Genomic DNA, 71393 nt, shown 5'->3' with positions numbered 1-71393 from the left:
TGTACAAGGATGAACTCGCATATGCATAGTACCGGAACTCATCCAATTCATTCAAATGTGCCACCCTCAAGTTAGCGGCTACATCCCAATCAAGATTCAACTTCTTTAGAGCCCACATTGCCTTGTGTTCTAACTCCACCGGAAGATGACAAGCTTTTTCGAACACCAACCGGTGCGGAAACATTCTGATAGGTGTTTTGTAAGCCGTCTGATAAGCCCATAATGCATCATCAAACTTCCTGGACCAATCCGTCTGATTAGCATTCACCGTTTTAGATAGGATATTCTTTATCTCCCGGTTGGAGACTTCCACTTGCCCACTAGCTTGTGGATAATAGGGAGTCGTTACCTTATGAGTAACACCATACTTTCCAAGTAAAGTGTCAAAAGCTTTGTTGCAAAAGTGTGACCCCCATCGCTTATGATTGCACGTGGAGTAACAAATCTTGTGAAATTATTCTTTTTCAAGAAGGCCACTACACTTCTCGCCTCATTGTTTGGTAAAGCGATGGCTTCAACCTATTTGGACACATAATCCACTGCGACCAAAATGTAGGTGTTTTCACAAAAACTCACAAAAGGGCCCATGAAGTCAATGCCCCAAACATCAAAAATATCAATCTCCAAGATGGTTGTGAGAGGTATTTCATTTTTCTTTGAGATTCCACTGGCCCGTTGACATTCATCACATCTTTTCACTAACTCACTAGCATCATTGTAAAGAGTAGGCCAACAGAAACCACAACTAAGTACTTTGGCCGCCGTTCTTGCTCCACCATGATGACCACCATATGGCAAAAAATGACAAGCTCCAAAAATATCACCTTGCTCTTCCTCCAATACACACCTCTTAATCACCCCATCCATACAAATTCGAAAAGGTATGGTTCATCCCAATAATAATCTTGACAATCTCTCTTGATCTTCTTCCTTTGGTTTGAAGAGAACTCATCCAGAATGATTCCACTCGCAAGAAAATTTGCCTAGTCCGCAAACCATGGCACCTCTTTCATTGAAATTGCCAAAAGTTGTTCATCGGGGAAGGAGTCATTGATTACAAGGCCATCATGTGGCCTCCCCTCCTCCTCCAAACGAGACAAGTGGTCCGCCATTTGGTTTTCACTACCTTTCCTATCTTGGATGTCAATATCAAATTCTTGTAACAAGAGTACCCATCTCATCAATCAAGCTTTGCAGTCCTTTTTCCTCATAAGATAATCAACGCCGCATGATCCGTGTGGACAATGACTTTTGCACCCATCCAGTATGGATGAAACTTCTCAATTGCAAACACAATAGCAAGGAGCTCTTTCTCCGTAACAGTATAGTTGACTTGGGCACTATTCATGGTCTTACTAGCATAGTAGACCGGATGAAAAATCTTCTTGATATGTTGCACCAAAATAGCCCCAACCGCTACGTCACTTGCATCACACAAGAATTCAAAAGGCACACTCCAATTTGGAGCGGTTATGATAGGTAGCTGTCAACTTGAGCTTCAAAAATTCAAAAGCTCTCATGCAATCATCATTGAAACTAAACTTGGAATCCTTCTCAAGGAGCTTGCACAACGGGTTCACTACTTTAGAGAAATCTTTGATAAAGCGCCGGTAAAAACCCGCATGGCTTGAGAAACTCCGCACGCCCTTCACCGAAGTTGGGGGTGGAAGCTTAGAAATCACCTAAATCTTTGCCTTGTCAACTCCAATTCCATTCCTTGAGATTTTATGGCCAAGGACAATACCTTCCTCAACCATGAAATGACATTTCTCCCAATTGAGTACCAAGTTAGTTTCTTCACATCTAGCCAACACTTCATCAAAAGAATCCCCAACCACCGGGAAGTCATTCATGAAAACTTCAAAGTAGTCTTCCACCATGTCTGTGAAACTATCCATCATACACCGTTGAAAAGTCGTTGGTGCATTGCACAAACCAAATGGCATCCGCTTGAAAGCAAAAGTACCATAGGGACATGTAAAAGTTATTTTCTCTTGATCTTCCGGGGCAATGAGAATTTGGTTGTAGCCCGAGTACCCATCAAGAAAGCGATATAAAGCACGGCCGGCCAACCAATCGAGCATTTGATCTAAGAAAGGAAGTGGAAAGTGATCCCTCCTTGTTACTTTGTTGAGCTTGCGATAATCCATACACACCCTCTAACCGGTCACGGTTCTTGTAGGAATCAGTTCATTCTTGTCATTGGTGACCATAATCATGCCCCCTTCTGTGGGACACATTAAACCGGACAAGTCCATGAACTATCGGAGACGGGGTAGACAACCCCGGCATCCAACCACTTGATAATCTCTTTCTTGACAAAATCTTGCATATACTCATTGAGTCTTCTTTGATGTTCAATAGAATGTTTAGCGCCATCCTCCAAATTTATCTTATGCATGCAAACGGCAGGACTTATACTCCGAATATCCGCCAAGGTCCACCTAATAGCCTTCTTCCTTTTTTGTAACACCACCAATGTGGAATCTATCTGCACGTTAGTCAAATAAGAGGAAAGAATGGCCGGTAAAGTAGAACAAGGACCAAGAAATTCATACCGAAGATGTGGAGGCAATGGCTTTAACTCTAAGGTAGGTGGCTCTTCAATAGAAGGCTTTGTAGGAGGAATCTTCCTATTTTCAAGATCCAAGGACAATTTCCTGAGTGCATAGTTGTACGACCCCATTCCTTGCACAGAGTTCACACATTCCATGAAACCATCCATCTCGCCATCATCAAAGTTGAGCAAGACAGCCTCCAACATATCACCAACATTGATTGTAGCACTTGTATCATCAACAATGACATCGGTCACCAAATCCACAAAAGAATACACCCCATTGCTATTTGGTTTCCGCATGGACTTACACACATGAAATATCACTTTTTCATCACCAACCCGAAAAGTGAGCTCTCCATCTTCAACATCACAAAGAGCCTTACCCGTAGCAAGGAAAGGTCTCCCAAGAATAATTGACACTTCATAATCAACCTCATAATCTAGAATGACAAAGTCTGCCGGAAGAATGAATTTATCAACCTGTACCAAAACATCCTCAATCACACCGAACGGCTTTTTCATGGTACGATCGGCCATTTCCAATATCATAGAAGTGAGTCTTGGTTCCCCAGTCCACAAAGTCTTGAAACCCGAATAGGGAATCAAATTTATACTTACCCCAAGATCACAAAGAGCTTTAAAAAACTCGACACTTCCAATTGTACAAGGAATCGTGAAAGCACCGGGATCCTCCAACTTAGGAGCCATTAAATGAACAATTTAACTGACTTGATAAGTGACTTTGATAGTCTCAAAATTCATTGTCCGCTTCATTGTCACAAGATCTTTCATAAACTTTGCATAATCGGGTTCCAAAGCTTCGACCAATGGCACATTGATTGAAAGGCGCTTCATCATTTGAATGAACTTCTTGAATTGATTCTCACCATTTTGCTTAGCAAGTATTTGAGGGTATGGAAGTGGAGTCTTAGGCAATGGTGCCTTTTCCTTTTGCACTACCGGCTCCGGTATATCAATAATGTGTTACCTAGATGGGTTCACCTCCTTTTGAGTCTCTTCCATACTATCATCAATATCAATCTGAACTTCCTCATTTGGTTGAACAACATTGTTCGGGATCTCTTCTTGCATTACTTTATCATCATCAACAAGTCGCCTTCCACTTGAGGTGGGTGCATTCCTGCCTCTTCCACTTCTTGTGATAACCACCATAGCATGCCCCGTATTGTTACCACCCTTTGGGTTTACCACCATGTCACTTGGTAGTGCACCCTTAGGAAGATATTTTAGAGCTTGAGAGATTTTCCATATTTGAACTTCTAGGTTGCGGATTGATGTGTTATGTGAGGCAAGTTGGGCATCCGAATTGGCATTCCTTTTCATCATTTGCTTGAACATAATCTCAATACGTCTCATCTCATTATTTGAAGAACTTGAACCATGGGAAGGATAAGGAGGTGGGTTGCTCGGTTGTTGATACATTGGGGGACTTTGAAAACCTGACCCCCAATTGCCTTGGTTGTTACCCCAACAACCTTGGTTGTTGCCTCCCCAATTTCCTTGATTGTTTCTACTCCAATTTCCTTGATTGTTGTTGTTATGCCAATTCCCTTGATTGTTAGAATTCCAATTTCCATGATTGTTTTGTGGTCGCCATTGTTGTTGGTTTGGGCCTTGGAAGTTGTTTCCTTTCCCTTGAAAATTATTCACATATTGCATTTCTTCCTCTTGCTCATTGTAAGAATCATCTTGATCAAAACCGCTATCATTTTGTACATAGTTATCCACTCGGGTTTACACTTGTGGACCCATGGTCCTCCTCTTGTTCACCGAAACATTCACTCCCTCCATAGCATGAACTTTCTTAGGAGCTTGCACTTGATTTAGTTGGGACTTTTCTAGTTGAGTCATAGTAGTGGTCAATTTGGCAATGGCTTGTCCATGATTTTGCAATTCTTTGTGAAGATGGATCATATTCGGATCACCTTGTGGAACATTAGCCCGGGATTGCCAAGCCGATGAAATTTCCGCCATCTCATCTAAGATTTCTCATGCCTCTGCATAAGGCATAGTCATAAATTTTCCACCGGCTAGTTGATTCACTACACATTGGTTGGTTGTGTTAATCCTGCGATAAAAGGTTTGTTGTATCATGTTTTCCGTCATAGCGTTGTTGGGACATTCCTTAACTATTGTTCTATAGCGCTCTCATATTTCATGCAGTGGTTCATTTGGCTCTTGTTTGAAAGCCAAGATCTCATCTCTAAGTGTAGCCATGTTTCCGGGAGAGAAAAATTTAGCAATGAACTTGGCCGCCAACTCATCCCAAGTGTGAATTGAATGATTCGACAATCGTTTCAACCAATCTAAAGCTTTCCTCCGTAGAGAGAAGGGAAAAGGCCTTAGCCTCAATGCATCTTCGAAAACATTAGTTTGCTTGCTCCTCCGATATGTATCCACAAAGCCTTTCAAATGTTTGCAAGCATTTTGAGTTAGAACACCGGTAAAGAAACCCTGTTACTCAAGCAAAGTGAGAATCACATTGGTGATTTGAAAGTTTCCCGCCCTAATGCGGGGAGGGACTATTTCACTAGCATATCCTTCCTTAGGCAATATCCGGTGTAGAGTTGCTTGTGGTGGATTTGGTGAAGATGGAGGAGAAACGGCCACATTATCTTGCGGTCCCCGGCCTCTTCGTTTTGGCACTTGAGGTACCTCATCTACTTGTTCCTCTTCGCCGTCCAATTCCCCCGAAGGTAAATTTTTGAGCTCATTGTTCGCCATGGTTGTACCTATAATTTCTTAAACAAATTAGTAACGCAGAAGAGAAAGAAGATATTCCAAAAACACACTCAAATATATAACTAACACCGTTTTAACTCCCCGGCAACGGCGCCAAAAATTGATCCACTCCCAATCCACACTCAACAATGAGTGGAAGAGGTCGTTGGAAGAATAGTACCCAACTATGAGTCGGGTCAATTTCCTCAGGGAGCTAACATTGGGTGTTAGAGTGTATACTTGATGCGTGAAGACGAAACAACTTAAATACACTTCCAATCAAATTGGTTTGCAATTTACTTCTATAAACTACAGTATCAATGCTCAATAAGAGAAATGAAACTAGAAATTGACTATTTATTTTTGGTTATTTTCAAATAGGTAAAAAGCCTATGGATGTAACCTTCACCTGGGTGTTCGCCTAATGGGTTAAGTACGTTAACACTTATTTTATTGATCAGGTGTATTATAGCTCTCAACGTTAAGCTACCCACTCAATACCTCTCGGTCATAGAGTAATTTTGCCAAATTTGGCTTTCTCAAGCCCAAATGGGTATCAAGCTAAATAGTTGATATGAGCTAAAGCCGGATTTTCCCTATATCTAGTTCAAACCCTTTAATTAGGCTAGTCAAATCCTTAACTAGCCCAATTTCTTGTTAGCCAAGTTTTCCTAGACTAGGTCCCTCTTTCTAAAGTAAAGACCAAGTCAAAAAGGCATGAATCAATGTTTGCAACCATTATTTCTAAAATTAAAGCATGAACAAGGCTAAATAACAAACACCAAATTATAAACAAGCATTAAATTAAATACCCATTAGGGTTACATACTAGGGTTGGGTCACAATACACCTGACAATCAATCCAATATACTAGAGGAGTCCAGCTCTATTACAGTAACTAGGCAGTCTACCAGAACCAAACATCCTCCTATATGGTTACAAGATTGTGACACCACTAGTTCAACATCATCATATTGTGTCTACCCTATCTCTCACTAACTGTCATACGACCAGGTGTCACAAAAGTACAAGGACTATGTCTTAGCTTTTTCACCTTAAGGGAGCCACGCAACTTCAGAGAAGCAGTAAAAACTCCTAAGTGGATAATGTCCATGAATGATCCACTCTCAATCCACACTCAACAATGAGTGGAAGAGGTCGTTGGAAGAATAGTACCCAACTATTAGTCAGGGTCAATTTCCTTAGGGAGCTAACATTGGGTGTTAGAGTGTATACTTGATGCGTGAAGACGAAACAACTTAAATACACTTCCAATCAAATTGGTTTGCGATTTAATTCTATAAACTACACTATCAATGCTCAATAAGAGAAATGAAACTAGAAATTGATTATTTGTTTTTGGTTGTTTTCATATAGGTAAAAAGCCTAGGGATGTAACCTTCGCCTAGGTGTTCGCCTAATGGGTTAAGTACGTTAACACTTATTTTATTGATCAGGGTGTATTATAGCTCTCAACTCTAAGCTACCCACTCAATACCTCTCGGACATAGAGTGATTTTATCTAATTTGGCTTTCTCAAGTCCAAATGGGTATCAAGCAAAATAGTTGATATGAGCTAAAGTTGGGTTTTTCATATCTCTAGCTCAAAACCCTTTAATTAGGCTAGTCAAATCCTTAACTAGCCCAATTTCTTGTTAGCCAAATTTTTCTAGACTAGGTCCCTCTTTCTCAAGTAAATACCAAGTCAAAAAGGCTTGAATCAATGTTTGCAATCATTAATTCTAAAATTAAAGCATGAATAAGGCTAAATAACAAACACTCAATCATAAACAAGCATTAAATTAAATACCCATAAAATTTACACACTAGGGTTGGGTCATAACCCTAGTAAATATCTAGCTACTCATAGTGAAAAATGAACAAAACAAAGAAGAAATGCTAATTAAACCCATAATATAAAATTAAAATGATAAACTATGATGTTTTTGTCCCAAAATGATCACAAATTTCCTAAAATAGTAAACTACAACGGCTACAACTGAGAAAACTTTAAAACTTGACCTAAAAATGTGATTCTCGTCTATTTATAGTGGCTCAAAATTCGCTGATAAAAATAACCCTCAGGAGGTTCTGCGGTCGCACAATTCCATGTGCGGTCCGCAAATTGCTTGAGTTTGCAGGGGAATGGATTCTGCAGCCGCACAATTTGGTCTGCAGTTTCAATTCAGCTTTTGTGGCCGCACAATTCATGTGCGGTCCGCACTTCAGGCAAGGCTTCAATCTTGGTCATTTTGCACACTCGCTGAACTTTTTTGAATTCTTGTCAGTGCGGACCGTGTTCTGCGGCCGCACAAATTGTGTGCGGTATGCACTTCTCTTCATTCCATCTCTGAGCTTCGGCAATATTTCTATGGTTGCAAGGAGAATTCTACGGTCCGCACTTGCTTCTGCGGCTGCAGAAATACTTCTGTGGGCCGCACTTTTGGTCTGTTGCGCCCCTTCTTGTCTTGTGAGCTGGAACACTCCTTTTTGAGTTGGGTTTCTTCATTTTAGCCCAAATCTCCAACATTCCTGTAATTTTCACACTTTCATTAATTTTGGGAACATAAATCAATACTTTCGTACTAAAACAAAAGTAAAAAGGTACTAATAAGTGGTCAAAATCCACGCTTATCAGTGAAGCGGAAAATCCTGGCTTTGGAAGAAAACAAAACATGGGAAGTGGTGGACTTGCCTCCTGGGAATAACTCTATAGGTTCCAAATGGGTGTACAAGATCAAATATAAAGCCAATTAGTAGCTAAGGCATACAACCAATAAGAAGGATTGAATTATAATGAAACATTTTCACCAGTTACCAAAATGGTGGCAGTTAGGTCATCTGTTGCAATTACAGCCTCTAAGGACTGGGAATTGCACCAGATGGATGTCTTTAATGCCTTCTTACAAGGAGATCTCTCAGAAGAGGTATACATGGATTTGCCACATGGGGAGCAGAGAAAAAGTTTGCAGACTGTTGAAATTTTTGTGTTGGCTCAAGCCTCCAAACAGTGGAACTTGAAGCTTACTCAAGCCTTGCTAATACAGGCTTCAAGCAGAGTAGATTTGACTATTCCTTGTTCACTAAGAAAGTTGGTCAGCACATTGTTGTGATACTGATTTATGTTGATGATTTTTTGATAACTGGGAGCAGCATAGAGTTAATCTGTGAAGCCAAACATTCCTTGCATCAGCAGTTTAAAGTCAAGGATTTAGGTGAGTTGAAATACTTCCTTGGTATTGAGGTATTGAGATATAAACATGGGATTCTACTCAATCAAAAGAAATACACTCTAGAGTTGATATCAGAAATAGGGCTCAGTGGAGCTAAACCAGCAGTCACCCCTCTAGAAATCAATCAAAAACTGACCTTAGTCGAGTTTGATAAGGTGGCAGGCTATTCCCCTACTGCAGATCCCTTAGTGGACATAACCAGTTATCACAATCTCATTGGCAAGCTTTTGTATCTCACAATTACTAAGCCGGACATCTGTTATATTGTTCAGAGTCTCGGTCGATTCATGCAGGCACCACTTGATATGAAGTTTACTATTCAAAAGTAAAATTCATACCACTGACCAACTTGTTTGGGATTGAGGTGTGGTTGTTATTGTTGTAGATTGTTCATCGTTAAGAAATAGAAGAAGAGATAGCTCGAGCAGGGGAAATTGATACTTTCTACAGAGTTACGTTGCCGATAAAGAACCATTAATTCTTAAAAACATTGATGAGATAAGAAAGAATTGGTAGAAACCCCATTGAATACAACTGCATATGATGGCTGCACTTACTTTGCCACTGAAATGTTGAGCTTAAGGCCTTCGTTTGGGAGGAAGCTGAATATGTGTGATTGGCAATATAGCCCTCTGGATGTAGCACTATGTAATGGCCATAGGGACACCGTGAAATAGCTCATAAAGTTCGATCCAAACCTCATTCAAGTCAGAAGCATGGAGAGGAAGACGTTGTTGCACTATGTAGCTGAAATTGATGACGCTGATCTTTTTTACCCATTTCTGGTGTTGGGTTATTTGCGGCTGAGCTTTCTTATTATCGTATGGAAAAGATGAGTCTACCTCGGCAAATACATGAGCCACTTGGATCTCTAAGATAGAGGCTTAAATGGTCCTATTGTAATTTTTTGTGTGTGAAAAATAAGACCACGGAAAATAGGATGTTACAACCTCTAGAGTTCCCTCTTGAACTAGATCATGAATGATGAGCTTGAAGTTTAATTTTACTGATACTGCTGCAAACACTTTATTACTAGTAGTTGCCATTAGGGGTGGGCATAAAATTCGAAAAATCGAATTTCGAACTGGACCGAATTAATTTAGTATTTCGGTATTGGTTTATTCGATATAATTTGATATCAATTTATTGGTTATTCGGTATTGAGGTTTCGGTATTTTGGTATATAACGAATTAAAGACTAAGGGAGGAGTCATTCTTGATGTGGACAAGCGCGTTACTTCACCACTTTTGGTTTGTAACCCTTGTTTTCTCTATTATTTTTTAATTATTAATATTATTTAGGGATGGTTATATGTCAGTACTTCTATATGTTTTGATAATTAGGTTCATGTTTTGTGCATGAGCTGATTTTTATACTTCCTCGACTGTAATTGGCTGAAAAGTTGAATTATTTAGCACCAGAACACCCATTAGAAGTGCTAGTAGAGCTTCACCTAGTAAATTGAATTATGGATTTTGTGGAATATAGGATTGGGGATCTTCGGTCTTCCTATGTTGGACTCAAGAATTCAAATTCTATAGAAGATGGTGGTGATTTACAGAAGATTCTAGTTTTGAATGAAGAAGATGAAACGAAGAAGAAAGCAGATATGACTTCGAACACAACTAATGAGAGAGTTCGGAGATTACAATGTTCAAAGGGTTAATTATGAGACTTAGATCACCACCGTCCATTCATTTTCTGATTGATTAAATCCTTGCTCTCCATTTAGCAAGGCTGTGTCACAAATGTCAAGCTAATTCCTTGCACCTTCTGGAACAATCTTGCATACGTGTATATAATTTAGGATAGGAATTGATTGAATATTCTTTTTATTATGTCATATAATTAATTATACAATAGCTAGTAGTAATTACACAAGTGTACAAATAGGATTATAGTTTTTCCTCCATTATCTTGTATATATATTCCGGCACAACAAACGTTTGGATATACAGAGAAAACTTTCATCACATCTCAATTTTTCATTATCTTATCCTTGAAATCAAACGTGGTATCAGAGCGCTAAAGAACGATTCCTCCATCTTCTTCCTCATTTTTTTTTTCTAATTTCTTTCAGTCTTTCTTGGTTAGCTCATTTCATCTATACTATGGGAGATCCTTCTGATTCAGAATCTAGGACTCCATAGCTCACAAACGTTACTGCTTCTACTGCATCTGAGAAAGCTATGGGTGATTGCAATCATCCTTTTTATCTCCATCCATCCGATTCCCCGGGGATGTTTTTAGCGAACTATGTATTTTATGGAAAAGGGTATGGAGGCTGGCGCAGGGGAATTCTCATTGCTTTGTATGCTAAAAATAAAGTGGGATTCATAGATGGCACCTCTGTTCAACCAAATATCTCCTCTGATTCTTTCAAATCTTGGGATCGGTGTAATGACGTGGTGATCTCCTGGCTATTAAACACTCTCTCTAAGGAGATAGCGGAGAGTGTTCTCTACTCCAAGACTGCCAGGGAGATTTGGACTGAGCTTGGAGAGAGGTTTGGACAGAGCAATGGTCCCCAACTTTACCATTTGCAAAAGTAAATCAGTGAGTCAGTCCAAGGAAGTTTGGATATAGCATCTTACTACACCAAGCTCAAAAGGCTTTGGGGTGAGCTCGACAGTTTGGACACTTGTCAATACTGCACTTGTGATTGCTCTTGTGGAGGAAAGTCCAAGACCTTCAAATCACAGCAGGATGGAAGGTTGATTCAATTTCTTATGGGCTTGAATGATGCCTATTCAGGCACTAGAAGCAACTTGCTTATGCTATCACCTCTGCCTTCTATCAACCATGCCTACTCCTTGCTCATTAGGGATGAGAAACAAAGAGAAGTTCAACTTTCACATCATCCTGGTGAAGAATCTTTCCTCGCAGCAAAACAACAATATGGAGCACACAAGTTATATAATGACAAGAAAACACATGCATATGGAAGGAAATAGTTCTGCTCCTATTGCAAGAAGCAGAATCATACCATTGATAATTGCTACGTGCTCATTGGGTTCCCAACTGATTTCAAATTCACCAAGTCTAAAAAACTTCCTTTTGGCCCTAAAAGCAATGTAGTTCTTATTGCAGAAAAACAAGGGAACCAGTCAGTTAACTCTAGTGAAAAGCCAATGACTCAGGACCAATATCACAGTCTAAATCAGCTTCTTCAACATGTTAAAATTGGAACACATGGTGAATTGATTAATGAGTACATTTCTTCTGCCAATTGTGTCGGTATATCATCTTGTTTCTCCCCTTCTAGATCCTATATTAGTGTATCTTTAAATTTTGTTCCATGGATACTAGACTCTGGTGCTTCTGAGCATATGACCTCGTATTTGGGACTTTTGTTCAATGTTAGAAATCTTCCGAAGCCAATTTATGTGAATTTACCCAATTCACTTACAGTTTTAGTTTTTCAATCAGGTTGTGCTACTATCTTACCTAATTTCACTCTTCAAAATATTTTATTTATTCCCAGTTTCAATTACAACTTACTCTTTGTTCATAAGTTATGTCTCCAGTTTAGTTCCATCCTAATGTTTACTTCCTTTGATGTTATTTTGAAGGCCCCTTCAATGAAGAGGCCAGTGGTGCTTGGTGAAGTAAAGCAGCGACTCTATATTTTAAATCAAAATCAAGTCAAGCCTAGAGCTAGAGTTATTAGTAGAATCAAGGCAATATGCCATTCTCTTTGTAAACAAAACAATAGTACTAAGTTTTCAAATTCTGTTTTATGTTTAAGTTCCGTTTCTAATGATGTAAACCTTTGTAATAACAGGTTAGGACACATGCTATTTTCTAATATGACGACCATTGCCTCTATTTCTTATTCTGCTTTACCCTCTAATTGCCATCCTTGTGATATTTATGCTAAAGCAAGACAGGCAAAGTTACCCTTTCCTTCCAGTAAAATTTCAACCAAACATGTGTTTGATCTCATTCGTGTTGATACTTGGGGGCCTTATAAGGCTCCTACTCGTGATGGTTTCAAATATTTTCTCACCAAAGTTGATGATTATAGTAGGGGGCCTGACCTTTCTTCTTAGCACAAAATCTAATGCCTTCCCTATTCTTAAACACTTTCTTGCTATGAAAGAGAGACAATTTCATACCAAAGTTAAGATAGTAAGGTCAGATAATGCACTAGAGTTGGGTTGCAGTTCACAGAATTCTCAATTCTTTGCTTCACAGGGAATCCTACACCAAACAACTTGTGTTTCCTCTCCCCAACAAAATGGTGTTGTTGAGAGGAAACACAGATATTTTACTTGAGACTTGCAGGGCTCTGTTGTATCAGTCCAATTTACCTATTAAGTTTTGCGGAGAATGTTTGCTCACAGCTACATATTTGATAAATAGGTTTCCTTCTAAGGTTTTGAACGAGAAAACACCTTATGAAATTTTATTTAGTCAGGCTCCTTCATATCACAGTCTTAAATCTTTTGGATGTCTTTCTTATGCCTCTAGCTTTCTTGTGCATAGATCCAAATTAGATCCTAGATCAATCAAATACATCTTTCTGGGATATCCCTTTGGGAAAACAGGGATACAAGTTACTCAATCTACAAACTAACAAAGTTTTTGTTTCTTGGATATGGTGTTTTATGAAACTATTTTCCCCTTTGTTTCCATTGATTCCCTACTACTACTCAGATGACTAGCAATGATTTTCATTCATCTTCTCCTATTCCTCCTAGTGTCATTCAACCTGCTCCTACTCCTTTGCAGTCTGGTTCTATCCTTTTTCCTCTTCTCTTGTTCCCTCTATCATAACACACTCTCCTATCACACCATTTCAGTCCAGCACTAATCACCCTTCTTCAAAACAACACTCTGTTGTTTCTTCTCCTCAACACATTTCTACTTTACAGACTAATTCACCAGGTTCAAGCTCTTCTCCTATGAATTCGGGTTCCACTTCTGCAGTTACTCAGCCTATTCTTAGAAGATCTGCCAGGGACCATCATCTACCAAGTTATTTGAATGACTATATTTGTAATTCAGTATGTCACAAATCTTTCTTCTAGTTGTTTTGCTTCTCTTGTTTCTCCCAATGTTCTACCTTTCTCATCTTTATCCTATTCAAATCAGCCTCTCTTAAATTCTGTTTCTTATTTATCTGAACCTACCACATATTCCCAAGCCTCATTGCATCCTGATTGGACAGAGGCAATGTCTAAGGAACTTCAAACCCTTGAAGCCAACAAAACTTGGGAAGTTGTGGAATTGCCCAAAGATAGAAAGGCTCTACCTTGCAAGTGGGTATACAAGGTCAAATACAAATAAGATGGGACAGTTGAAAGATTTAAAGCTCGTTTAGTCATTTGAGGGGACATACAAAGAGAAAGAATAGCCTTCTTTGAGACTTATTCCCCAGTTGTAAAAATGACTATTGTATATTGCTTATTGGTTGTTGCTGTTAAAAGGAATTGGGACATTTCTCAAATAGACGTCAACAATGCATTCTTGCATGGGGATTTGCAAGAGGAGGGTTTAATGAAATTTCCTGCCGGAATGATACCTCCTTCCCTTAATCATGTTTGTCGACTCAAAAAGTCATTATATGGGTTGCGGCAAGCCTCTCGACGATGGTATGCTAAGCACACAGCAGCCCTCAATTTCAAAGGTTATTCACATTCACTCAATGATTATTCCCTATTTCTTTAAAAGTTCAGAGGGGAAGACTTCTCTTGTTGCAGTTTATGTAGACGACATATTATTAACTGGTAATGACCCCACAGAGATTGCATTTCTTAAACTTTTCCTCGATCATGAATTCAAAATTAAGGATTTAGGGAAGGTTCATTATTTTTTAGGACTGGAAATTCTACGTGAACCACAAGGGATCATACTGAGCCAAAGAAAATTTACCTTGGACCTTTTGTCTGAATTTGGTGTTCTAAATTTGAAGCATGCTTCCTCTCCTATTGATCCTTGCTCCAAACTTCGAGCAAATGAAGGTGCCTTGTTCTCTAATCCTACACTTTATTGCCAACTTCTAGGCAAGTTGAATTTTCTCACACACACTCGGTCGGATCTCTCTTTTGCAGTCCAGCATTTGAGTCAGTATATGCAGACCCCTTGTGTCCCTCATTTTGAGGCAGCTTTGCGATGTTTGCGTTATCTTCTCAACAATCCAGGAATGGGATTGTTTCTGTCATCTTCTCGTTCTTTTGATTTAATTGCTTTTTATGACTCGGATTGGGGAACTTGCCCAGACACGCGACGTTCCATCAGTGGATACTTCATCACTTTTGGCAATTCTCCTGTATCTTGGAAGTCCAAGAAACAAGCTTTGGTCTCTTTGTCATCGGCAGAGGCAGAATATAGGTCAATGCGTCGAGTAGTGGCTGAAATAACTTGGCTTGTACGACTTTTGCAAAATCTCTCTGTTTCTCCATTATTTCCGGTGGCTCTTCATACTGATAGTCAGGCAGCAATTCATATCGCCAAAAACCTGGTATTCCATGAGCGTACAAAGCACGTCGACCTTGATTGCCACTTTGTGCGTCAACAATACATTGTTGGACTCATCTCTTTGTCATTCGTACCGTCAAGTTCTCAGATTGCAGATGTTTTTACAAAAACCCTCTCTGGCCCTAATCATCAGTCTATTCTGGGCAAGTTGGGGGTCATTTCATCACCCTCCAACTTGAGGGGGGGGGGGGGGGGGTTTGGCCTAAAGAATTCAAATTCTATAGAAGATGGTGGTGATTTACAGAAGATTCTAGTTTTGAATGAAGAAGATGAAACGAAGAAGAAAGCAGATATGACTTCGAACACAACTAATGAGAGAGTTCGGAGATTACAATGTTCAAAAGGTTAATTATGAGACTTAGATCACCACCGTCCATTCATTTTCTGATTGATTAAATCCTGGCTCTCCATTTAGCAAGGCTGTGTCACAGGTGTCGAGCTAATTCCTTGCACCTTCTGGAACAATCTTGCATACGTGTATATAATTTATGATAGGAATTGATTGAATATTCTTTTTACTATGTCAGATAGTTAGTTATACAATAGCTAGTAGGAATTACACAAGTGTATAAATAAGATTCTATTTTTTCCTCCATTCTCTTGTATATATTCTGGTACAACAAACGTTTGGATATACAGAGAAAACTTTCACAACATCTCAATTTTTCATTATCTTATCCTTGAAATCAAACATCCTGATGATGAATTATAATCTTTTTGTTTATTGCTTGCTTGGTTATGACTCAAATTCATGTGCTAAAAAATAGAGAACCTGCTAATCCCCTGATATTTTATTTTGTGTATTCTTCATTCATGGCACAGTTTTGATATTCTTCTAGGAGCCAAGCAGTGTGGAGAAAATTATGGAAAATGATGAGCATATTGGTTTCCTTTTGACTCTTCTTTCTGCTTAATGGAAGACATAATATGCAAATTGCCACTCCTTCAGTGCCACGGCTTGTCACGTTAGATAGGGATGGTGCGATACTGAAATCGTACCGAACCAAACAAGAAAATATTGAATCGTACCGAACTACTTTGATACGGTATTTGGTATGAGGTATTTGATATGCATAATTGATATACCGAAGTACCAAACCGTAATTCATAAATACTGTACCAAAATACCGAACGCCACCCCCAGTTGCCATGAGAAACTGTGTTGGCTCAAATAACACGAACAAGTATTACTGAGAACGTTTTAGATTATTGATTTGCCTTCTTTCTTGATTATCGAATGCTTGAAACATATTAAGAAATGCATGAATATTTGGAGCTTGTGTATGAAGTTCTTGATTTCAAATCTCTTGCTGCTTGTTTCAATTTCTGATGATCCTTTGGTTCATAGAGGACCCTTGGTCTGATTGAACACTACACGTCTACACCTGATAGATTGTTAAGCAAAGTGAAACATATATGACCAATAAGAGCTAAAACAAGGTTTCATCACAAAAACATCATTTAAACACAATATGTTCCTGATTGAACTCTACAGTTGACCATTCTCAAGAACAGAGCAATTTTCCAACTGTTTCACCTTAAACAAGACCGTAGACATAATTTGAGATAGCATAACTAGTAAAGATCAGATTCCTTGTGAGTATGAATCACACAATCTGACGTTGGATAAGAAACACAGGTGAGCAAATAGCCTTCCTCCATTTGATTATCATCCAGAAAAGATCCATCAGATTGATCAACAGATCCCGATACAATCTTCCCGGCGCATGTCGAGCAAGCACCTGCCCTGCACGAATAAGGGAGTTCGACTCCAGCATTCTCAGCTGCATCGAGGATGTAAGTATCCGAAGGTGCCTCGAATTCATGCTCTACACCATCTGGACAAACCAACTTGACCTTGTAGACTGCTGATGCTGATGCTCTAAACCCACAGCTAGCTTTCAATCCAAAGGCTTTAGAAAAGCTCCTCGCAGACCCTAGAGACGATGGGCTCTTAATAAAGACGCTCTTTCTTTGGGTCTGAGGAGCAATTTTTACCATACAGGTGGCAGGAAGTCTGACAGTTGACATGTTTACCTGATACAAAAGATAGCAGTTTGATTACTCAGAACACAGATTATTGAATTGATAGAAGTGCTAATGTTCAAGAAATAATGTCTTGTTGATGCTCAAAATCCATCAATGTGCTCTGCAGAATGTGCGCTGTTTAAATCAAAGTATTTAACTATTGAATCCAAATTCAAGATAAGACAAATGAAACTTGAATTTTTACCTTCACCAATTCATGTTGCATATCAGGGAAAAGTGGAAAACTAGCAGCTTGTTTGGATGGTTGTTACCTACTGTATTGTATCGTATTGTTACTTAAAATATAATGTTTGTTTTGATTGTTACTTAAATTTTATTGTATCGTATCGTAAACTGAAAAACTGAAGCTTTCAAGGAAGGAGTTGATTGATCACCAATTAAAAATCTCCATAAGAGTTGCAACTCTTTCAAATCTACAACCATCTCAAGTCAAGTATGAGGGCTTGGTACACTGCGAGATTATTGGAACAAGGTGTATGGAACGACCGATTTGTTGTGATCGCGTCGTTCCCTTATTTTTTTTCTCGAATCTTGTCCTTCCATATTATTAAATAATCCTATTTTATTTTTTATCCTATCTGTTTATATAATAATTTTACCCTGTACCTTACTTTTTCTTTATAATATTGTAAATTTATTTTTTATATTGTTAGTGCATGACATCATGAAACGACGGAAAACAATACAATCTATCCAAACATTGTTTACATCAAAACGATACAATACAATACTATACGATACATTATGAAACAATACATAACAACCATCCAAACAAACTGTTTCTGTTTTGTTAAACATAATGGTAAAATATGATATGAAGACTTAATTATTAACTAACAACTTTATAGATTGACACAGACCTGCTATCTGCAAGCCAACAAATTAGAGAACCAATTTGACATTAAAAAATGTATACCCTGTGCTAAAATGAAAGAAATGGATATCTGATTGTCCATTTCATGATAACAAGGAATTTAAATGTTTGGAGCATTATGAGAAGAAGCAAGCGAGTGGCTTTCTGCTCTTCACTCGAAGCTCCATATCATAAACTAAGTTTACATTAAGATATATGCAGCTTTTCTAATAAATGTAAAGTTCACCCTTAATAACATTTGAGGGCCAATGGCTGTGAATGGAGAAGAAAACACAGATGCAGCTGACACACAATATGAAAAGGAAAAAAAAAAAAAAAAAAAGAGTTACAATTCCATGTTATGTTGTTTAAACATGAAATCAAGCTTATCAACAAAAAAGGCATCAAACTGAATTTAGAATCGAAAGAATTACGAAAAGTTTGAAACCACCCAAAATCCAAAATCCAGTTAGCACTCAAGATCCAACCTTTAATCATAATATCATATACCAAAAGAATTCACCAGGAAATGTAAAGGAAAATTGACAATTTCAACAATCAAAACCAGAACAAGACAAACCCAATTATCAGAATCCATATGCAAAGTATAACACGAAACATTTATCACAGGAACCACACAAGCCCAGAACCAAAACCCATTAGTTTATATTTTAAAAAGAAAGAGCTTTTTTTTTAAAAATTTGGACAAGGAACAGTGCTTAAAGTTAAAGAAAACCTTACAGTTTGAGGATTAAGCGGAGTTATCGAGGAGAGGAACAAGAAGACTCCAAAGAGAGCTGTGTGTGTGTGTGTGTGTGTGTGTGTTACACTAGTAATATGATACCCTAATAAACCTACCGCCCATGGGTTTCTCTTTCCCACTATATTCGAATTACAACGGGCGTTGTTACTTATTTGCCCTTGCTACTTTTTTTGTACTCCTTTCCCTCAAAGTGCCTAATTTCTTAAATTCCATTTGTCCACCAGAACCGAAATGAAAGTTTTGAATGGCCCACGAAATTTTGGTTTTGCTATTTGGGTAAAGATCCCCAAATTTATCTATCTAAAAAAATCATCATATCTGGTGCTTTTCTCCTTCAATGTTTAAGTAGGTTTCTTAAAAATATTTTAAGATATCTACCAAAGAATTATCAGTCTTATTATATTGCTCTCACCTAACAATTCTTGTATTAATATCTTCAATATGTTAACTTTGAATAAATGGATTCCAAAATTCCGAAAAAGATAAGCTTATTCAAAAGAAATTGAAGTGGGATACTACCGTTGTGGCTGCAACTTTTTAAAAATATTACTGCTCGTTTGGCTTCAAAATCTTACCGTTCACGAAAAGATTAGTCCTTTTTAGCAAGTGTTTTTTATGTATGTAGCTACATAAATAACATAATAGTTGGGGGGAAATTGTACCTATATAACAGGTACAGTGAAGTTAGAGGCTAACTTTAGGGGTACTGAAACTAGAACTACATTGTTGGGGCAGGGGAAGGGAGTACCGGCTGCAATTGTGCGTGCACCTTTGTGGAAGCTTTAAATTTTTAGTAAGTTTGATATGGTGCTTGGACAATTTCCGTTGATTTTTTATTTTTGGGACAACTTTTAACATCTTTTTTATAAAACTTTTTTAAGAGAATGCAAGTCTGTTTTCAAAGCCGTACTTGTTAGTCCGCTTTTAGAAAGATGGATCTAACAATACTCCCTCCGTTTCAATTTATGTACTCCGTTTCAATTTATGTGAACTTATTTAGTCTGTGCCAAAAAAAATGACATCTTTCCATATTTGAAAAGAATTTACCTTTATGCAATAATTTAGAGTCACACAAAATATAAATGTATGTACCTCGTTTTATACCACAAGTTTAAAAGTTTTAAGGGAGTATTATGTACAGAGCTGCTCCCAAAGGCGCACACTCAAACACCACCCTCAGTTAAGGTCCCAAAAAGGCGCAATCTCAAACACCACCTAAGTTAAGTAACTTATTTACAGACTGGATAATTAAATTCTACAGTAAATTTAATTTTCTAAAGAGTGTTTGACAGGTATTCTTGTTCAATTTGAGAAAACACCAAATAATGTATCTTCAAAGTTTCCATCGATTACTATTTTTGGATAATTTATAATCCACTTCCACTATCCAAGTAAATCTTCAAACATTTTTACAACTGACAACTTCAAGTCAATAAGAGAAAGTGAGAAACAAACAAGGGTGAGATAGGTTTGGCGGTCGTAGCAATTCCTAATGCACTTCTTGTAATGCACTCCTAAACGTCTTTTGTCCACTGTTTATTTAGATGCAAAACGTATATAGTACTGTAAAGCACTGATACTCCGTTCATTTTTTTACTTTGAGCCTACACGTAAATATGCAAACACATCGGCTGAAATGATAAATAAGAAATTTAGAGAAGAAATTGGCACCTTGGATGCTATTGCAATCACTGCTAACATCTTTAAAGAAGACAAAGTTGACGCAAAACAATCCCGAACAATGTTATAGTATTCAAATAGAACCAGAACTACTACCCAAAAATTTCAAGAGTATCTATCGCTCACAAACCCAAAATGCTGAAAACTTCCAACAGCGAAACAAAAATCTCCTTAAAAGACGCGCTGTGGCTTTCCCATGGTGCTCTTCAAGTACAGGCACCTTACCTGCATTGACAACCAATTATACCAGATTAGATCTGAATTTAAGAAGGAATGGAACTAAAAAAGACAACGCATTCAGTCAACAAGAACATAGCAAATCTATACGGCGATGGCTAAACTAGGATGCCAAATGAACTCACATTTTGCCAATTCTTTTTCAGCAACGACACTAGAAAATTGACACTCATTTGCACATTCTGGAAGATCTGTTTCTCCTCCATATCCAAGTTTCCAACAGCAACACCCATGCAAAGCACCTTTTTCAATTGAAACTTGATAGTAGCTTTGGTCTCATTAACCTTGGATTCAAGTGACTCCTGGTGTGAAACAAGACTCGGAAACTTACCTGCATTTACAATGAACAGAGCCAATTGAACATGAGCTTAAAGGTGAGTATATAGTCTGAAATAAGCAGCCACAAGGACATTGAATAGTCCTGACAGTAACTAAGAGATGCAAGTTATCCTGGATGAGAAAAGCAGCATCCCTGAACTAGCAGTACATACATTCAAAGCATTAAGAGAATCTATTAACTTACCCGCCTTGTTCAGGCCGGGCCCCAACAAACGAGGAATCTGCTTGATGACAGACTCTGAAGCCAAGAAAGCATGGTATTTCTTTGCAAGCTTCTTAACCAATTTCTTATTTTTGTTAAGCTTTTTCAAGCTTTCCACATCCATGTACTCCAAACCTATCTTTTCTGCCTGCAGACATATGGTACCAAGTGTTAATCATCTTTTCAAAAACAAAATGAAGATTCAGGAAAGATTACAACACATGTAATTTTTGGGCAATCTGCAGTAGCCACAAAATTTCCAAGAGAGAAGACAACATCAATAACAAAGGCTAAATGGTAGACATTAAAGAGCCACGTCCCATGAATCAAGAAAAAAGACTTCTGATGGATTTCCTCTAAACTATGATAACCACATTAACAAGCTAATTCACCAAGGAGGTCCACCAAATGGAAGAAAAACGGTCATTGAACAATAGATTCTTTTAAGCTAGGATGCACCTAACTTCTAAAACTAATTGCATTTCCAAGATACTAGTAATGGAAAAAGCTACAACTATCCAGGATTTATGTAAAACTACACCAAAGAAACAGGATAAGTGCAGACAAACGCAGCTAGTGAACACAACACAATCTCAGAGAAAGCACAGAAAGGCATATGTAATCATAGGTGAGCAAACAAACGTAAACATATTAGAAGCTTATTTAATGACAAATCAAATCATCTCATTATTAAGCTAAATCACACAAGCAGTAGTTACTCAATCAGTAAAAGCTTTTCATCAGCAGTATTTGCAACTGTTAGCCTTTCTGCAAATATTGTTTGAAATTGTCCGTGTAGTAATTGACACTAATTTAAAAGTACAGTAGGATTACCTCCTCAACATGCTGAGCATCTCCAAGCATACAAATCTTCATTTTAGGGCGAGGAATGTGGGGCAACTTAACGGACCCACTGAAACGTTTGTCCTTTTGGGGGTCATAGTTCTTCAGCCCGATCTGGAGCTCAATAGTTTCAGTAAATTTTCTTTTCTTCTCCGCACAATCATTCTTAATCACAGAGATGGCTTCTCTAAGGGCATCACTCTGAAGCTTACTGTAAAGGAATAGTATCAAAGATAAAGACATGTATCCAACAATACCATAAAAACTATAAGATGTCAAGTTTGCAATGTTCTTGACAAACATATTGCTAGACAAACAAATTTTGCCAAACTCTTTCAATTAACATTTTCATGTAATCTTCACCATCAAATAACCTATGATTCTCCAAATAACGAAAGATTTTTGTAAAAGAATCAAAATAGATATCATTATTTTTTTTCCTTTATACATATCAAGCAACCTCCAAATCCAAAAAGAAGTAGGAACTTCCCCTTTCAATGAAGACCTAAATAAGCAAATATTGACAAATTCAGAAAAATATCTGTCTCAGAGTTTAATTATAAAGGCAATAATGTCAAATTGTCGATCTGAAACTAGGTTGTTTACCAAAATGCACTCTAGGAAAGCTTAAATCAATTTCTTTGAAAAATAAATTATTAGAACAAAAATGGACTTTGATAACATATTCAGAAAAAAATATAACATATTGAGAACAGCAGAGAGAAGTTTGGAGCTTCATTCAAACCTCATGGCTCAAAAATCTTCTCCTTCAAGCTTCACTGTCAATAAAAAATCACAAAACATAAAATTTTCAACTTTATCAGCAGCTAAGATAAAGTTAAACAAATGCTTAATATCCTTAATCACTAGATCCAAATTCAAAACCCTAGAAATGATGCATCTGTGTATATGAGAGAGGTGGATGAGAAGATAGTACGTTACCTGTAAGAGAAAACCCTCGATTAGGGTTTGCTTCGGTGGATTGCTATCTACTTAAAGGGCTGCAAGTGGACCGGGGTCGAGCGAAATGGTACAAAAAGTGGGCTATCTCAGCTGGCCCATTAATGTATGGCCCATTTTGTTCGTTTCAATTCTTCTAGTTTCTAGTTTGGTTGCAATTTTCTAGTTTTTCTGAACATTAGATAGGACTAATGGGAAGCAAAACATATTTGCTTTATTATTTTTATAATAACACGAAATGATAAAAAAATTAACATGAAAAGATTGTTATAATTTTGACGCTTAACTCTTATTTTTAGAATCAACTGTTCTATACACTTTATCTCTTAATTATTATTTTCTCTATGTGTTCATAACCGAGCTACATTGCACATGACATAAGCACATGAACTTAACAAGAAACATTGTCCAAGATTAATGTAGGTAATGTAATCTCTATATATTGCTCCTAATTTGGAGAGGAATTTTTTGTTAGATCAATTCAAAATCATGCTCAAATAGAAACATCAATCCAAAATAGAACCAATCTCATGTGTAGAAGACGTGACCATGGCACGACGTCGGCCGTGGCGGTTTGGTCAAACTTTTGCAACAAAAGTTTGCAAAATATGCTTGGATATTTTTTTAAAAAGGTTCGAATCTGGTTAATTATGCTTATCTTATGTGGATAAATAAAAAAAAATGAGTGATTTGCTTTGATTACATAATTGTGATTGTATATTGAAACACATTGTACGATCATACCGATTATCTTCTCTTCACTTTTCATTATTTTCGTATGAGATTCCGTACAATAATCGTAATCGTACAAAGCTTGAATTAAAACAAACGCAAAAAATACTTTTAGGCACCTTTCTTACTTTTAGTTGTTATTTTTTAATTTTTATTTTGTGAAAACTTCTTTAAAACAAAACTTACATGTTTTGTACCTCGAAAAATTATTCAAAAAATTCTCCAAAAACCAAAATAAAGGGTTGCCAAAGTTGAACCGGTCTAATGGATAGTAGTATTTTAGAATATATTTTTATTATTAGAATAAACTATAAGCAATCATCGCATTTCTCTACGTTCCGATTTCTCTTCCGAAGGAGCAGAGCTTGAAATCCCCTGAGACAGCAATGGAGACAGCAGCCAGAAGAAGCAGAGGCGGCCTATTTGAAGGGCTTTACAGAGTGCTTATGCGCCGCAACTCTGTTTATGTCACCTTCGTCATCGCTGGCGCTTTCCTTGGTGAACGGGTCCGTCTTCTTCCTTTTATACATATATACATATAGCTGTATTTTTCATATGTGTATTTCTATTATTTGTGTTATTTTGGTATGTTTAAGATTGGATCTGATTCATGTGATGCAAATTTTTATCAGATGTGTCAGAGTTTGATTTCATTTTTATTAATTGCAGGCAGTGGATTATGGGGTTCATAAGGTCTGGGAGCACAATAATGTTGGGGTATGTTATTTTGTTTCCTTTTCAATTCCTCCTAGGAGCTTTTTATGAAAAATGCTATTTTTATATTCTTTCATCAATCTTATAATTCTTTTTTCTTGTTTTCATTTAAAGTTTCAAGAGTTTGTTGTGCTATTGATACTTTAGAATGCTGTCTAAAATGGGTTATGCAATTGGGATAGTTTATCAGGGTTCTAATTTAGAAGGGATGTGTAGGGAATTGTTTTTTTTTTTTAACTCTCAAGGACAGGGTGTTTTCAATTAAATGTAAAAAATTATTGACTTCGCCTATCACCAGCTTTGTTTTAGCTAATTACTGACAAGTATCATCATATAATATAGGTTGTACTTGAAACTCTTTTAGCTTTCACTTTCAACTTTATTGGTTAAAGACGGTGAACATTGTCCTTGACATGCTAATTAAGAGACTAAAATTGCGACTTTGCTTGCAATGTATATGGGTCTACATGCTTTTATTCCTTAAACTGAATTTGAGGAACGTTGTCCTACTTTATCTATCTCGTTTCTCCATTCCCACCCTTTTGTGTTTCAAAATCTGATTCTGTTATCTTTTCTCTTTTGTCGGAATCTTTTTCCCTCTTCTCCGGTTTTTCCAATTCGCCTTCTTCTAGCTGCTGTCAGCTCCTCCTCTTCTTCTATGCTCTGGTCCTTCTCTTGCAAATTCCCCCTTCTTTTGCATCCCATCTTTCAACTGTTTCTATTTTCTACTATGTCATTACTGGTGCTGAAATTTGCTTTGCTCTCCTCCTCGTGAAGAAGAGTTGGTATTTGACTTCATCTATGGTCTTCAATACCAATTTAAGCAAAAGTCTTGAAGAAATCAAATTCTGGACATTTATGCTGAAGTTTTAGCTAGAAAGCATTCCAGTGGGAAGAAAATAGAAGGAAAATCAATAGATCAATCAATCAACTATACCTTAGTTCCAAATTAATTGTGGATGGCTATATGAATCGTGTTTATCAGCTACGTTCTATTCTAGTCCATCTCATTCCAATTCTAATTATCTTTCAAGGAAAATTAGGAGTTCTCTAAAACTAGAGATTCTCTAAATCTCATACTTATCCCTACACTGGCATACACGTCTCTAACCAGAGTAAAAGGACTCTCTGACATCACCAGATGCAACTCATAGCTAGACTTTTTACACCATCAACTTACCACTGTCCGGTTTTGAGATGGTTTATACTTTGCAAAGCTTTGATACACGGAGTTAATAGGAGGAGAATGATTTTTCTAAGTAGGCAAAACATAATGTTCTGACTTGTTGAATGTCTGATTTGCTTGAGAATTAATACATAGAACTGAAAAGAAAAAGGGGATCATCTGGTATCACTCAGTAATTGCTTTAGGCTTCAATGACACCTCGTCATATGTAACTTTTAACTAATATTATGGAAGTAATTTAAGCAACAACCTTGACGCCAAAAGAGCTAAACAACCTTGGCTCTAACCAAGTATAAAAGAACCTCAAAATAAACAACAACAACAAAAAGAAAATGTAAATTTTGAGCTGCATAATGTATGCTTCACCACCAGTCTTAGTTAAAATAGATTTCTCTTCGTTACGTCCTTTATCATAGTCTTAACAAGTTTCCTGGTTAGACTATTTAGAAGAGGCTGGCCTATGATGGTATTGAGAATTTAAATACTCCTATTCCATTTTAAATTTCGAACTCGCATTGCAAAGCATGATTAACTTTTTGTTCATTCTAGTATTTGTTTGGTTCCCAGGCCATGCCTCTTGCTCCTAGTGTTCTTTTCATTTTGTTCTTGCTGGGCTTGTGTCAATTTTGTAACTCAAGTTTTTGTTGTTGAAATACAGAAGCGTTATGAGGATATTTCAGTATTGGGACAGCGGCCGTCTGAATAAATTTGCTCTATTGAATGCTCATTTGTGTCAAAGACGAACATTTCAATTATCTTTCAATAATTATTTTCTTACTGATCATGCTTGTCATGGCTGATTTTTTTTTATATATCTGCTGATCTTTGGAGGAAATTTCAAGTGAAAAATGTTACTTACAATTTCCATGGTAAAACAAAGAGCAGCCTTCGTGTTGTTCTGTATCCTTGCAATTATCTTGTATCGCCAGAATGCTTCAATGCATTAAGAAAGAAGACTGATTCATTTAGATATTTATTGTGGCTTGGAGGAAATTGTTAAAGTTGGTACCTACCTTCCTTTTTTCATACTAATTAAGACTGTACAGTAATCCATAAATGGATGAATTTGCTCCTTGTGTCATAGTTAAGAGAAAATTTGACGAACAGAAATCTAGCCTGCTTAGGGATCACTTTTCATTTGAACTCTGCAGCATTACATGAAAAGAGCATTACTTCTTTCGGCCCCCACTGAGGTCTTGGCTAAGCAATGAACTCCACTTTCACTCCTTGGTTCAAGCTTACAGTTCGACTTTATTTGTTTGGAGTCCTTATATCTGCTTTGTTCTTGTTTTATAATACTACCTGCTCTTGATTCCAAGTCTTAAACTTTGGAGTGTGAACATTTGGGAAATCAAAGCCTGAAGAGCTAGTAATTCATCAAGGGAAGAATAATCCGTCCACAACGGTGAGAAAACCCTCCTGTTCCTTCCAACGCCTCTTCAGTTTGTCACTCCATCATGCTAATGAACAATCTTCTTGCACCGTCATCTTCTCCCGTTTGACGACATAATCTCCCCTTAAGTCTCCACTCACCAATGATGAAGATCTTAAGTTCTTGATATAGCATTGAATTTCAACTAACAGACTTATCTCCACTTACCTTCAAAGCAGGTTGCCATGCTTCAAAATTGAAGACAGTAACCGGTGCATGTTCTAATGGGGAGTCTTTGTTACTCGTGAAGAAAATGGTAGGTAAATTTTAATGCACGTTTTAAGGGTTTCTGCTTTTTGACACTTCCTAAAGCTCGCCAAGGATTGTATACCTTTTATGATTGCATCATTTTTGTGTGTTAGGAAAGTGGGGGTTGGAGTGGGGGAAAGTAGGGGATTCAGCTTCTGTGGTTATTTTCACTTATTTAATGGAAAGAACTTGTGGTTGAGCAAAATACTCCCTCTTTGGGTTGGAGAAGAGATCATATGAAAAACAGAATGGGAAACCTGAAGGCTTAAGCAGTTAAAATGTGCAGAATTGACATATTCTCACTGTTTATAAATAGATGGTCCATCAATTACAAAACAACTTTTCACTGAAACAGATTTGAACTTAATAGGAACAAATGCAGTAAGAAGAAAACTAGTGTAGTACTAAATCTGCATTATTGTTTAAGAACTGCTCTAGGATAAGGAATTTTAGCCTTCACTCTTCTGATAGCAATATTCTCAATGTCTATAAATCAAAGGTTAGTCAAAGCCTTGTCGAAGATTAAAAAAACAAAATATAAGAAGCATATTATCTAACGCATAGGGAAAGAAAATAATTGGAATTACATAGCTTCGAAACTTTACTTAGCAGAGAAACGCCGTTCATATCCAACATCAATTCACATTTCCTACTCATACAAGAACGCTGAATACTTGTCAATTTGCCATCAACTTCTGCTAGTCTTGATGTTATGAAATTGCAGGATACTTGATTAACATAGCTCCTAATGCTCATTTGTCCAAACAAAGATGAAACCTTCCTCATTTTGTTAAGCTTTTCAAATCACCGAAGAGGTATTGAAATGATACAAGCTCGACGATGGAGACCCTTTCTTGTTTAACTTGTCAAATCACGGAAGAGAGCTTCAAATGATAGCAATTCAAAGAGATTGAGGACGGATTCTCATTCACTCTTTACAGCATGGTAGATGTGACGAATAAACATCAAGGAAGCATGGAGACTGATTGTTCCAAGCATAAGGAAAAATGTATAGCATATGCAAGTGTTATATACAAAGAAGATGGTAGTTTGCAAGACCCCGCTCATGTTTGATTTGCAGTAGAAGTATACCGAGTAGGCAAACATAAATACAGCTGTTGAGCCCCCACGGAAAATAGACCTGCATCAAACAACATAGTTATCAGTCTATGGAGGCAGCCATAGATGTTGTAAATGAGCTAGCAAATAAGAAGAGCAAGCGCAACTGAGTAAAATAGTTACTTAACAGTAATTTCTTAGATATCCGCTAATAATTGTTTGAAAACCTTTCATTTTTTTGGAACACATTAAACTTTTGACTCCAGGTTTACATCTCGCTCAACATATATATTGATCCAGCACATATGAGGGTTCAACTACTGTTCAATAATACTCAGTTGTCATCCATTTGAGTAACACAATATACTCACAGCATCATTGATTCCATGAATCACTCAATAATGTCATAAGACACAACAAAGTAGTTACTGCATTGAAGCAAATAAGAAATCATTCAACATTTGAAGAAATTTGCCGATAGCCTCCACTGTGGACTGTGGTTAGTACTGGTTACTAAGTTCCAGATAGTAGAAATACGATCTGCATATTAGCATTCTGCCTTGAAATTTTGAAATATCGAAGTAAAACTAGGTTAACGAGAAACTATAGTTTTTAATCCCATAAAAGTTAAAACGAATTTAATCAAAGCTCCATCAATTAGCACCCAAAGAATGAAAAGAACAAAGATATAAAGATGGACAAGATGTGTATGCATGCAGTCCTCAGGTATGACTAGTTCAATGAAATATCCAAATTGATACATACCGCCACCACCATTCATGGTCTTCCACTGTCAGCTGAATGTACGTCAAACCGATGCTTAAGATCACAGTGAGCAGTATGAGGATTATAAACATAAAAAATAGAATACCAGGAAGAGTCGAAATTTTGTAGCCCCAAAGGGTTGCATACAACTGGTGTAACTCAACAACAATGGCGCTGAACGGTAGAAGACCAGCCAGAAACATTTGACCAGGTGTCTTCCTGTACCAAGCTAGTGATGGTATCTGTCTTGCACACTTTTTTGTGGCAGAAGGTGCTTGAAACTCAGACCTACACCGATAACCAATTACCCCACCAAGAGCAAGCAGTGGCATAGCAATGAGGGTATAAACAAGAACAATGACAAGTACAGTGCCAAATGGAATTGCTAAAGTAGCCCCAAATGATGCAGCGACTAAATTAAGGAAAAACTCCGTTAAGAGGAATGGTCCAAGAAAGAGCACGGCAGAGAAAGTAACGCTCCTTTCCTAGTGGCAAAGAGAAAAAATTTCAGTTCCTGGATTAACAAAAATACAGAAACAAAAAGTTGGAAGGAATTGATAAAAGTTACCCATCCTGTTTCAGCAAATTGACTGTAGAAAGAGGCAGAGCTGTAGCCGGCAACTGCAGATGTAAGGGTATAAATTATGACCAATGATGTGAGGAGAGTTCCACGGTTATATGGATATAGCACACCAAGAAATGCCAAAACAAATAAGCAGCAGAACCTGTAAGTGCAGCAGAAACCATTAGCTAAAGGCAAAGATGTACCTTCAACCTTGGATGATCAATTAAGTAAAATAAATAGGTCAAATATGATCATCCAGTAAACACCACCCTTACATGGAAGAATTTTTGCAGATGATGGAAACCCTACCAATTTTTTAGAGAATGCGCAGGACCTTTTCCATATCAAAGCTCTTATTGCCAAGGTTAAAAAATATTCTCAAAGCTATCTTTCCATTGTATTTTTAACTTTACCAGAACAATGCAGAAAAGATAAATGATGATGATACTATGTAACATTTGGTGGGGTAACATTGTTACCAAATATGAATCGCGAACGCAATGTAAGAGTTTGTCTTGGAAAGTGAAAGATCGCTGTTGGAAGCTGGACAAAATAGACCTCGCCTGCCAGGGCCTCCCCGTATATTCTATTAATGGGATTAGTTGGGAAATCGAAAGATGGGTAAGGCTCAAAATAAAAGAGCAATGGGGATGTGGGTTCTATAAGATGGTAAGGATGGACAGCAAGAGGCAAGATAAAATAACTATTTGGCCGAGATGTAAAATTCAAGTTAGTAACTAACTGGCTTGAGCGTCGCAGTTTGACCTCTTGATTCGCCAGATTCTCACTTTAGATTCTTCTTTCCTTTTTCATTTTTGCCCGAAGGTCCAAGTTCACAATGCAGAAAATTTTCTTCAATTTGAAGACGAGGCAAATCCCCAGCAACCAGTCTAAAACAAGGGAAGACAGACATTCAGGAGGCTTTACCCGCATCACCATCACTATTGTTCCATTAGCAGCTCGGGTCAGTTGTCAATACAAATGTGTGTGACTAAGAGATGATGGGGAGGTAACTCCTAGAACTAGACCTCCATAAATGTACTTTATTCAGAAGACACGTCGCAAAATAGAGCCTAGGGATACAACATCTTGAGTTAACTATCACTGGACCAAACTTATGCAAAGAGATCTTCTCTCAATGATAAGTCGGAAAAGAAATAGAAGATTGGCTTACTGGTCATATCAAAATGAAATGAACAACTATTATCAGTTCCCTATAGAGAACTTAATGAACTTATGTATCATCTGCTGAATAAATGAGTATTACAGCTTACAAGGTCAGCAGCTGGGTACCAGCACCGAGAACTGCACAAAGCAGAGGCATGTTTGAGGGACATCTAAATACGTCACCATGAAGGTACTTCCAACCCACTTCTTTGTCTTCCTCTTCATCACCACTAGACCATCTGCATATCAATCATACAAATATGAGGATGGTGCTTTCAGCTTCAGGTGCCTTCATGCAAATAATGGATCACTTTTTGTGCTTACTTTCTCAGATCATTCTTAAGACGCTGCACCATGCTCACAGCAAAAAAGGCCATCAGCAAAACAGTAATAACAATTGAATTAACTACCGAGAACCAATGAACTTGTTGGTTCACTGGATTTCCTGAAGCCCTAGAGTATCTTGCCATTCTATTATTGAATAGAGTTGAGGTTTCATTCCAGAGTACACTATACGTGAAGGTAACACTTTGGTCTATATCTTCTGTTATATCCACAACATGGCTTGGATCACTGAAAGCATGTATTTCTATAACTTGGTTTTCATTGTGAAGGACATCAAATTGGACATGCTTAAAGAGAAAATACTTGGGGCCCTTTCCGTCCAAGGTCCAGTGTTCATCTTCAATTTTCCCGACAAATCCCCAGAAAGGGAGATCGTCAAAGTACATCTGATAGTAGTAATCTTTAATAATAGCATCCCTGAACTTTGAGACATCATTTTGATTAAGCTTCTTTTGACACAGGACAACCCCATCTTTGTCTACTCCAAATTTCAACTGATACAAGGTATTGGTTAAACGGTCACCATTCAGAACTTCCCCAAGGGATTCCTTTTTCGGAAGCACCTCACCTGTCAAGTAAAACTAAAAGGTCAGACTTCTTGAAGATAAGATAGTTAAAGTTTTAACATAACTAACTCCACAGATTACCAGTGATACTAAACAAAAAAATATAAAAGGGTACCATGAATAACATCTTATCACAGACCTAGCTTTCCTTTTGGTCTAATCAGTAATAATATTTTGAATTTATGTAAACAGATAAGAAGCAGAAGATGGTAATACTACAGTGTATTCTAAGTACTTCATGGTATTCTGCCTCGTCAGTATTGGTCCTCTAATAGCATGTGTCCAACACAACTCAGCAGAAGAAAAGGAAAACAGGATTTTATTTGGATGATAAATGACACTTAGTAAGACGACCAATCAACTATGCCTCAATCACAAACTAGTTGGGATGGTCTATCTCAAGTGCGAGCCCAAAAATGCTGACCTGGCTGGCAGAATGGCAGGTCATAGTATTGGTACGTTTCACTGCAAAAGAATAACAGATATAGGAATGTTAGGATTATCTCCTGTAATAGGGAATCAAGAAAACTCAGACGTTTTACTTTTTCAGTAAGTAAGAAAACTTGGATATTTCACATTAAGGTCCTTGACTCATTTCACTTGTTTTTATGATTCTAATTTCAAAGCACAAGAATGAGAAAGACCCTCTAAATATTACTAAAGACGAATAGTTGGCGAACTTCCAGCTAAAAAGGAAAGAAGAATATTCTTTTATGTTGGTTTGTGTTGGATTTAAAAAGTTAAGGGGAAATATTTCATGCTTAAAAGAAGACCAGAGAATGGGGATATTGAAATTTGAAGACATTTAAAATGCAGATGCTGAAAGTTCTTCAAGAAGCTTAAATGCTCCATTAATGCAGCAAATGAAGTTATTAGCATGTATGATAACGGCCTTGAAAATCCCTGTAAGATATCAAGAAGTGAAATAATGAAAAATATTATTGACTTCCCAAGGAGGATACATTTTGCTGAGAGATCTAATAGTTCTTTTTGGCTTTTAACGGCTAGTTGTTCGATAAAAACTCAAAAGGAGAAACAAGAAGCAAAAAGGGGAAGAAAGAAGCCAGAATGATAGACGACCCGAGGACGACTTAGAAGTATTCTACAAAAACTAGCATAACAACATGGCAGAAGAAGGAAGGCTCCAAGTAAGAAGCAAGCGCATGTTTAAAAGTGTAAAAAACTTCAGGTATTCTAACACCCTTTACAATGTAAGACTATAGGAAAATTAAGCGTCAAATTTCCTAACATGTGTTGACGACTAGTAAAATATGTGTACCATGAACACAATCTATTTCTCTCTGAAACATTATCAAGCTTGCAAGTCAAAAATGACTTGCCACAAAAATGAGGAACAATTTGTTAAGAATATGGACCTTCGCGTAACTCAAAAAAAAAACTTAAACTTCTCTACACCCTCATTCTCAATTCTATAAAACCTTAAACTTTTGACACGTAGCAATAATTTTTATAAATCCTTGCATCATCGTACACGTTTTCAGAACAGGGGAGGGTCCTAGAGGCAGATGTAGTGTGTTGTGAACATGGATAACTCCCATAATGCTTATGGGCCAGTTATTTGGACGGAGGCTAGCCAAGCTGTTGGGCCTAGGGCTAAACTGCGAAAAGGCCAAGGAATTAGACAGCCCAACAAGAGATTTGCTTGGGATCCAGGTTGAGTAGGGAAGCACGTGACAAATGGATAAAAGGGTTTCATCGACAGTTTTGAGAATTATGTGAAATGTTAAGAAGTATGTGTATTCCCTCAACCCCTTCGTATGAGTTCTGCTTCTTATCCCCGTTCTTATCTCTATCCTTAGTTACTTGTTATTTCAATAGTTTCCATTGTAATTCATTAGTTTGAGTGTTGCAATTGATATCTCAAGGTTGTAACCAGTATTCCAATTCTTATCAATATAGTGAGGAAGTTCGGTATTGTTACATAGTGCCGAGGCTGTGGCTTGGTCAATGCACACACAAACACACACTCACTCACGCAAACACACACTCCTATCTGCCAAAGCCTTGGCGGGTAGAATTATCAGCTAAATGTGTTGTGGGAGGTAGCAGATGCCCGATGGAATAGTCTAGGTGCTTGCAAGCTAGCTAGGACACCGGAGTCATAAAAAAATCCTATGTTTGTCCAAGTATGTGGCCACTATCACAGAGCAGCAATGAGTGTAGTGATATTCAAACACCCACTAAATCCTGGATCTACCTCAGGTAAAGGGAAGAGGTTTTTGGCAACAAGTCTGATTAATGGCAACATCATTTTTAATAACCGCACAACATTTGAAAGTCTAAAGAATTAAAATTTTAACAACAATCCTCATGGAATCAAAAGCAAATTTTATAAACTAAGCAAAAAAGAAACCCCCGAATTGAAAATAAATAAATAAAAGGAGGGATACCTGGGATTATTCAAGGGACCAATTTTGTTGACAGAAAGAGGGACTTCATCTCCAAAGTTGTAGCGATGATCATTTGGTGAAGCCAGAGACAGACCCACTATTAGCAGCAACTGAAATGGTACAATAAACTGTGGAATTATACGACGGTCCATTAGTGGATCCAGAGGAAGAAAGACAACTTCTTGAATTGAATAAACAAGAAACGGGATGGATTTGCTAAATAGTCAACTTTATGACTGTAAGCTGTGACGTGGGGTTACTAATTTCTGAATGAAATAAGAAAAGAAAAAAAGTTTCTGTAAAAAGGTGACCCAAAACTTTAATAAGAAAAGAACTACTACTATATTTTTCTTCTTTTTTCTTTCTTAAGTTACTCTTGTATTAAATGTTCAAAAAAATTGAGAAATGCTCAAATTAGAGTAGGTTATTTACTAGTACTTGAATTTTTTTAATGAGTATTCAAATAATATTTTTCATAAAAAATGAAATCAGCTTGAATCAAAAGGGATGAAAAATGGAGATCTATAATTTTATACTACCAATTAATCATTTTTTTTGGAATTAGGACGTATTTGATTGATTGATATACTCAAATATTTATCATATGATATGTGTAAAATAATTATTTCTAAATAAGCAAAAGAAAATGAATTGGCAAAATAAATGAAAAGAAATATAAAACGAAATAGGAATATGTGCTCGTGTGGTTCCACTTCAGTTTCGAAGAAAAGAAAGGTGAATGTTCTGGAATACACGTTTCTTATGCTATCATACGTTTTGATAGGTGGCGCTTCCTAAGATTTCGGGAAGTACGAAGTAAGGCTAATCCGCCGATATTCACGCGGTTACTATCCGTCAACTGGGATCTCTTCCGTACGCTAGGCGAGATTGTCACTGTTGCACGAAAAAATCAATGTCAAGAGCAATTGAGAGAACAAAAAAGAGAATGAGAATGAAAGAAAGCTTGCTTACATTAACGAAAGTTATTACAGAAAAGCAACACGGTGTCGAGAGAGAGACACAAGTACACAGAATTGTTTGCTTGCTTGAAACCTCTAATAATGCTTAAAAAAAATAAACCAAAGTTACAGGACTTGGCATAACTAAGATAGAGAAACATAATAGAAATACATGAAGTAAAACTACTCTATATTTACAATAGAAATGACTTAGATTCCTACAAGGCAGAAGCATGTCCGTTGGCAGGAACCTTGTCTTTAGCATCAGAGTCTGCGCGCACGGCGTGATAAGTGTGGATTTTAACCACTTATTAATACCTTCTTGCTTTAGTTTTAGTCCGAAAGTGTTGATTTTTGTTCTCAAAACTAATAAAATTGTACAAATTACAGGAATGTTGGAGAATTAGACTTTAATGAAGAAATCTAACTCAAAAAGGAGTGTTCCGCCTCATAAGGCAAGAAGGAGCGCAGCTGTCCAAAAGTAAGGTCCGCAGACTGCAGCCGCAGAAGAAAGCACGGACCGCAGACCTGGTGTTGAAGCTCAGATGATGGTTGAAACAAAGTGCGGACCGTACACAAATTGTGCGTGAAACGACCCGACCAGTTATTTTGAGCTCCAGCGCGTCGTTCGGCGGTTTAAGACCTTGAGTAGCTTCACTTCAGGTATTATGACTTGTGCGCGTGGTCGGAATTGAATTTCGGAAAGTTCGGAGTTGATTTGGAAAGAAAAATCTAATTTCGGAAGCTTTAAGTTGGAATAATTGACTAAGGTTTAATTTTTGAGTAAACGACCTCGGAATCGAGATTGGAAGATTCCAACATGTTCGTATGTTGATTTTGGACTTGGGCGTATGTCCGGATCGGGTTTTGGATGACCCGGGAGTGTTTCAGCGCCTATTGTGGAAGTTGGCATTTTGGAAGGATTTCATAAGTTTGGGTTGGAGTGCATTTCAATGCTATCGATGTCCGTTTGGGATTCTGAGTCTGGGAATAGCTCTGTATGCTGATTTTGGTATTGGGAGCGCGCCCGGAAGTAGATTTGGAGGTATGTAGGTCATTTCGGGGTCATTTGGCAAAAGTTAGAAACTTGAAGGTTTTGGAGAGTTTGACCAGGAGTGGACTTTTTGATATTGGGGTCGGATTCCTATTTCGGAAGTTGGAGTAGGTCTGTAATGGCAATTATGACTTGCGTGCAAAATTTGAGGTCAATCGGACGTGATTTGATAGGTTTCGGCATCGAATGTAGAAGTTTGAAGCTTCAAAGTTCATTAGGTTTGAATTGGAGGGTGATTAGTTTTGATATTGTGTTGGCGTGATCTGAAGCCTCGACTAAGTTCGTAATGTGTTTTGGGACGCGTTGGTATAGTTGGTTAAGGTCCCGGGGGCCTCGGGTGGATTCTGGATGGTTAACGGATCGAATTTGGCCTTATGAAATGCTGAATCTGTTGTCACCTGGTGTAACCAAACCTACGAGGTTTTGGCCGCAGGTGCGGGGCTGCAGAAGAGGCCCAGGGGTCACAGAAGCAGAGCAAGTCAACCAGGGGAAGGACCACAGGTGCGGAGTTTTGGTCGTATCTGCGCAGCGCATAAGCGAAGCGTGGGGCGCAAAAGCGGAAGAAGGCGCACGAGCAGAAGGAAGCTCGGACCTGCGATGTCGCAGAAGCGGGGGTCTTTCCACAAGTGCGAGGCCTTGTGTGTGGGGTAAGTTCTGCAGAAGCGGAGGCGTGGTCACAGAAGCGACGCCGCATGTACGAAAATATCGTTGTGCAGATTAATTTAAGAACGGGACTTGGCTCATTTCCCCCCCCCCATTTTCCACTTGGTTGGGGCGATTTTGGATAGCTTCAAGGAGGGATTTTCATCATCTATGTCAAGGTAAGTGATTTTCGCGTATTGTGAGTTAAATACAAGATTTATACATGGATTCAAGCATGAAAATTTATAAAAAAATTGAGATTTTGAAGAAAAACCTAGAAATGGGTATTTTTAGATTTTGACCACTAATTTGGGTATGGAATTGGAAATAAATTATATATTTGAGTTCGTGAGGTCATGGGTAATAGTTATCTTTAAAAATTTTCGAAATCCGAGCACGTAGGCCCGAGGGTTGCTTTATCGATTTTTCGTACGAAGTTGGAAATTTGTTATAAATTGAATTATTATGAGTATTAGAGTGTATATTTATGAATTTGCACCTTTATTGACTAGTTTTGGAGCGATGAGCATTGGTTTGAGTTGTTGGAAAGGCTTGAGAGCCGGCTATGGAACTTCGGAGCGAGGTAAGTCTCATTTCTAACCTTGTAAGAAGGAATTAACCCCATAGGTGAAATAATTCAATATATGCTTCTCTTTGTGGGTGCTACGTACGCACGCGGTGACGAGAGTCCGTTCGTAGCTACTAATATGCTTATGTCTGGGTAGTCTAGGACCCATATCATGTCGTACTTGCGATGCTTGCATCCTACTTGTTAATCTAAATTGCTTAAATCATATCGAAACTTGGTAAAGGGACTTTAAAAGGTTAAACTCCATTCTTCTTGACCGTAAATGAGAATTTGTATTTCTTGAATAGTTGTCTTAATAAATCTTGAATTTGGTTGTTTTAAATTATATTTTCTCTTTTGTTGAGTGGGCCGAATACCTCGGCAGGTTAAATAAATGCATCTATGGTTCGCGTCATTCGACCCTCGGTAGTGCACGGTTTAAATATTTATGTTGGAGCGGGTCGTACGACCTCGGCATGATTTGCGCATGATATATCTTTGGAATTGATAATAATTGATATTATTTTCATTGGCCCGAGGTCCAAAAAATGTTAAATGACAAAAATAAATTTGGAAATTTCTTATGAACAAAAGAATTGTTTACTTATTTCATGATATTGAGCTTACAGCTGTTCTACGCAATCCATGCTTAATTATATCATCGACGTTTTATTTATAGCCATAGTAAGTGTTGAAGTCGACCCCTCGTCACTACTTCTTCGAGGTTAGGCGGGATACTTACTGGGTACGCGTTGATTTACGTACTCATACTACACTTGTTGCATATTGTTGTGCAGGTGCATATATGTCTAGAGGCCTTATGGGCGCAAAGGCGTGGTTATTGCGGGGACTTAGGTGATCTGCATTCCACGTTACGAGTCGGCAGCCAGCAGAGTCTCCTTTAGAGTATTTATATTTCTCCTGTCCGAATTTATATTCCGGACTGATGTTGTATTTTATTTTACATTCCTAGTTGAGGCACATGCACTTGTGACACCGGGGGTTGGGGTGGTTATAGGTTGTCCTGTATTGAAATTGTTAAAAAATATTATTATTTATTTTGTAAATTCCATCTTTTACTATTTAATTAAAGGAAATGTGATTTTCAAAAAAATTTATTTAAAATGAGAAACAAGTTAAGTATTTATTTTTGGCTTGTTTGACAGCGGTGTCCGGAGCATCACAACTTTTAATGGGTTTTGGGTCGTGACAATATGGTATCAGAGCTTTAGGTTCACTTAGGTCTCACGCGTCATGAGCAAGTCTAGTAGAGTCTTGCGGATCAGTACGGAGACATCTGTACTTATCTTTGAGAGGCTACAGGACTGTTAGTAGCACTTCCCTTCTTGATTCCTCATCATGTGATTCGATTCCTTCGAGGCTTATGCCTTCACTCCCTTCCTATTCAGTCTTATACGATGTGAAGCATTTGTGATAAATTAGGAATCGAGAAATTTTAATGGTACTGCAGATGTGGTGCGAGATGTTTCTCCCTGCATATTTGATTGGACTATTGTCATCGCCTTGCGGAAGGCCGTTCTATCATTTCAGCTCGGTATCAGTATTACCTAAGGTTTTGAGGTTTGGCATTGATTGTTTTGACGATTCGTGGGTTGCTATCGCATCGTGTTTGCATAATGGTAGGATGCTTGTCTATGCGTCGAAGCAATGAATGACTTGGAAGGAGATTTACTCAGTACATGATTCAGAGATCCAGTATTTTATTTTCGGCGAAGGAAAGGCAATCGGACTATGAATGTTCAGGTTTGGGTTGACGGAGTAACGAGACTTGGTATTTCGAGCATGGTGGAATTTTCATCTGTGATGTGGTGTCGTCGCCCTGGGTTGAATGTGTTAAGTTCACCGATGTTATGGTCTTCATCAATTTACCTTCGAGGCAGGGTAGTGTGAAATAGTGGCGGGGAAGCGGTTGTCAGAGAGCGTCGTATGCGGTGGTTAAATTTCTAGAAGGCCAAGTGTGAGAAACAGAAGTCAGGTAGTTGCTTAAAGGAGATGGTTTGACCAATAAGAGTGCCAGAGTAGCAGATAGGTTCTGTGGTAGGATAGCTACACGCGTTGAGGAAAGTTTAGAGTAATTTGGAACTCATGGTGGACAGTGACTAAGTCTACGAACTTAATTTGGAATATTGGCTGCTATACGGAGAAGGGTTACAACGGAAAAGAGTTGCATGATATGAAGAAGGATACAACATGACTTTGGATTGGAATGTATCGTCACACGTTTAGTTGATGTCAATGGGGAGTGAACGTGCTTGTACAGCGGGTGAATGAGCACGGGCTCAGGATGGTTTATTAGTTTCGTGGTAATTGTGCTCGGTGCAGCGTTGTTGGAAGATGTCAGCATAGAATTTCCACACGTGGGTTATTTCTGATGAGCAGGTTAACTGTTGCGTGGTGTTGAATAAGCTTCTACAAAGAATTTTACTGGCTATTCGGTAAGAGGTCGAATATGTAAATGTGGGTAGTGATTCAAAGCGTTCATGAAATAGTTAATAGGAAGATTTTGAGGAATTTGGTGGGTCGATTATGCAAGGTCATGTCAGTAAGGAAGAAGGAATCCTGATAGGTTCCAGGGTCATTTAATGGTAGCTTCAAGCTTAAGTGGGAGAGCCCCACCGCCTACGATTGGATTGCATGGGTGTCTACTTGTTAGGTTTCTGGTTATCGGCATATTGGTAGGTTTTTACGACTGAGGAAAGAGAATATCAGTGGTGATTTGAGCCAAGGATTTGAGGAATGTGTGCTACAATTGGCCTCATCGATTCATGTTCAGGCTTTGGAAAGACTCGGAGTTTATGCTGTGTAGATGTGATGTACAAGGAAAGGAATTCAGTGGTTGCTTCTTTGAGAGGATGTTTATGTGCCATCAGGGCCTTGGAGTTTGACCATAATTGAGAACAAGTTAGAGTGGGTGACTCTCAACAATGGTTCTAGTGGTTTCAAAAAATTCAAAGTGCGGTGCCTAAGGATTTCGAGCCAGTAGTATGGTTAAGTATTGAGCTTTTGCAGTGGATTATGAAAAGTGACTTGGAGTGTTCTACGTTATCTTCCGTCTGCGGTGTGGCATTGGAGAAATGGGAGAAAATAACTTCTCAGATTCATAGAGGGATTTTCAGAATGGGTATACCAGTTGAAGATGCGAATATGCGCATAAGGAAGGTATGAGATGGTTCGTGGGTTTTGGAGACAACGTGGTCTCGTGAAATAAGGTCACTCAGGATGAGTGCGAATTTGGGTTCATGATGTTTTGAATGGAGCTATTATTATTTCTAGGGCAAGTCCCGAGTAAATTAGAAGAAGTGGCTCGGTTGGTAATGGTTGAATCAGCACGGTTATGGCAGTGACCAGTTTCTCCAGCGTGAAGTTATACATATGGTTTGTGGTTGTACACTTGGGCTTGAGCACCACCATAACTTGGTTGATTTGGGAGGTATTCGATTCGTATGGCTTTGTTGTGTAAAGGGATTTCCGGAAGAGTTATGGCAGTTTAGAATACGACATGAGGTTGTATTTTCTGCGGTTAGGGAATTTAGTTGTGTATTGCATTGGTTCTTCTGAAATGATCTAAGTAAAAAGTTTCTATATGATGAAGTGTTTATCCTATTAGTGAATCAGGGGTTATTAAGGAATTCTGGTACTCACACATATTGGCATGTTAGGTGTAGTGAGCGACATGGGAAATTGGAAGCTGAGGATTAAGGTTGCGGTTCAGTGTCGACAAGAATGTCACGAGCTTGGATGATCAGGGAAGAATTCAGATGTTTAGAGTACGCTGGTATTGTCTTTAGCGTCACCTGAGATTGGTGTCTTGTGTAAGAGGCTTTGTGTACTAATTTGCGGCTTCTTGATTTGCTTTACAGCATTAGTATGGCCGGTGGTATGGATGTGCAGACTTGTTACCTGGTGCGGAAGGTCGTTGGAGTGTATCTCATGGGAAGATTGTATAAGTGTGACATGTAGTCACTTGATTGATTAAAGATTTAAAACCAAGTATGGAGGTTTGGTACTATCGCTAATATGAGAGTTTAGGCCTGAAAGGCGCGCTATTCAGCTGGTTGTGAATTGTGGAAGTTTGTTCCGTATTTGACGGCTGTTCTTGTGTGTCATGGAAAGAGGGATGTTGTGGATCCTTTAAATGTTATTAGCCGAGTGCGGTACGATCAGAATCGGTTTGGGGTCCGTTGATGGGTCCAAATGTGGATGTGTACTCTACACTAGCCCTGGTGTGTTCATTCAGCATAACATTCCTTATGGAGGAGTATTCGGGTGTTGGATGTTAATTTCGCCGTTAGCTACTTCATGTAATACTCTATTGTGCCGAGTGGGTTGTGAGATGGCTTGATTATTTGTACAATGTGATGAGGTCCCGCGTAGCGGTGGTGTTATGTGAGCAGGATGGCTCTCGAGATGCAGATCATATGTCGCACCTTAGTTGTGCTTGAGTTTTATAGCGTATGGCGCTACCTGCCTCCTCAGGATTTATATTATGCACTTGGCGTGATTATGGTTGATATTCGGGCATTTCGTAAGGTATAAACATTTCTGGCTTGATGGGTATTTCCCCATTTATTTCGATATGCGGATCGGGTGGCACGCCGCCACAAAGATGTTATTTGGATCCGGTTATAAGCCGCAACGGGTATCATGGTTGGATCGGGTTGCACGGCGCAACGATGTCATATGTGGATAGGGTTGCACGCCGCAACAGTGTGATGTTGAGTACTGTTCCCTATACATATTTTTGTGTGTTTTGCTTCTCATTTTTTTAGGAAGGTTCATAACATCTTTTCGGTTTTTTAATTAGTCACGTGGGTTGAGCAGTTCTTTCCGGAGTTCATTTTTCCTTATGTATCACATGCGAGTTTGTGGATTGTTGGAACATGGTGGCATCATATGAGACCTTTGGTAGTGTTTGTGGTGGCTTATTACCGGAACAACTTATATTTGGTGAGACAAGATTATTGGACCTAGATTAGTGCGATCGGATTATATGAGGCATATTAAAAAGCAAATATCATTATTTGGTTCATAATGGGGGTAATGGTCCTTGTCAAGAAAAGGAACCCAATGATTTGTTGACTCGGTAGTTGGTTATGAATTTCTGCACATCTCTTCCGTCATGGCAGCATTTCAAAAGTTGGAACAAGACTTATACGTGTCATGAGGTGTATTGTGGGCATCAGATTCGTGGAATTTTGGCTATTTTTATCGGAGGAAGTTATTATGGTCATGTGAATTATGCGATGCATGGTAAGAATTTAGTAAGGGTACATAATCATGTTTGGTGCAATGTGTAGTGATTGATACAGTGTTCGTATGTTGGAAACAGGTCTCGTGGAGAATTTTGGATGTTGGAATTTGGCTCTAAGACTTACTTGACTAAATAAAGAGGAAGATCTTCAGATTGGCTCGAACTAATGTGCTCAACTGGGTTGTGGTAGCACGGGTAGGTGCACGAGGTATTAAACAATGATTTCGGACAACTCCAGAGCAGTTCTTAGAACGTTCGAGGACGGAAGTATGTTTAAGTGGGAGAGAATGTAACGACCCAACCGGTCGTTTTGAGCTCCATCGTGTCATTCGGCGGTTTGAGACCTTGAGTAGCTTTACTTCAGGTATTATGACTTGTGCGCGTGGTCGAAATTGAATTTCGGGAAGTTCGGAGTTGATTTGGAAAGAAAATTCTAATTTCGGAAGCTTTAAGTTGGAGAAATTGACTAAGGTGTGATTTTTGGTTAAATGACCTCGGAATCAGGATTTGAAGGTTCCGACAGGTTTGTATGATAATTTTGGACTTGGGCGTATGTCCGGAAGTGTATTTGGAGGTCCGTAGGTCATTTCGGGGTCATTTGGCAAAAGTTAGAAATTTAAAGGTTTTTGGAGAGTTTGTCCGGGAGTAGACTTTTTAATATAATAGTCGGATTTCGATTGCAGAAGTTGGAGTAGGTCTGTAATGTCAATTATGACTTGTGTGCCAAATTTGAGGTCAATCGAACGTGATTTGATAGGTTTCGGCATCGAAGGTAGAACTATGAAGCTTCAAAGTTTATTAGGTTTGAATTGGAGGGTGATTCGTAGTTTCGATATTGTTTGGTGTGATTTGAGGCCTTGACTAAGTTTGTAATGTGTTTTGGGACGTGTTGGTATAGTTGGTTAAGGTTCCGGGGGCCTCGGGTGGATGTCAGATGGTTAACGGATCAAATTTGGTCTTATGAAATGCTGAAGCTGTTGTCACCTGGTGTAACCGCACGTGCAAGGTTTTGGCCGAAGGTGGGGGGCCGCAGAAGCGGAGCAAGTCATCCAGGGGAAGGACCGCAAGTGCGGAGTTTAGGCCGCATATGCGCAAACGCAGAAGCAAAGCGTGGGGCACAGAAGCGGAAGAAGGCGCAGAAGCAGAAGGAAGCTCGCACATGCGATGTCGTAGAAGCGGGGGTCTTTCCGCAGGTGCGAGGCCTTGTGTTTCGGTGAGTTCCGCAAAAGCGGAGGCGTGGTCGCAGAAGCGATGCCGCAGGTGCGAAAATATAGCTGGGCAGATTGATTTAAGAACAGGACTTGGCTCATTGTTTTCCCTCTTTTCACTTAGTTGGGGCGATTTTGGAGAGCTTCAAGGAGGGATTTTCATCAACTATGTCAAGGTAAGTGATTTCCGCGTATTGTGAGTTAAATACAAGATTTATACATGGATTCAAGCATGAAAATTTATAGAAATTTGGGATTTTGAAGAAAAATCTAGAAATGGGTATTTTTGGATTTTGACCACTAATTTGGGCATGGAATTGGAAATAAATTATATATTTGAGTTCGTGTGGTCATGGGTAATAGTTATCTTTAAAAAAAATCGGAATCCGGGCACGTGGGCCCGAGTGTTGCTTTATCGATTTTACGAGCAAAGTTGAAAATTTGTTATAAATTGAATTATTATGAGTATTAGAGTATATATTTATGAATTTACACCTTTATTGACTAGTTTTGGAGCGATGGGCATTAGTTTGAGTTGTTGGAAAGGCTTGAGAACCGGCTATGGAATTTCGGAGCGAGGTAAGTCTCCTTTCTAACCTTGTAAGAAGGAATTAACCCCATAGGTGAAATAATTCAATATGTGCTTCTATTTGTGGGTGCTACGTACGCACGAGGTGACGAGAGTCCGTGTATAGCTACTAATATGCTTATGTCTGGGTAGTCTAGGACCTATATCATATCGTACTTGTGATGCTTTCATCCTACTTGTTAATCTAAATTGCTTAAATCATATCGAAACTTGGTAAAGGGACTTTAAAAGGTTAAACTCCATTCTTCTTGACCGTAAACGAGAATTTGTATTTCTTGAATAGTTGTCTTAATAAATTTTGAATTTGGTTGTTTTAAATTGTATTTTCTCTTTTGTGGAGTGGGCTGAACGCCTCGGCAAGTTAAATAGTTGCATCTATGGTTCGCGTCGTTCGACACTCTGTAGTGCACGATTTAAATATTTATGTTGGAAAGGGCCGTACGACCTTGGCATGATATATCTTTGGAATTGATAATAATTGATATTGCTTTCATTGGCCCGAGGTCCAAAAAATGTTAAAAGATGAAAATAAATTTGGAAATTTCTTATGAACAAAAAAATTGTTTACTTATTTTATGATATTGAGCTTACATCCGTTCTACGCAATCCATGCTTAATTATATCATCGACGTTTTGTTTATAGCCCATAGTAAGTGTCGAAGTCGCCCCCTCGTCACTACTTCTTCGAAGTTAGGCGGGATACTTATTGGGTACGCATTGATTTACGTACTCATAATACACTTGCTGCACATTTTTGTGCAGGTGCAAATATGTCTAGAGGTCTTGTGGGCGCATAGGCACGGTTATTGCGAGGATTTATGTGAGCTGCATCCCACATTATGAGTCTGCAACGAGCAGAGTCTCCTTCAGAGTATTTTTATTTCTCTTATCCGAATTTGTATTCCGGACAGATGTTGTATTTTATTTTACATTCTTAGTTGAGACTCATGCACTTGTGACACCGGGTTTTTGGGTGTTATGGGTTGTCCTGTATTGAAATTGTTAAAAATATTATTATTTATTTTATAAATTCCATCTTTTACTATTTAATTGAAGGAAATGTGATTTTCAAAAAAGAATATTTAAAATGAGAACCAAGTTAAGTATTTATTTTTGGCTTGCCTGACAGCGGTGTCCGGCGCCATCACGTCCTTTAATGGATTTTGGGTCGTGACAGTGCGGCTGAAAAATATAGTCGCAGTGATAAAAATTCAAAAAGTTTAAAGAGTGTGCAAAATGACCAAGAGTGAAGTCCTGCCAAAAGTGCAGTCGTAGAAGGAAAAGTGTGGCCGCAGAAGCTGAAGTGCAGCCGCAGACCAAATTGTGCGGCTACCGAATTCCTCAACCTGCAGAACTAAGTAAAGTGCGTACCACACCCTCCCAAAGGGCATTTTTGTCAGCGAATTTTGGGCCACTATAAATGGACGGGAATCACTTTTTAGGGCAAGTTTTGTAGTTTTTTGAGCTGTAGCTGTTATATTTTACTACTTTTGGTAATTTGTGACCAATTTGGGTTAAAACACATTAGTTTATCATTTTAATTTTGTATTATGGCTTTAATTAGTGTTTCTTCTTTGTTTTCTTCCATTTCTAGTATGAGTAGCTAGATATTTTTTAGGGTTGTGACCCACCCGTAGTGTGTAAATCTTATGGATAATTAATCTAATGCTTGTTTATGATTAAGTGTTTGTTATTTAGCCTTGTTTATGCATTATTTCTAGAATTAATAGTTGCAAACATTGATTTATGCCTTTTTGACTTGGTCTTTACTTGAGAAAGAGGGACCTAGTGTAGGAAAAGTTGGCTAACAATAAATTGGGCTAGTTAAGTTTTGGCTAACCTAATTAAAGGGTTTGACCTAGAGATCAGGAAAATCCAACTTGAGCTCATATCAACTATTTGACTTGATACCTAATAGGGCTCGAGAAAGTCAAATTGGGCAAAATCACTCTATGCTCGAGAGGTATTGAGTGGGTAATTTAGAGTTGAGAGCTATAATACACCTCGATCACTAAAGCAAGCGTTAACGTAATTAACCCATTAGGCTAACACCTAGGTGAAAGTTACATCCCTAGTCCTTTTACCCATTTGAAAAACAACAAAAATAATCGCTCGATATCTAGTTTCTTTTCTCTACTTACTCATTCCTAGTATAGATTATAGAAATAAATTACAAAACCATCTTGTTTGGAAGCGTAATTGAGTTATATCTTCTACATTCATCAAGTGTACACACTAACACTCATAGTTAACTCCATGAGGAAATCGACCCCGACTCATTGTTAGGTACTATTCTTCCAACGACCATTTCAACTCATTGTTGAGTGTGGATTGGGCGTGGATCAATTTTTGGCATCATTGCTGGGAAGTTTTTAACAGTGTTAGCTATATATTTGAGTGTGTTTTTGTAATATCTTCTTTCCCTTCCATATTACTAACTTGTTGAAGAAATCATAGGTATAATCATGGCGAACAATGAGCTCGAAAATATGCCTTTGGGGGACTTGGAAGGTGAGGAGAAACAACCTAATAGGCGAGGCCGGGTGCCACAAGACAGCGTTTCCGTACCACCTCCACCTCCACCTCCACCACCTTAACCACAAGTGGTTCAACACCGTATATTGCCCAACGAAGGTTATGCTAGTGTAATAGTCCCTCCCTGTATTAAGGCAGGCAACTTTCAAATCACCCATGTGATGCTCAGTTTGCTTGAGCAACAGGGCTTCTTCACCGGTGCACAAACTCAAAATGCTTACAAACATTTGAAGGGTTTAGTGGATACATATTGGGGGAGCAAGCAAACTAATATTTCTGAGGATGCCTTGAGGCTAAGGCTTTTTCCCTTCTCTCTACGGGGTAAAGCATTAGATTGGTTGTAACATTTGCCGAACCATTCAATACACATTTGGGATGAGTTGGCGGCCAAGTTTATTGCTATTTATTTTTCTCCCGGGCACATGGCTACCCTTTGGGATGAAATCTTAGCATTCAAGTAAGAACTGAATGAACCACTACACGAAATTTGGGAACGCCATAGAATAATGGATAAGGAATGACCTAACAATGATATGACGGAGACCATGCTACAACAAACATTTTATTGTGGGATTAACACAACCAACCAATGTATAATAAATCAACTAGCCGGTGGAAACTTCATGACAACGCCTTATGCGGAGGCATGTGACAATCTAGATGAGATGGCAGAAATGTCATCGGCTTGGCAATCCCGGGCTAATGTCCCACAAGATGATCCGAATATGATACACCTCCACAAAGAGTTGCAAGACCTTGGGCAAGTCATTGCCGAATTGACAACAATCATGACTCAACTAGTAAAGGCCCAACTCAATCAAGTGCAAGCTCCTAAGCAAGTTAATATTATGGAGGGAGTTAATGTTTTGGTGAACAAGAAGAGGACCAAGGGTCCACAAATGCAAACCCGAGTGAAGAATTATGTGAAAGATGGTGGCGGTTTTTATCAAGATGATTCTTATAATGAGCAAGAGGAGGAAGTTCAATATGTGAACAATTTTCAAGGGCAAAAAAATAACTTTCAAGCTCAAATCAACAACAATGGCGACCACAAAATAACCACGGCAATTGAAGTTCTAACAATCAAGAAAATTAGAGTAGAAGCAACCAATGAAATTGGGGAGACAACAATCAAGGTGGTTGGGGAAACAATCAAGGCAACCGGAGGTCGGGTTTTCAAAGGCCCCCGACGTATTAACAACCAAGCAACCCACCTCATTATCCTTCCCATTCTTCAAGTTCTTCAAGTTCTTCAAACAATGAGGTGGGACGTACTGAGAATATTTTCAAGCAAATGATGGAAAATAATGTCGATTCGGATGCCCAAATTGCCTCACACAACACATCAATCCATAATCTAGAAGTTCAAATGGGGCAAATCTCTCAAGCTCTAAATTCTCATCCTAAGGATATACTACCAAGTGACACGGCGGTGAACCCAAAGGGTGCTAACAATACGAGGCATGTATGGAAGTTATCCAAAGAAGTGGAAGAGGCGGGAATGCACCTACCACAAGTGAAAGGCGACTTGTCGATGATGACCAAGTGATGCAGGAATAGGAGATCCTAAACAATGTTGCTCAAGCAAATGACGAAGTTCGGATTGATATTGATGATAGTGTTGAAGAGACTCAAGAGGAGGTGAACCCGTCTAGGGAATACGTCATTGACATACTGGAACCGGTAGTGAAAGAGGCGAAGGCGCCATTGCCAATGCCTCCACCTTCATACCCTTAAAGACTTTTCAAGAAAAATTGTGAGAATCAATTCAAGAAGTTCATTCAAATGATGAAGAGTCTTTCAATCAATGTGCCATTGGTAGAAGCTTTGAAACAAATTCCTGGTTATGCAAAGTTTATGAAAGATCTTGTGACCAAGAAGCGGTCGATGAATTTTGAAACTATTAAATCTTATCAAATGAGTGCAATTGTTCATTCAATGGCTCCTAAGTTGGAGGATCCCGATACTTTCATGATTTCTTGTACAATTAGGAGTGTCGAGTTTGCTAAAACTCTCTTTGGGGCAAGTATAAATTTGATGACCTATTCGGTTTTCAAGATTTTAGGAATTGGGAAATCACGACCCATTTCCATGAGGTTGAAAATGGCCGATTAAACCATGAAAAGGTTGTTGGGTGTGATTGAAGATTTTTTGGTCTGGCTTGATAAATTCATTCTTTCGGCGGACTTTGTTATTCTAGATTGTGAAGTTGATTATGATGTGCCTATCATTCTTGGGAGACATTTCCTTACTACAAGTAAGATTCTTTGTGATGTAGAAGCCGGCGAACTCGCTTTCCGGTTGGTGATGAAAAAGTGGTATTCCATATGTGTAAGTCCATGGGGCATCCAAATAGCAATGAGGTATGTTCTTTTGTGGACTTGGTGACCAATGTCATTGTTGATGATACAAGTGCAATAATTAATGTTGGTGATATGTTGAGGATGTTTTGCTAAATTTTGATGATGATGAGATGGATGGTTTCATGGAATGTGTGAACGTTTTGCAAGGAATGGGGTCGTACAACTATGCACCCCGAAAACTATGTTTGGATCTTGAGAATATGAAGACTCCTCCTACAAAGTCTTCCATTAAAGAGCCTCCTATTTTGGAGTTGAAGCCATTGCCTCCACATCTTCAGTATGAATTTCTTGGCCTTTGCTCCACTTCACCGATTATTCTTTTCTCTTGTTTGACTAACGTGCAGGTTGATTCTACATCGGCAGTGTTACAAAAGAGAAAGAAGGCTATTGGGTTAACTTTGGCGAATATTCGGGGTATAAGCCCCGCCTTTTGCATGCATAAGATAAAGTTGGAAGATGGTGCTAAAATGTTCGTTGAACATCAAAGAAGACTCAATAAGGCTATGCAAGAAGTTGTCTAGAAGGAGATTATCAAGTGGTTGGATGCCGGGGTTGTCCACCCCATCTCCGATAGTTCATGGACCTCTCTGGTTCAATGTGTCCCAAAGAAGGGGGACATGACGGTGGTTACCAATGATAAGAATAAGTTGATTCCTACAAGAACGGTGGCCGGTTGGAGGTTTTGGATGGATTATCGCAAGCTCAACAAAGTTACAAGGAAGGATCACTTTCCACTTACTTTCTTAGATCAAATGATCGATAGATTAGCCATCCGTGCTTTTTATTATTTTCTTGATGGGTACTCGGGATACAACCAAATTCTCATTGCTCCGGAAGATCAAGATAAAATAACCTTTGCATGTCCTTATTGTACATTTGCTTTCAAGAGGATGCCATTTGGTTTGTGCAATGCACCAACGACTTTTCAACGGCGTATGATGGCTATTTTCACGGACATGATGGAGGACTATCTTGAAGTTTTTATGGATGAATTCTTGGTGGTTAGAGATTATTTTGATGATTGTCTTGCAAATTTGGACAAAGTGTTGACTTGATGTAAAGAGACCAACTTAGTGCTCAATTGGGAGAAATGACATTTCATGTTGAGGAAGGTATTGTCCTTGACCATAAAATCTCAAGGAATGGAATTGAAGTTGAAAAGGAGAAGATTGAGGTGATTTCTAAGGCTCCACCCCCAACTTCGATGAAGGGTGTGCGGAGTTTCCTAGGCCATGCAGGTTTCTACCGACGCTTTATCAAAGATTTCTCTAAAGTGGTGAACCTGTTGTGTAAGCTCCATGAGAAGGATGCCAAGTTCAATTTCAATGATAATTGTATGAGGGCTTTTAAACTATTGAAGCTCAAGTTGACAACTACTTCTATCATTACCGCTCCAAATTGGAGTTTGCCTTTTGAATTCATACGTGATGCAATTGATGTAGCATTGGGGCTATTTTGGGCAACGTATCAACAAAGGTTTTTATCCGCTCTACTATGCTAGTAAGACTATGAATAGTGCCCAAGTCAATTATACTGTCACGGAGAAAGAGCTCCTTACTATTGCGTTTGCAATTGAGAAGTTATTCCCGTACTTGATGGGTGCCAAAATTATTGTCCACACGGATCATGCGGCGCTTCGATATCTTATGAGCAAAAAGGATTCTAAAGCCCGGTTGATGAGATGGGTACTCTTGTTGAAAGAATTTGATATTGATACCCAAGATAGGAAATGTAGTGAAAACTAAGTGGCGGACCACTTGTCTCGTTTATAGGAGGAGGGGAGGCCGTATGATGGCCTTGAAATCAATGACTCATTTCCCGATGAGAAACTTTTGGCAATTTCAATAAAAGAGGTGCCACTACTAGAAATCCGGTAAAAACCGACCAAAGAAATCGACCAAAGTTGGTCGGTAATGGCCAATAACCGACCAAAATATGACCATTTACGTGTGGACGATATTTTAGGGGTCGGAAAGGAATACCGACCAAAGTTGGTTGGAAATTACCGACCAACTTTGGTCGGTCAATTATATTCAAAAAACAAATATTGCAAAAAAAAAAAACCGACCAAAGTTGGTCGGTATTTTAATTATGTAATCAAAAGATTCACCATCTAGGAATCGAACCAAGGACAGTACTGTGGCAGGATACTATTCTTCTACTAGATCATTGGTGCATTTTGTTTTAATATTGCCTTTTATTTGATTTGCACTCTTTAATTGTATTTTCGCACGAAAATAACCAACCAAAGTTAGTCGGTTTAATTAAAAAGTAAAATTACCTACCAGGTTGGTCGGTTTTTTTAAATGACCAGCTGAATTAACCGACCAATTTTGGTCGGTTTTTTTAATATTAATTTTTATTTATTTTAATTGAAAAACCGACCAAAGTTGGTCGGTTTCTTGAAAAATAAATTTTGCGGGACTTAAAAATAGTTTTCCGTATTTTTGCGCCAAAGAAAACCGACCAAAGCTGGTCGGTTTCGTAAAATGAAATCAAAAAATAAAATATTTTGAAAAACCGACCAACTTTGGTCGGTTTTTTGGTAGTTTGTTTGACCGACCAAAGTTGGTCGGTCGACCTTGGTCGGTTTTTGTCGAATTTCTAATAGTGTGCCATGGTTTGCAGATTTGGCAAATTTTCTTGTGAGTGAAATTATTCCGGATGAGTTCTCTTCAAACCAAAGGAAGAAGATCAAGAGAGATTGTCAAGATTATTGTTGGGATGAACCATACCTTTTTCTTGATTTGTACGGATAGGGTGATTAGAAGGTGTGTACTGGGAGAAGAGCAAGGCGATATTCTTAGGGCTTGTCATTCTTCACCATATGGTGGTCATCATGGCGGAGCAAGAATAGCGTCCAAAGTACTTAGTTGTTGTATCTATTGGCCTAATTTTACAAGGATGCAAGTGATTTAGTGAAAAGATGTGATGAATGTTAACGGGCCGGTGGAATATCAAAGAAAAATGAAATGCCTCTCACAACCATCTTGGAGATTGATATTTTTGATGTTTGGGCATTGACTTTATGGGAATTTTGTAAGTTCTTGTGGGAACGCTTACATTTTGGTCGCGGTGGATTATGTGTCCAAATGGGTTGAGGCCGTCGCCTTACCCAATAATGAAGGGAGTAGTGTAGTGGCTTTCTTGAAGAAGAATATTTTTACAAGATTGGGTACTCCACGTGCAATCATAAGCGATGGGGGGTCACACTTTTGCAACGAAGCTTTTGACACTTTACTTAGCAAGTATGATGTTAATCACAAGGTCACGACTCCCTATCACCCACAAGCTAGTGGGCAAGTGGAAGTTTTCAACCGGGAGATAAAGAGTATCTTGTCTAAAACTATGAATGCTAATTGGACGGATTGGTCCAAGAAGCTTGATGATGCGTTATGGGCTTATCAGACAGCTTACAAAATACCTATCGGAATGTCTCCATACTAGTTAGTGTTCGGGAAAGCTTATCATCTTCAGGTGGAACTAGAGCACAAGACAATGCGGGCTTTAAGGAAATTGAATCTTGATTGGGATGTAGCCGTAACTTGCGGGTTGCACACTTGAATGAATTGGATGAGTTCTGGTACCATGCATATGCGAGTTCGTCCTTATACAAAGAAAGGATGAAATATCTTCATGAAAAATACATTTGGAACAAAGAGTTCAAGTTGGGCGATCTTGTATTGTTGTTTAACTCAGGGTTGAGGATGTTTTCCGGGAAGCTAAAATTCAAGTGGAGTGGTCCGTTTGAAATTATTAGTGTGACACCTATTGGTGCGTTAGACTTGAAGAACAAGAACAATGAAGTATTTTGAGTCAATGGTCACCGGATAAAGCACTACTTGGACAAGGTTGGAGATAACGATGTGGTAACAGTCATTTACTTCACTTGAGGATGCTTTGACATTATGTTGTACCGCGATATTAAATTAGGCGCTTCTTGGGAGGAAACCCATGTTCTACTTTTTTTTTCTTCTTTTGTAGTTAAATGTTATTTCTTGTTCCAACTTGATTTGAAGTGTGCTACATGGTTGAGTGTTACATGCAAGAAGGGTGGACTTAAAATGGCTAAGTGTTGAAGGAACTGCGGACCGTACTTTAATTGTGCGGACCGCTGAATTTCTTTTGGCACAACAGAAGTGCTTGTGCGGCCGCACATTTCACATGTGGACCGCATAATTGGAAGCTTGCCAAAGTGTCAAAATCCTAACTCTTTGAAGTTTAAGGTTGTCAGTGCGTGGCTGATCTCCGACTGCAAGAAGAATTATGTAGCCGCACTAGAAAATATGTGAACAACACATGAGGAACAGAGAACTGAGGCCCAGGTGAAAGAGTGCAGACCGCACTTGGATTTGTGCGGCCGCACTCGGTCGTTTTCCACCTCAATAACTCTAAGTATAAATAGAAGTTTTGATTTCATTTTACACTTTTCACCCTCCTTACAATCATTGTTGCTCTGCAAGTTTTACTGAGAGATTTTCACTGTCCACCACACACACTACCTGTGCGTACACACCTAATACACTCACTTTATCTGGTATGCTTCACTTCATATTAATCTTTGTGTTAGTTTAAATTTTGAAACTTTAGTTTCTTTTTAGGCCATATATTATTAGAGTTCATCCATGTGTCTATGTGGGGTAAATCTATACTGGGTAGTTGTTAATACATGCTCAAATGGGTTGGGTTAGTTAGATTTGATGTGTATACCATATTGCCATACTAATTTGTACAAGTAATTGTACAATCTAAGTGAAAAAGACTATTGTTCGTGAAAATTTGAAATCTGCAACCGTACTTGAATTTGTGCAGTTCGCAGTTTGGTTATTCTGGGCAACTGGTGAAGGCGAGTGCTTCTGTTATCGCACTTTAATTATGCGGACCGTATAATTCTGAGAGTGGCCGCATTTAGATCCGCATTGTCTCTCGGAGATCTACCTCTTGAGAAAATAAATGTGAGGACCGCACTTTAAATTCGGCGGACCGTAGATAAATTCTGCGGCCGCAGTTTGGCCATCACACTGTCTTCAGAGAAGAGCACTTGAGCCTCTGAACTTTTTTGTCAGAAGCGCGGCCACACTTGAAATATTACGGACTGCACTCCCTTTTCGCAGTCGCACATCACAAATGTTCGGACCGCAGTTCCCATTTTCCCGCAGCATGTTATTCTATAGTAACCTTACTGTGTCCACAATGTTCTCTCTTGCCTATATGAGTCTTGACTGTGTTGAATGATGACTTGTAACTAAATATCCTCCTTGTTTTGATACAGACAATGGTTCGATCGCGAGGCCGCGGTGAAACTGCAAAAGGTAGAGGTGGCTCTTCAAGGGGTGGAGGCAGAGGTACCTTGCCCCTTAGTGTGACTAAAACCATCAGGAAGAAGTTCACAGAGGGAGGGGTGCATACCTCTCTAAGTCTAGCTTTTATGTCCCTTCTAGGGAAGCTTTTGATGAAAACTCTGTGTCTATTGGAGGAGCAGGCAGTTGCACAATCCAGGCCATAGGGGAGATTTGAGCCCATGGATGTGGTTGCATCATCTCACAACACTTCTGAGGGTTCGAAAAGTGCTAGCCAGGCTTCCGAGCTAGCAGTTGTTCCAGAGTCAGATGCGCAAAATCTTCAGGATGTCCTTGATGATGGTAGAAGGTACATCTACTGGTGTTGAGATGTCAAAGAAGAAGGAAATATGGGAAGACAGATTTGTTAGTTTGGCTGCTTTTATTGATTTCGGATGTGGTGGCCGACGAGATCATTGATGCATGAGATGCAGTTTCTATTGAAGGATCTAGATAGATACAACCCTGCGTTTTTGAGGCAGTTTATATCAAAGAAGGGTTGGATGTTGTTCACTGAGAGAGTCATATATGCCAAGGAGCACCTTGTCTGCGAGTTCTATGCCAACATTTCTCATATCCGTAAGGGGACAAAGGTAACCAAAGTATGTTACCTCAAAGTGAGGTTTGACCAGCACACGCTGAACGCGTACTTGGGTTTTGAGGATTTAGAGCCAAAAGAGTACTTGAGAAGTTTGCTTTGAAAGAAGAAGCCCGACCATGGCTAGATGAGATCTTAGAACCATTGGGACCACCTCTACCATGGATCACTGTTGGGGTTCCCATTCAGTGGAACACACTGAGCTTTGAGGCAAAAGGTTGGCAGATATTTGTGTGTAGCAGGCTTGATCCGAGCCAGAATAAGAACATCTTGCCTATTCCCCGTTCAATTCTAATGGCTTCTATCATGGCGGGGTACCCGATCAATATGGGTGGTGTGATATCAGCCAACATATTATTGGTAGCACATCAGACCAACATGGCTTACCCCTATCCTAGCACTATAACAGAGTATTTTACTGATGCAAAGGTAGAGCCAAGAACATTTGATATAAAGGTGAAGTCAAAGAAGTCGTTTGAGTGGCACTCGTTGATGGATCCGACCAACCCGAAGAAGAGCGCTTCGCCTTCTACCAATACAGGACAGTTTGATGAGCTGGCAGACTGGTAGTGGTAGTTTCTAACACAACTGATATTCCATCTATATAATTTGAGCCCTCTTCTAGTGCAACTGCCATGCCTATGCCACCATCTGTAGCTCCATCCATAGCCATATGGCAGCCCCTACTCTAGTTATTAGGCCGGTGCCCATGCCTACAACTCCACTATCTGCTCTGCATGTCTCCCAGACATTAGCGAGTCTTAACAACTGGATACAAGCAGCTACTTCAAAGCTGTCTGAGATATCTAGTACTGTTGCAGGGTAGTCATCCATACATGCACCACAGGTTTCTACGGATCTTGATGAGAAGCTGCACAAGATTCTGGAAAACCAGAAGTTGATCATGGACACTCTGGTGCAGCATAGGTCAGTTATTGAGGACTTGACCAAAGAAGTGAAGAAGCTGAGAAAGTCCCAGGCCAGCAAGAAGTCAGTTGATAAGCTTAGGAAGGAGGTGACCCTACTTGCGACAGCTGGGATTTACCATTTGACATGCTGCTTGATGCAAACCAGTCCGTCCCAGATGCATCTGCACTGGTTGTACCAGCTGGCCAGTCTGATGAGCCATGCCTTGCTGTCGACACTGCTGACACAATGCGTGTGATGTTTGCTACTCCTGACACTCCCATATATGATGATGATGAGATAGAGTTGGCTGAGCCAACAAGAATTGATGCTGCTGGGGACACTGAGATGTCTAAGTATGCTTAGGGAGTTTTCTTCACCCTATCTCCTTTCACTCTTATTTTGTTAAGCATTGGGCACAATGCTTACTTTTATTCGGGGGGGGGGGAGTTTATTTGATTGGCACATTTGGATAAATTTGGACTGTAATAATTGGATAATCGGGTGACTCTTCCCGAGGATGGATGGTGTGACAACCTTCTTAAGGGAATGAGTCCGTTTTTGTGTTTAGATAATAATAATAGTAATAGTAATGAATAAAAGCCCTAATCAAGTCATTCTCCAAAAAGAGTTATTCATGCTTCATTTGGCACCAACACACTTAACTACGTGGGTATGGTTTGAAACAAGGTTTTTGAAAGAAAATAACTCTAGTTAGTGACTTTGAGACTCATGAGTTGACTTTGATAATCATTGAGTGGTTTATTGGACCATAATGATCTTTAACTTGATTGAGGTTGTTGTAGTCTCTCGACTCTATCCTCTTTTACGGTCTAGTTGCATTAGGGGTGAGGTGATTTTTCGTTGCTAGTCCAAGTATCCATGTGAATGGTCTAGAACTTGCCCCGAATATGCTTCAAGGGGAAATCCTAAGTTTGCTTGGTTTGGGAGATGATTGTAGGCTTTCCTTGGTCTATTTAAGGTTTCTATTTCCAACCAATGTTGTTATCCCTAGTTAACCTCCTTTGAGCCTTTAGCCTTTCTCATTTGGTAACCATGCTATAAGCCTTTACCTGTTTTGTCGTAATCTTCTCTTGGCACCCGGACCTTCCTTAACACTCTTATGAAATGTGTGGCTTAAGGCATAAGTTTGGGGGGGAGAGTTGAGAAGTTTGAAAAAGTTATCAAGGCACCAAAAAGAGGAAAGAAATGATATCTATGAAAAGAGAAGGCAAGAAAAGAAAAGGAACAAAAAGAAAAATAACAAAAAGAAAATGCCAAAAAGAGAATAAAAAGGAAGGTTGATGAAATCAAAAAGAGGCAACTATCTCGAGTATGAGCATCAAGGGAAAAAAGAATGAAATGAACAAGAAAGAATAATGCCAAGTCTCTCTATCCCCCACAAAAAAGAAAATGCCTCTAAGAGATGGTAAATGTGAGCCAAGAAAATAAAATGTGGAGTGCTTAAGGAAAGGTATAACCACTTACCCAAAATGTATCCTACCCTAATCCAAAATCCTTCATTATAACCCGAAAGAAGTCCTACTTAATTTTGAACCGAGTAAGCTTACATTAGTGGTGATCTACATGAATGGCAAGCCTATGGTACTTGAAGCCTAACTTGTGACATTCTTTGGTGAGCGAAGAGTGAACCTTTCATTGATCTAAAACTTGAGTTCTAACTCTTGAAGTGAGCTTGGCAAATGGAAGGTAGAGCAGGAAGAGTTTGGAGTCCACCGTGATCTACATGATAGAACAAGAGTCCTTGATGAGTAAAGTCAATCTTAAAGCTCAAATGTCACATTAGAGCTATGTGTGCATAATATGTGATTTGTCACCTTGTTGAAAATGCATAAGTATTGTGGGTAATTATTGGTCCCAACTGAGTATGAATGGCTTATCATTGACTCTCTGAAATGAGCTTTCATTCTGTAGAGGTGAGAACTAATCTATTTTCTTGTGGACAAGCAAAGACTTAAGTTTGAGGGAGTTAATAAGTATGGATTTTACCCACTTATAACCTTCTTGCTTTAGTTTTAGTTCGAAGTTATGATTTCTATTCCCAAACTAATAAAATTGTTAAAATTGCAGGAATGTTTGAGAATTGAACTTTAATGAAGAAATATAACTCAAAAAGGAGTGTTTCGGCTCATAAGGCAAGAAGGAGTGGAGCAGGCCAAAAGTGCGGTCCGCAGAAGTAATTCTGCGACCGTAGAAGAAAGCGCAGACAACAGAATTCTCTCTGTGGCTGTAGATTTGGTGTTGAAGCTCAAATGATGGTTGAAACAAAGTACGGGCCGCACATAAATTGTGCGCCTGCAAAACATGGTCTCACTAACAAGAATTCAAAAAGTTCAGAGAGTGTGCCAAAACGACCAAGAGTGAAGCCCTGCCAAAAGTGCAGCCGCAGAAGCTGAAGTGTAGTCGCAGACCAAATTTTATGGCTGCCTAATTCCTCAACTTGTAGAACCAAGTAAAGTGCGGACTGCACATGGAATTGTGCGGCCGCCGAACCTCCCGAAGGGCATTTTTGTCAGCAAATTTTGGGCCACTATAAATAGACGGGAATCACTTTTTAGGGCAAATTTTATTGTTTTTTGAGTTATAACCGTTGTAATTTACTACTTTTACTCCAGGTTGAAGTGAAATTCTGCTAGGAGTTCCTGCCACCTGGCTTTCCAGCCATTCAGCTTTGGCTAGGTCATAAAATTACTAACAACCATATTGTCCATCTTGACCACGAATAGGGTTCCCAACAGATAGTGTCTCTAAAGGCATGAGTAATGGACAACATCCAATAATTCTTTTTCGTGGGTGGCATAGCGCCCTTCTGCTCCTTCAACTTCTGGCTCTCGTATGCAACTGGATGCATCTCTTGTAGCAAGACTCTACCCAGAGCATAGTCAGAGGCGTCCGTCTGTACTTCGAATAGTTTGGCCAAATCAGGAAAGGCCAAGAAGTCTAATGTGATGACCCAAAATATTATCTTTAAATTTAATGATTAATTATGTGATCAAAGCACTATTTACCATTACTCGACTTGCGTGTGCAGTCCGTAAAAACAAAATCGGAAAGTTTTCAGGTGAAAAATAAATTTAAATGAGAATTAGAGCTTTAAAACTCAACTGAGTTGACTTTGGTCAATATTTTGAGCAAACAGACTCGGATCAGTGTTTTGACAATTTTGGTAGGTTTGTATCATGATTTGGGACTTAGGCGTATGCCCGGAATCAAATTCCAAGGTCCCTAGCCAGAGATATGGAATTTTGATAAAAAAATAAAAGTGTAAGTTTAAATAGTGACCGGATGTCAAATTATGTGCAAACGACCCCGGAATAGAATTTTGATGGTTCCAACAGCTCCGTATGGTGATTTTGGACTTAGGAGCGTGATCGGAATTTTATTTGGAAGTCCGTAGTAGAATTAGGCTTGAGCCGAAAGTTAAATTTTTGGGAAGTTTGACCGAGGGGTTGACTTTTTGATATCGGGGTCGAAATCCGATTCTGAAAATTTTCATAACTCAGTTATGTCATTTATGACTTGTGTGCAAAATTTGAGGTCAATCGTAATTGATTTGATATGTTTCGGCGCAAAATATAGAAGTTGAAAGAATTGAAAACTCATAATTCGATTCGATGCGCGATTCGTAATTTCAGCGTTGTTTGGCATGGTTTGAAGCCTCAACTAAGTTCATATTGTATTTTGGGACATGTTGGTATATTTGGTTAAGGTCCCGAGGACCTCGGGTGGATTTCGCAAGGTTAACGGAATGGATTTCGGACAAAAAGGAACTGCTGGAATATTTCTGTTACAGAAGCTATTTTTGGACAGCAACCGGTGCAATCGCAGAGCTGACTTTGGGAGCTTATATCTTGCAATCTATAAGGAGTTGGGCGATGAGAAAAACATGAAAGTTGTAGTACTTTGTATCTAGTTTGCAGAACTTTAAACCGTTTGACAGTTGGAGTTGAGTACAAGAAGTTATGATTGATACACTACAGGCTGTCGAGGAAGAGTTTGATATTTTCAACATAAGCATGTAATGATCCAAAAGTTTATTTTTAGTTCTAGAGATCGAAATTCGATTTCGAGACTTTCGACATTTTGATAATGAATTATAGGAGTGATCTGGAAAGTTTGGTCTAATTTCATCAAGTCGCGATTGAGTTTTAAGCGTGAAATACGAGTTAATTGTTTAACGAGCGAAATTGGTATCACATTGAGAAAATGAGCTCCGAATTGAGTTTCGATTGAACGAATGGGTTCGTAGTTTTATTTGTGACTCATAGGAACAAGAATCGTCGAATACCGAGTTCGTATGATGGAGGTAAAGCCTTTTAGTGAAATAAAACTGTTGGTGTAAATAGTCCTGGTGTGCACCTTTAGCGACCAGATGTGACACTTTTAGCGACGGGATTGGACTTTTAGCGACCAGAATAGTGTTTTTTTGACAGAAACTTAAGGACCAAAAATAGTCATTTCCTTCATTTCGTTTTGGAGTTTTGGAGCACGGTTCTTGGGCGATTTTGAGGATTTCTTCAAGACTTCAACTTGGGTAAGTGTCCTATATCCAGATGTGATTATATTTCATAAATCCATGGTCATATTCATTATTTATTTCGGATTTAAATGGAAGAAATCAAGATTTTTGCAAACTCTTCCAAAAACAAAAATTTAAGATTTGGAGGTCGAGTTGTTATCGGATTTTGGTAAAATTGGTATGGGTGGACTCGTAATTGAATGGGTTATCGGATTTTGTAAGTTTCACCGGATTCCGAGATATGGGCCCTACGGACAAATTTTGAACTAATTTTGGATTTTAATGAAAATGTAATATTTTCTTATGAAAGTGATTACTATAATTTTTGTTGACTGTATCGAATTAATTATGACTAGATACGAGTCGATCGGAGTCAAAAATTCGAGAAAAAAGCATAATACTTGGTTAAATTGGAGCAAGTCGAGGTAAGTGACTTGTCTAACCTTGTGTGGAAGAAATTTCCCCTAGGATTGATATTGATGTGATTATTGAAATATGTTGAAAGTCGTGTGCACGAGGTGACGAGTGTGTACACGGGCTAAATTGCGAAAGATTATATTTTTAAATTGTGTAGATCACTGTTGCGCATTTATTAAATTATTTTATCTTGTTATATTCTTCATCATTGATCTGAGATATATACTTCAAATTAGTTTGATCTTTTTTTACTAATTGTTTTACCTGTTTAGTTGAAACTTGGTTTCTTTTTATTCTGTGCATTATTTGAAGATTGATTTTCTTTATATTAAATATTATTAATATGAAATATTTGACATTTTAAAACTTGATATTGAAGCAACGTAGTAAAGATTTTGAAATATTATTTTCCTAAATTATTTACTCCTGAATATTTTTACACTCATTGTGAGGGAGCCGTGAGCTCTTTATTGTGGAAAACTATTATTGATGATTTATTTTGGCATGATCCGTGAGCTCTTTATTGTGAAAAAATATTGTTGTTGAATTATTTTGGCAAGTTAAATTATTTGAGCACTTGAGGTGCAAATTGTGATATATTTTGATATTGATACGCATGCGGTGGTATAAGGTCTGGGTGTTGAAACGCATGCTGTGAGATAAGGGTGGCTTGATACGCGTGGCTAGTAGGGGAACTACTAGAAGTCATGCGGTGTGATAAGGGTGGCTAAAACGCGAGATGCTATTTCGGGAAAAAAATATTTTCTTTAAATAAATTGTGAAGGCTCCCGCGGTGATATAAGAAAATGAGATATTGTGAATGTATTTATGATTTGGGACTACGAGGCGGTACCTTAGGAGTGCCCTTGTTTATATTGATTTATGGCCATAGTTGCTTTTGATTAATTGTTGTGATTTTCATAAATTTGAAGGAAATTCTGTTTTGATTCCACGAGATATTATTTGTAATTATTTGATGTCATTAAATGTGACATACTATTTGATTCATTTCCAATGTCATTTTATTTTACTACATTGATAAACATTTTACCATGCCATTATTATATTCCAGTAGGGCCTCACCTGACCTCGTCACTACTCTACCGAGGTTAGGCTTGACACTTACTGGGTACCGCTGTGGTGTACTCATACTATGCTTCTGCACATCTTTTTATGCAGATCCAGGTACATTTTACCAGCCTAGACGTCAGTGAGTTACCTGAGCTTGGAGACTTCGAGGTATATCTGCCAGCGTCCGCAGACTCCGGAGTCCCCTTCTATCATTTTATGTTGTTTCCTTATATTTTATTTAGACCTTGACATATAGAGACATTGAGAATAAATTCTTAGAAGCTTGTGACTTATTTCTACCGGGTTTTGGGAGTTGAAATTGTTTGAATTGTAGTTTATTTATTTTAGATATTTATTATTATTCCGCATTGATAGGCTTACCTAGTCTTAGAGACTAGGTGCCATCACGACATCCTACGGAGGGAATTTGGAGTCGTGATATCTGATTTGGCCAAGATGGGGCTACTAGACATAGCCGCTTTCAATGCGTTGAAGGCCTCCTATCGCTTGGGACCCTAATCCCAAGGCGTGACTTTATTTAGGAGTTCTGTCAACGGTACCGCAATGAGAGAGCAATTTTTTATAAACCGCCGATAAAAGTTGCATAGGCTAAAGAACGCCCTCAAGGCATGGATATCCTTAGGCGGCGGCCAATCTGTGACAACCTGAATCTTCTGTTGGTATATCTTGATCCACCATTCCTCGATGACATGTACGAGGAAGTCAATCTATTTTAGGGTGAATGAGCACTTGGATAACTTCACATATAATTCGTTCTCCCGCAGTCGGGGACCTTCCGCAGGTGTTTCAGGTGTTCCTAAAATGTTTTGCTATATACCACAATGTCATCCAAGTAGACCACTACAAATTCGTCTATGTACTCTCGGAAGACTTGGTTCATCAGGGTGAAAAATGTGGCTGGAGCATTAGTCAAGCCGAATGGCATGACCAGGAAGTCTTAAACCCATATCTTGTCACACAGGCCGTCTTGTATTCATCTCCCTCAGCAATTCAGACTTGCTAGTAACCTGTCTTCAGGTCTATTTTGGTGAACATTGTAGCACCACCTAGTATATCGAACAAGTCTACCATTAGCGAGATAGGATACTTGTTCATCACAGTGATTTTGTTTAGGGCCCAATAATCAATACATAGTCGTAGGTGCCATTGTGTGTCTTTTGGAACAGCACAGGGGACCCATCGGGGGACTTGGAGGGAACACTGATCCATGTGTTCAACATTTCCGTCAATTGTCTCCAAAGCTCGGTAAGTTCGGGTTGTGGCATTCTGTAAGGCGCCCGGGCGGGTGGCTTCATACTCGGCACCAACTAATCGCATGGTCCATAGTGCGCCTAGGTGGGAGTCGCTTTGGCATATCCTGTGGCATGACGTCTTCAAAATCCTTTAGCAGCTCATTCATGGGTGCAACAATGGGACCCCAAGAGCGTTAAATATCTTCAATACAGAGGGTATCCAGGAATGTAGCTTCTTCAACTGCAAGGCCGAGATGTTCTCTGCGGTTATCTTTATGGTTATGCATGGGATAATTCAGGGCTTGGCCCCATTTGCTTTCATCATCAGTAGCAAGCTTGAATTCTAATCCAACTATCAGCTCGAAGTTATCTATGATCACCACATACAAGTTGAATTTTCCTTCATAAGGCCCAAGCTTCACTGGCGCCCGTGTCTATCATCGCCCGAAAGGGTTTGCCATTCACATTTATTTCTATGAACATCATGGTCTTCTCTTGGTTAAGAGGAAGCCCATCATCTGTCTTCTTTTTCCCTTTCTTGGTGGTTGGGCATAAGTCCTTCTTCTTACAGATGCTGACACTGGTTCCCGCTAAGGCCTCAGAAATAGAACAAATAAGTACGTTAAACGCACCTATTGGTTCTGTCTAGTCAACATTATTTGGTCATCATCTGTTCCATCATCAAAAGTTTGATGGGCATTCATTTATGCATGTGGGTATTCATTGTTCAAATGTGGCCCACCGCATTGGCGACATCCTGAAGGGGGCTTCCTCCCCCGATCATTATTGAGAGACGAAGCATTGTTGCTGCCTGAGGAAGGAGTTTTATATTGCATTAAGGTAAGCGACATATAATTGAATTGATTCACCGGTTACACTTCAATCCCTACCACTTCTTCTAGGGCCACCATTGCTAGGTTGGTCCCCTTTGTATCCTCCTCGGATAGGCGATTGAGGCATCTCCGTCCAAGCTTCCACTTGGTAGTCCCCAAGGAATTCCACTGCTTGGATTAACTTGGGTAAAATGTCTACCCTTTGTCTTTGCTGCTCCATACATGCATAAGGTTTCAAACCTTTCAAGAATGTGAAGAGTTTGTCTTTGTCCCCATATTCCATATATCCCGCATGTGTGCGGAGAATTCCCGCACGCAATCCCGGACTGCCTTGGTCTGGCGGATTTCCCAGAGCTTTCTCCGTGTACTGTACTCAACATTTTTGGGTAAAAGCTGTAGGTGTGTGGCTGCCTTTAGGTCTTCCCAACTCTCATAATCTTCACCGGCCCCGATGGGTTTGTATTTCATTGCCACTAGAGTTTAGCATCACTCAGAAGATACATTGCAACAATTGCTACATTTTTTGCTTCTTCTAATTCTCCTACGACATCGAAGAACTGTTCGATGTCGAAGATTAAGTTCTCAACTTTCACGGCATTCTGAGCCCCATTGTAGGGTTTTGGCTCAGGAATCTTCAGTTTTTGTGGCACAGGGGCGAGGTTCACAGCACCTCTGGTGTCGTTTCTGCCACCCCGAAGTAGGCCTTGTAAGGCAACGTTGACAACATTGAGCTGGCATGTTAAGTTGTTTATGGTTTGTTGCATGGAAGTCATTCTGTCTGCCTCTTGTGCCCTATAGGCTAATTCTCGGTCCTCTCCTATTGGAGGCCCTCGAATTTACTGAAAAGTTTGGCTGCCTCTGTGGCTGCCGTTTGTCGGTCTCCTTCAGAGTTGTGACTGATGTTTGCGATGTCACCTTCGGCCTGCCGCATCTTGCGGTAGGGGTGGGCATTCGGTATTTAAGAATTTCGGTTCGGTATTTTGGTATTCGGTTTATAAATTATGTGTATCAAATATCGTACCAAATTATTTCGATACAGTTCGATATTTTTTATTTTGGCTCGGTACAGTTTTGGTACGATTTCGGTTTAATAATCGCTAAATAAGCAAACTAACTTGGTCAGCCCTCTTTGAAAACGTTGTCGCTAACAGTAAGCAGTTAAGCACCATTATTTTCTTTGACAATTCACAATTCACAATTCTAAGGAGTACATCTGATGCCTGACAATTTCTTTCACAATTCACAATTCAGTGATCACAATTCTCCGTGCAGTTTAAGGTCTAAGGAGTAAGCACAATTCAAGGCAAGAAACATAAACTGTTTGGACGCTAAAAAAAATGATACAATATGGATAAACAGAAACTGTCTTCATTCTTCACAGTGTACATTGCACATTGCACAATTCACAATTCTGCCTAACTCACATAGTGCAGCAGAATTAAACAAAAAAATAGAGATTCTAATAGTGCAACAGTAGCAGCAGAATTAAATTAGTCTTAACAATGCAACAGTAGCAGCAGACTCTAACAGTAGCAACAAAATTAAACATAGTGCAACAAAAATAGAGAAGGCATCCTTCAATTCAAGTTTACACTAATAGTCTCGAATTAACTTAGTCTTAATTCTTAAATACGGATGTCAGGAAGACGCTCAAGACAACACATAATATACTTCCTTAAACAATATGTGACATCCCTCTTTGGATGAACATTATAGACTCGACCACAATGCTTGCACTCTACTTTGCGAACTTCTCTGTTATCTTCTTTCACCTCAAAGTGTTCCCAAATATGAAAGCGTACTTTAAGAGCATGGGGAATGATTGCATTTGATAGTGTACATTTACCTCAAAAATAATCAAAATGCAGATATTAAAACTTCTCACTTTCGAGTGAAACTAAAAAAGTCCCTCAGCGAGTTCCATCAGAAAATGATATCGACAAATTTTTCAGAGACGTGTCAAGATCAAAGTAATAGTTACTAAGCAAGAATAACTAGAATAATTACTCAAGCAATTGAAGTATTTCAACAATTAGACATAGCTCTTTTATATTCAATCCTGGAGATTCTGCAGCTTCTAGTTCTAAGAGATTAAAAGTTGAACTAAGAGCACACAAGCTGTTCCAAAACTTCCACGTAAGATCATAGCTAATGAAAAGAATTTCCAAGTTCCAAATGTGCAATCATACTAAAGTATATAAGAAAGTTGTCAAGACCAGTACACGGAAAATAAATAGAGTTGAAGTTGCAGTAGAAAATTCAGACCACATGACTTTTATATTACAAGGCTATAAATATTATGTTTTACTATGACGTTTAACTATTTAAGTTATTAAATTGCTCATCTCTATCAGAATAGTATGCAGTAAAGGACGAGGCTCTGGCTGCTTCATGGAGGTCTTAAGCCTTCACAAATCATTATATACAATCAGTTTCTTGGGTACTATTAAGACGCTAGTAATTACATATATACATTTATCAGCAAAAAGAAAACAAAAACTAGAAACAAGATGCCAACATACTATTAGTAACAGTGGAGCCATATCCCCCATTATCAATATTTTTGCTTCAGGCGAACAATTTCACCAACATAGGATAAGAACACTATGAAGGATTTTAGTCTCAACAGATATGTGACCTATATTGCAATTAAGTTCCGAGCAAACCAAAATCCATAAGCAGATAATACCTCTTTGAGGTCACTGCCAAATTCTTTGACAGTAGATATAGCCACAATGGCAGCTTCATCAAAAGGATATATGTAAAGCACAAAAAAAATGAAGATTAAGCAGGGGTAACCATCCATAGCTGCTAAGATTATATATTGTTCCTAAAGGTGATCGTGCCGCATAATCATTTTTCCTAGATCATTAACATGCAAATAAGTTAGCACAGGTAGTACTCATAAAATAAAAGTTTCAAAACAGTCATATGCACGATGTGACAATACCTAAAGAGTCAGGAAGGTGTAAACTTGGTTATGTAAAAAAAAGTTACCTTTATGATATATTCAAACTAAGGACTATTGGACTAACTTTCTCAGTCAACAATCAACACATATCTCCAAGATATAAAAATTTATTTGTGCATAATTTAGGGCATGATACACAATGAAGCAAACAGACAAAGGAATTGAATCTAATATTCTAAGTGATTCCTAATTTTAAGTGACAACTTGTGCCCAAAAAAATGAGGGGTTAGCTAATTTTAGCTAAAAGAGCACTCAAAGATCACAAAACAAGGAGATAATAAAAACCCAACCACATAGATGAAAAAAAAAATAGAAGAATGGTCAATGAAAGCACACAGATCTTGTGCAAAAAACCCACCTTTTTCTTTCAAAGAAAATCCTACCAAGAAAAATCGTTAAACCCCACAAAGAATCAATAAATCAGTAGACCAGTTCAAAAGTGGCTTGCCTAAAAAATAGTACTTGAAGTCTTTAATGTAGAGAAAGAAAAAAGAAAAAAAGCAGTCTTTACTCGAACCAGTTACATCTAATTCATCCAGAAACATGTAACATCCATTTTTCTTTTAAGAAACTAAAGATACCATTGAAGAAACTAAAGATACTTTTGAAGAAACTAGAAACATACCTTTGATTCTTTGAAGTCACAACAACCGATCTCTTAGTAGTTAGTATTCTCACAGCAAAGGTCTTCTGGCTGAAAGAAACTATCACCGTTTCTGACTTTCTGTCTTTCTCCCTTTCTAAATTCTAATTCCCTAATCGGCTACCTAATTGAACGAATCAGATAAGTGAAAGACTAGAGAGTAGGGCCTTATTGGGTTGGGCTGGGGCGCTGGGCAATGGGCATTAGATATACAACTTGGGCTGGGCACTATAGCTATAAGTCCAACTTAAAATTTGGTATTTCGGTATACCGAAATTTCAAGATCCTAATACCGAGGACCATACCTTTATACTGAAATACCGAAAATATAATACCGAAATCGAAATACCGAATTAATTCGGTCCGATTCAGAATTTGGTTTTTCGGATTTTATGCCCACCCCTATCCTGCGGTCCAGGTCGTCCAACCTTTGCACTAGGCTGGTTCTTAGATTAGGTACCGTATTCATGATGGGTTGTAATACGTTAACCGTTTCTTCAAAGGCCGCAATACGGTTCCCATGATTTACCATGGTCAGAAATGGTGGTAATGGCAATGTGTTCCCTCATCCGATGTCGAGCCTAGGCTCTGATACCAACTGTTACACAACGCCTTCCTGAGATTCCTTGGAAGGGCGACGTAAGGCTAAGCAACAAATATCCATGCGGTTACTATCCGCCAACTGGGGTCCCCTCCGTACGCTAGACGAGACTGTTAGTGCTGTACAGAAAAACTAATGTCAAGAGCAATTGAGAGAATAGAAAAGAGAATGAGAATGAAAGAAAGTTTGATTGCATTAATGAAAGCTATTACAAAAAAGCAACGCGGTGTCAAGGGGAGAGACACCAGTACAGAGAATTATTTGCTTGCTTGAAAGTTTGATTGATTGATCCCCCTAATAATGCTTAAAAAAATAAACCAAAGTTCGAGGACTTGACATAATTAAGCTAGAGAGACATAATAAAAATACATGAAGTAAAATTACTCTATATTTACAATAGAAAGGACTTAGATTCCTACAAGGTAGAAGCATATCTGTTGGCAGCAACCTTGTCTTTAGCATCAGAGTTTGCGTGTGCGGTGCTATTGGCATCTGCTTGCGGTTGGGTGCTGGCGAGGGCTATCGGTGGGGCGACATAGGTACAGGTGTGCTAGTCACTTGGCGCGACCAAGACCTCGGGGCCGTCCATGACGCTAGGAGGCTTGCCAGGATACTATGGGACAGATCTAAGGGGTCAATGTGGCATGGCTGAAAAGACGCGATAGTTTATATGCATCTTTACAAGATGAAGTGCTTCTAGTTTCATTCACTAACAAGTTGTGATTTTTCATTATAATCGAGGCTTTCCTAGTATGTGTTACTAGCTTTTTGTCTAATTTAAAAAAATGTCCAAAACATACAAAGGTCAAACTGCTAAAAAGTATGTTGCCATTACTTATTCACAAGCGGATTCAGAATTTAATAATTATGGGTTCCTGTAAGAACCTCAAGTAAATTTTTAATAATAATTGGGTTCACATTCAAATATTTATAGATATTTAATAAATTTTTCAAACATATTTATACCGTTTGGACAAAATCTACTAGGTTCACTTGAACCCGTAGGTCTGGAGATGGATTCGCCCGTGTACTTGTTAGTGATTCTGCCACTGTGTATGTTCTCCAAACCTATGCTCAAGAGATCCACCAAGTATTTGAGCATTAACTTGCAATCATGAATTAAGTTAGTGTACAGAAAATTTGTCATTTTTCTCATATTAATACCTCTTTGGAATCTGCCACGATCTCAGCGTTACCAAGACTATGCTACAACACATAGTAAATAAAAGTATATTTACGAACATTACGAAAAAAAAACAAGGGGATTTTTCTCCTACAAAAAAAATTATATATTAAAATAAAATTACTATTTTTTTTTTGGCAAAAGAATTTCAATTGACACCCCTTGCTAAGTATGTTGCATATGTACACTCAATATGTTGTTTCCATCGCTATCACGCAAGATTATACTACCTCTTTTCCCGGGCTTCCTGATTTATATCTTCTTACTTTGTTGTTAGTAAGGAGGACAAATTCAGTAGTTTTCATGGTTGCCAAACACTATACCCAGTGTTGTTGCTGGCTGGAGCTCTGTGTCTCATACTTGTCAATTTGCTGATACTGTTCCAGCAACTGCACTATACCGAAGCGGTGGCTCGCCAGCAGTTGATGCTGTTCCATCTACTGCGCCTGCTCATCCTTCATCCTCCTTGTACTGGTCGAGATAGTTTTGCTTGTGCAGGCATTACTTTTTACCTTAGTTTCCCTTTTCTGTAGTATAGCCAGTCTAGAAGTGATTTCGCTAAGGTCTCTTTAGAGGCACATAGTCTCTTAATTGTTTGTGTTTCATTGGCTGCTAAAAGTCTCTGGCTAATGTTCATAGGAAGTACAGGAGCTAACAATTTTTTATACTGATTTGCATCCTCTAGATATTTATTGGATGAAATTCCATCTTACCTGATTAAAAGAAAAGTCTCTGTCCGATGTTCAAGGAGCATAGTGCTGTCTAAGCTCTACCTGGCAAAATTTTCTTTTGTTTGGAAAGATTTAAGATTACGATGTCAAAAGAAAACAGACAAAAGAGATAAACAACTGATTTTTTCCTTTGCTTTCTCTCCTCCATTTCCTTACCCCCCCCCCCCCCCCCAAAAAAAAACAAACAAACATGATTTTCAAACAGTTCTTTGCTTTTTCCTTTTTCCCTCCCTCAGGTTCCTTTCTTGTTTATCATGTACCCATTTTCAGTAAACAGATTATCCTCCTCTGTCTCATGTCGTGCCCTTCATTTCAACCAATTTTCATTCCATTACTTCCCAATCCAAGGCAGTTGAGCACAACAGCGAAATCTGAAAGATTTGAAAAGAATTCTTGGAGATCGTGTGGGATGACATCAATCATTCACAACTTTTGGCAGTATTCTCAATTAATTGGGTATGTAAATCTCACTATGTTCAGTTAACAAGTTGCTTTAGACTGCACGGTTTGGTTTATCTTAGGTGATGCTTGCGTACACCGTAACTAATCCACGGACAGCTTACTACAATACATTGTTAGAAAAACCTGTGGATGAAAGCTGGAGCGATGGGCTCGCAGTGATGAAAGCTAGAGCAAACCTACAGTGTTGTACCTGCTTTTGGAATCTGCGATCTCTAGGTTGTTACTTCTACACTCAAACTACTCAACCATTCCCTTGGGACTGAGTGGATTGGTTTCTTATTCTTTTCTTTTGTTTGCTAATTGCATTTGTTTCCAGAAGCTGTAAATTATGATGTGTTGGAGTTCTCATTTGATGCAATGTTGTTTGGTTTTGTCTCTCCATTGGTGGACATAGGCTATGTAGTTTCATATTCGCTTGCTGAAACTTCACAGCAATTGTTCAAGAAATTAGAAAAAGATACAATCTTGCTTAATCTGCGAAATGATGATTATGGAATCACAAGGATAATACTAATGGCT

General features: G+C 38.7%; 5 protein-coding genes across 7 annotated transcripts in view; 1 reads left to right on the top strand and 4 right to left on the bottom strand.

The window, feature by feature from the left end:
* Positions 1–867, bottom strand: part of LOC138894416 (uncharacterized) — an 896-nt gene extending 29 nt beyond the window's left edge. Inside the window, exons 1-3 of the mRNA XM_070179114.1 lie at positions 754–867; positions 350–519; positions 1–239 (exon numbers count right to left, since the gene is read on the bottom strand). The exon at positions 1–239 is cut by the window's left edge and continues 29 nt beyond it. Coding sequence (XP_070035215.1) covers positions 1–239; positions 350–519; positions 754–867 — 523 coding nt within the window. The remainder of the gene's footprint in view (positions 240–349; positions 520–753) is intronic.
* A 15593-nt stretch (positions 868–16460) lies between these two features.
* Positions 16461–36442, bottom strand: LOC104089711 (ferredoxin, root R-B1-like). Of its 2 annotated transcripts, XM_009594673.4 has the most exons (3): positions 36436–36442; positions 18663–18720; positions 16461–17056 (listed from the first exon to the last, which is right to left on the bottom strand). In XM_009594673.4, the coding sequence occupies exon 3, from the start codon at positions 17048–17050 to the stop codon at positions 16595–16597; it is 456 nt and encodes a 151-aa protein (XP_009592968.1). In that variant the 5' UTR covers positions 17051–17056; positions 18663–18720; positions 36436–36442; the 3' UTR covers positions 16461–16594. The 2 variants fall into 2 exon arrangements, with proteins under 2 accessions (XP_009592968.1, XP_009592970.1); XM_009594675.4 differs by lacking the exon at positions 36436–36442 and having other exon boundaries at positions 18658–18803.
* LOC104089712 (large ribosomal subunit protein uL1z) lies at positions 20336–23000 on the bottom strand. 2 transcript variants are annotated; one of them, XM_009594676.4, is made up of 6 exons: positions 22928–23000; positions 22731–22764; positions 21977–22196; positions 21125–21290; positions 20727–20932; positions 20336–20589 (listed from the first exon to the last, which is right to left on the bottom strand). In XM_009594676.4, the coding sequence occupies exons 2-6, from the start codon at positions 22733–22735 to the stop codon at positions 20536–20538; spliced, it is 651 nt and encodes a 216-aa protein (XP_009592971.1). In that variant the 5' UTR covers positions 22736–22764; positions 22928–23000; the 3' UTR covers positions 20336–20535. The 2 variants fall into 2 exon arrangements, with proteins under 2 accessions (XP_009592971.1, XP_070033693.1); XM_070177592.1 differs by lacking the exon at positions 22928–23000 and having other exon boundaries at positions 22731–22904.
* On the top strand, positions 23896–26549 carry LOC104089713 (cytochrome b-c1 complex subunit 9, mitochondrial). Its single transcript, XM_009594677.4, has 3 exons — positions 23896–24183; positions 24347–24394; positions 26236–26549. Exons 1-3 carry the CDS (start codon positions 24064–24066, stop codon positions 26281–26283), a joined length of 216 nt encoding a protein of 71 aa, XP_009592972.1. The 5' UTR covers positions 23896–24063; the 3' UTR covers positions 26284–26549.
* LOC104089714 (transmembrane 9 superfamily member 5) lies at positions 27694–68014 on the bottom strand. Its single transcript, XM_070177591.1, has 9 exons — positions 67880–68014; positions 66973–67145; positions 34137–34246; positions 32150–32190; positions 31139–31727; positions 30922–31053; positions 29651–29807; positions 29083–29567; positions 27694–28399 (listed from the first exon to the last, which is right to left on the bottom strand). The coding sequence occupies exons 2-9, from the start codon at positions 67087–67089 to the stop codon at positions 28183–28185; spliced, it is 1848 nt and encodes a 615-aa protein (XP_070033692.1). The 5' UTR covers positions 67090–67145; positions 67880–68014; the 3' UTR covers positions 27694–28182.
* Between the last annotated feature and the right edge of the window lie 3379 nt (positions 68015–71393).

Source organism: Nicotiana tomentosiformis, chromosome 6 (assembly GCF_000390325.3).
Source record: "Nicotiana tomentosiformis chromosome 6, ASM39032v3, whole genome shotgun sequence".
Lineage (NCBI taxonomy): Eukaryota > Viridiplantae > Streptophyta > Magnoliopsida > Solanales > Solanaceae > Nicotiana > Nicotiana tomentosiformis.
Note: the sequence above shows the minus strand (reverse complement) of the source record. Positions and strands in the feature narration are given on the sequence as shown.

Excerpts from the sequence above, each read along its gene's own strand:
- LOC104089711 (XM_009594673.4), bottom strand. The coding sequence starts at position 17,050 with ATGTCAACTGTCAGACTTCCTGCCACCTGTATGGTAAAAATTGCTCCT.
- LOC104089713 (XM_009594677.4), top strand. The coding sequence starts at position 24,064 with ATGGAGACAGCAGCCAGAAGAAGCAGAGGCGGCCTATTTGAAGGGCTT. Across the intron at positions 24,184-24,346 it reads GCGCTTTCCTTGGTGAACGG|GCAGTGGATTATGGGGTTCA; the intron begins GTCCGTCTTCTT and ends TATTAATTGCAG. Across the intron at positions 24,395-26,235 it reads GGGAGCACAATAATGTTGGG|AAGCGTTATGAGGATATTTC; the intron begins GTATGTTATTTT and ends GTTGAAATACAG.
- LOC104089714 (XM_070177591.1), bottom strand. The coding sequence starts at position 67,089 with ATGGATGGTTACCCCTGCTTAATCTTCATTTTTTTTGTGCTTTACATA. Across the intron at positions 31,728-32,149 it reads CCTGCCATTCTGCCAGCCAG|GTGAGGTGCTTCCGAAAAAG; the intron begins GTCAGCATTTTT and ends TTTACTTGACAG. Across the intron at positions 28,400-29,082 it reads GACCATGAATGGTGGTGGCG|GTCTATTTTCCGTGGGGGCT; the intron begins GTATGTATCAAT and ends TGTTTGATGCAG.
- LOC104089712 (XM_009594676.4), bottom strand. Across the intron at positions 21,291-21,976 it reads ATGCTCAGCATGTTGAGGAG|GCAGAAAAGATAGGTTTGGA; the intron begins GTAATCCTACTG and ends ATATGTCTGCAG. Across the intron at positions 20,590-20,726 it reads TGAAAAAGAATTGGCAAAAT|GTAAGGTGCCTGTACTTGAA; the intron begins GTGAGTTCATTT and ends TTGTCAATGCAG.